Source organism: Notamacropus eugenii, chromosome 4, assembly GCF_028372415.1.
Source record: "Notamacropus eugenii isolate mMacEug1 chromosome 4, mMacEug1.pri_v2, whole genome shotgun sequence".
NCBI lineage: Eukaryota > Metazoa > Chordata > Mammalia > Diprotodontia > Macropodidae > Notamacropus > Notamacropus eugenii.
The window spans coordinates 148,835,655-148,907,743 of record NC_092875.1 but is presented as its reverse complement, the minus strand read 5'-3'; the positions used below and the strand labels follow the sequence as shown (position 1 = coordinate 148,907,743).

The 72,089-nt window shown below is 38.8% G+C and overlaps 1 pseudogene; it reads right to left on the bottom strand.

Moving 5' to 3' along the window:
- Window positions 1-53,660: 53,660 nt before the first annotated feature.
- LOC140502359 (large ribosomal subunit protein uL23-like) lies at window positions 53,661-55,258 on the bottom strand (annotated as a pseudogene).
- Between the last annotated feature and the right edge of the window lie 16,831 nt (window positions 55,259-72,089).

Genomic DNA, 72,089 nt, shown 5'->3' with positions numbered 1-72,089 from the left:
TTGTCTTTACATATAATTGGAAAAAAATGAAGTACTATTAAAAAAAAAAAAAACTTCACCTCCTATATCAGTCATGGATTTTTATAGTCCCTCACAGGTCTACAATTCTAGCCTGAGATTTTTTGTCACAGCCCACCTTCCTTGCCTCCAGCTACCCTAGACACAAAGGGGAAAAGAGGCTTTTCACTACAGTGGATTACCCCATACACCCACATATCCCTACTTTTTGGTCTGGAATTGATGCAAATTATAAGACCACTGCTCTCCATGCAAGGGGTAAAACTTTTTCTCTGCAGTGACAAGAGGGTGAAGCCTGTCCTTCTCACAATCCACTGGCCTGCTCTGTGAGCTATGAACGCTAGACATGCATCTGTTGTCTTTGGGAAGACCTGAGTCTAAAGGTTTTCCAGAATAGCTCTGAAACTCTACTGAATCAATGCCATTACTCTGAACTAAAACACTTTGCTTTCTTGAAGCAGGTAAAGTCTTGTCTCTGACTCCCAATTTTGGTAATTTCAGTGCTGTAGGAAGGTCCATTAAATTACATGAGATGATTGTTGTATTATCTGAGCAATGTATGTGCTAAACATTCCATTGCTGAGAATTATCTCTGTTTGCAAGGCATGGGTTCATAGATTCAGAGCTAGATGGAATTCTAGGGATCCTAAGGAGGCTTTGGGAAAACTGAGGCCCAAGGAAGAGAAATGATTTGCCCAAGGTCATACAATTATTAAGTGACAAAAGCAGAATGTGAACACCAGTGTCCTTTCTCTCATCCTTCCATGAGACTAGAGGTCCCATGAGAGAAGGAATCCTCTCTTACCTAAACTTTATATCTCTTCCCAACACATAAAATATTGTTCTGTACACAGTAGATATTTTTAAATTGTTTATTGAATAATAACTCATATGATGTATTAACCTTTGCCAAACACTTCACTCAAAACAGCTCTATGACATATGAGCAGTACATTGCTATATACAATTTACAGATGAGTAAATCAAGGCTATACAATTTTGAATACTACTCTGCACAAAGCAGATAGTTTAAAATTGTTAAATAACAACTCATGCTTATATAATTTATTAAGTATTACAAAGCGTTTCCCTCACAATGGTCCTATAAGATATGAGTAGCATATTATCATACTCATTTTACAGGTGATGATATTGAGCTGCTAAGACTTGCCCAAAGTCACAAAGCTGATAAATGTTACAACCAAGATTGAAATTTAGGTCTTTGGACTCTATAATTCTTTGTACTATACCACAGTGCTTTCTTATGAATGTTCTACAACACAAAACACTGGTTATTTCACACTGAACAGAAACATTTATGTACCAGAGGAATATACGAAGACATTCCTATTAGCAAACAGAGGAATTATGGTTACTTACCATCATTGGTAAGATCCCCCTGCCTGCTGGTGTCTTCCATTCCATCAATAAATTCATTGTTGGAATTGTCACTATAGACTGAATTAACTAAGCCCTCTCTGGCCAGATGTCTTCCCTGATGGAGTCCCTCAGCAAGTCTGGGTGTAAGATAGATGCTACTAGTATAATAAGGATAGTAGTGGCTCAATGAGTAGAGGATGCTGGGCCAGGAGTCAGGAAGCCCTGAGTTTAAATTTGGCCTCAACTCTCACTAGTTGTGTGACCCAATGCAAGATACTTAACCTCTGTCTACCTTGGTTTTCTCAACCGTAAAATGAGAATAATAATAGCACCTACCTCTCAGAGTTGTTGTGAGGACCAAATGAGATAATACTTGTAAAAAGCACTTAGCATGGTGCCTGGCAATATATAAATGCATCTTCCCTTCTCTCCCTTCCCTTCCCCAGTAATTGAGGTAGAAGCTTCCGCTTAAGAGAAGTGTAGGCAACAGGATGAATTCTCTCTGTTTTGTTCTAATTGGTTTTAACCTTGACACTGTGAATAGACTTGTATCATAGCAATTGTGTGTTTGCCTCACAACTTTTGAGACTTTTGTGGGAAGAAGAAATATTTGGTTGAGGTAGACCACCTCTGGAAATATAGCGTATAGGACAGAGAGTCTTGGAATTAGGCAAGTCTCATTAGTGACATTTTTGGCCATCCCTCACCACAGCAACAGAATCACTGGTTAAAGTAATTTCATTAGCTCAGTGGACCTGGTACATTACTCATATGTCAAAGTCTGATAGAAAAATCAGTGAAACATAAAACTTTTATCTATAGTTAAGTATAGATTGGAATTAAAACCACAGAATATGATGATGACATCACATTATTTTAAATGCAGCATTCCTCCTTTGATCTATATTCTAAAAACGCAAAGGCCCAGAAATCACAGATCTGTGTGGTTTACTTGCCTCAACGTTTGCTAAGGAGCAGTTATTCCTCATGGCTACTAGACAGAGGACTTTGGAAGTTTGTAACAATGTCTTCTCATTTGGATGATATTTGAGAGTTTGACAGATATGCCATTTATCTTAATAAAGCAAGATTTAAAACAAATTTAATAAGATGTTGTTGCTTAGTCATGTCTGACTCTTTGTGACCCCATATGGGGTTTTCTTAGCAAAGATACTAAAGTGGTTTGTCATTTCCTTCTCCAACTCATTTTAAAGATGAGAAAACTGAGGCAAACAGGGTAAGCTGAGGGTCACCCAGCTAATAAGTGTCTGAGGCCAGATTTGAAGTCAGGAAAAAGAGTCTTTCTGACACCAGACCCAACACTATCCACTGCACCATCTAGCTGCCCCAGGAACTTTATATGTGATACTCAAAATTTATTCATGAAATGCAGTCAGAAAAAGACCAAAATAAGAAAATGGCTTATGAAACTGATAGAAAGGCTTTTTTTCTAGTTAAATAAACTCTTTTGTTGTCAGTGACAACTAAGTTCCATTATCTCTGCATGAGTAAGGCAAGTTTGAAGAACAGATGTTCACAGAAATCTTTGAATAAACAATATCTTCCATAAACTTCCTTATGACACTGTTGTCTCCCCATGGTTCCTGTTTCTAGAGAACCAGGAGACATTCCTGGTCCACTCCTCTTGGCACAATGTATATGGATTTCCCCTTTCTTCCCTCAGGACTGAGTTCAGGGAAAGGAACCTGTCCTAAATTGGGTAATGTCCCAAATCCATTTCCTTTCTGTTATCTCTCACTTATGCTTCCCTGCTTCCATCACTAATTTGGGAGATTTCCTGTCCAGATCCAAGTTTGGTTCTAGATACTCCACCCATCTCTTAGTCCATACCAGGGGGTGGAATGAACTGGGACACTAGTGATGTCTTGTGCTCTTCTCAGAGAACATAATATCAATGCTAATAAAATAAACTTAAAAGTAATAATATTCTAGTCATGTTTCTTTCTTCTTTGGTTGTTACTCCCGTAAATTTTCCAGACCACCCCTCTACCTAACTATAACCCTTCCCTATCTATTAATGAGTACAGATTTTTTTTCTCTTCCATTATTTTATTTTTTCAACTACACATAAAAATTTTTAACATTTTTAAAAATTTTGAATTCCAAATTATCTCCCTTCCTCCTCTCCCCCCCTCCCTGAGGCAGCAAGTAATTTCATATAGGTTTTACATGTGTAGACATGCAAAACATATTTCCAAACCAACCATGTTGCAAAAGAAAACACAGACAAAAAAAAGTAAAAAAGGTGGAAAAACAGTATGTTTCTATCTGCATTCAGCCTCCATCAGTTCTTTCTCTGGAGGTGGATAATGTACTTCATCATGAGTCCTTTGGAATTGTCTTAGATCACCGCTCAGACTAGTTAAGTCAGTCACAGTTCTTCATCATACAACATAGCTGTTACTATGTACAGTGTTCTCCTGGTTTTACTCACTTCACTTTGCATCAGTTCATGTAAGTGCTTCCAGTTTTTTTTCCGAAAGTATCCTGCTTATAATTTCTTATAACACAATAATATTCCATTACAATCATATACCACAACTTGTTCAACCATTCCCCTATTAATGGGCATCCACTCAATTTCTAATTCTTTGCCACCACAAAAAGAGCTACTATAAATATGTTGTATAAATATGTAAATATGTTAATATGTTTCCTGCACCCCCTTTTTTAATCTCTTTGGTATACAGGCTTAGTAGTTTCTGGATCAAAAGGTATACATAATTTTATAGCCTTTTGGGCATAGTTCCAAATTGCTCTCCAGGATGGTTGGACCAGTTCACAATTCTACCAACAGGGCATTAGTGTCTTGATTTTTTCACATCCCCTCCAATATTTGTCATTTTCTTGTCATTAGTCAGTTTGATGGATTTGAGGTGGTATCTCAGAGATGTTTTATTTTGCATTTCTCTAATCAAATGATTTACAGCATTTTTTCATATGACTATAGATAGCTTTGATTTCTTTCTCTGAAAATTTCCTGTTCGTATACTTTGACCATTTGTCAATTGAAGAATGGCTTGTAGTCTTAGAAATTTGATGCAGTCTTCTATATATTTCAGAAATGAGGTTTTTAACAGAGAAACTTGCTGTAAAAACTTTTCCCAGTTTTCATCTTTCCTTCTAATCTTGACTGCATTGGTTTTGCTTGTGAAAATCTTTTTAATTTAATGTAATCAAAATTATCCATTTTACATCCTGTAGTGCTTTTTATCTTGTTTAATGATAAATTCTTCCCTTATCTAAAGATCTGACAGGTAAACTATTCTATACTCCCCTAATTTACTGAGTACAGATTTTCAAACCCAGACAGAATATCTGGGTTTGAGTCCTGACTCTCTTACTTACTAGTTATATTTACTTGACTAAGTGTCAACCTCAGTTTCCACATCTATAAAATGAGGATTAAAATACCTGTACTTCTTCCACAGGGATATTGTTGAGAAAGTGCCTTGTAAAGTACTATGTAGATTTTATCTATCATTGCTTATCACTTGCTTTCCTTAACTGATCTATACTTTCAAAAATATAGAATGGTCTTAGAGATCCTTTCAACTCAAGTTGCAAGTGAACTCACTGAAAACATAGCTGGTTTCTTACTTTCTTTTTACTGACTGTCATCTAATCAAAAGACTATTTGATGACAACTAATAATCAAAGAAACACAAAATACAAACAACTGACAAAAATAATTAAAAGCAATGAAACTCAACCCCTCCACATAGAGATATGGAAGAATAGATACACCAATTTATTGTTAGTGGATTTGCAGACTTTGAGAAGTTCTCTGGAAAGCAACAGGATAGTATATATTAAAAATTACAAAAATAATCATACTCTTTTATCCCATAGTCCACTTGTTGGGAATATACCCTAAAAGTGTTATCACAAGCAAACAAAGCTACCTGTTCAAAGATTTATATAATAACATTATATGCCATATATAATGCAAAAAACTGGAAATGACCTAATTGTCCAGGCATAAAGGAATATTTAAATGAATTGTGATACATGAATGTGATAGAATGTTGTATCACAATTGAGACTGGCAAACAAAGAATAAAAAGAAATATGGACATATCTTTATAAAATATGTGTTGCTGTTGTTCAGTCATTTCAGTCATTGCCAGGCCTAGAGGCCTGTGTGGGCTACCCGAGTCTTTCTTACCTCACCTCCCGAGGTCTTCGGCTGGCCACGCCAGATGCGCATATGAGAGAAAGGACGTTCCAGAGTCGAACAAGGGTTGAGCTTTATTACAGGGTCTAGTTACAAGTGCAGGGGGTTCTTCCTTAGGAGGAAAAGGGGGAGATTTCCTAAGGAGGCTAGGATCTTAAGGGCTTGGAAATAGAAGTACAAGCGGGGAGAGAGGGGGAGGGGAGAGAGGAAAGAAGAGGAGCGGAGCCTACTGTCCTCTTGGCTCCACACGTGCTAAGAGAGCTTTCAGGCTTCCTCAATCCTACTTAACCTTCAGCCACACAGTTTGCATCTCAATACCGTGCTGTTAGGTAACTAGGTGTGCTCCAATCCGGGACAATCTCGAGGGCAGGGAGACTCCACCCATCACGTATCTCCCGGGGAGAGGCGGAAATACCCGAGCTAGCCGAGCTAGCTCAGTCTGACCTTCTCGAATCCCCACTGTTCATGGAGGGCCTCGTAAGACTCTAAGATTTAGAAGTCCCACTTTTACCCGCCCGAGACTGTCCACACGGAATTGAGCTTCCAATCCCAACAAGTCATGTCTGACTCTTCATGATCCCATTTGGGTTTTCTTGGCAAAGATACTGGAATGGTTTTCCATTTCCTTCTCCAGTTCATTTACAGATGAGTAAACTGAGGAAAACAGGGTTAAGTGACTTGGTGCGGATCACACAGCTAGTCACTGAGACCAGATTCAAATTCAGGAAGATGAATCTTCCTGATTCAAGGCCCAGCACTCTATCCACTGTGCCACCTAGCTGCCCCCTTATAAAATATTGCCTACTGAGAAAAATAGAAATAGAAAATATAGTACATACTAACTACAACCACATAAGAGAAAAAATGAAGGATAATGAATGGACAAAGAATCCAGATGGGGACCTGAAGGGAGAAAATGAAAAACTGTTATTATATCTTATTCACTGAAATTAATTCATTCAATTATAAAGAGTTAATACACAAGCTTAGTTGGCTATATTTACTTTCATGCATTTTGATCAGGCATCACATGTAGCTCTATCAAAGAAAAATTCCATTCTACTTAGCAAGAAAATGAGAGGTCTCACTGGCCCTCCAAGGCTTCCATTAGGTACCCTATTGGTCTTTTTCCTAATGGGATCAGAAAGCTGTAAATCCAGTGAGCCATACAAATATTTCTAACCATCACTGACACATGAACAGGACTACATTTGGAGAACAAAAACCAATGATGCTAGGAGAGGAATTTTAACTTTTGGGGGCCTCAGTTTCTTCATCTGTAAAGTGAATGGGCTGGATTAAATTATCTCCAAAATCATTTTCCTACCTAAATCCTATGATGCAGATCTATCTTCTCTAAAGTCCCTTCTACCTCTAATATTTCATGACTACAGTTTCTTTTATTCATCTATAATACTTCTATCAGCTGAGAGTGTGGATATGTACAGCACCCTCTCTAGGGCCACTTCTCCAACTCTAACTTGCACAGGTGGACCAGGTCTCCAGAAAAGAGGTGAATACTATATCCCAAAGATTTCCAGGAGTTACCCTTAGGGGCTACAACTTTTAGTAATGTTGCTTATGAGTTCCCACCACTGTACTTCTATTGATTATCCTCAAAAAACTTTTAGAAAATGTATTTAATAAGGTGATATACAAATACAAAATAAGAAAAGAAAAAAAATTGACATGTGCCCAGTAGACCATAAGAAGGATTCAATATTTAAAAAAAAATTCCATTTCAAGAAAACCTATATAACAATTCTACTTCTGCCCCTTTATTTTATCCTTGTGTGTATCTCTCATTTTTACAATGTTTTCTGAAAGCAACATATTGTTGATTTCAAATTTTGTATCTGCTATCTGTTTCTGTTTTATGGGTAAATCCATTCTGTTCATGTTCTAAGCTACAGTTACTTGTGTATTTTTATCCTTCCTATTTTTCCTTACTATGCTCCTCACCCTATTGGGGCAGTTAGGTGGTGCAGTGGATAGAGCACCAGTGCAGGAGTCAGGAGGGCCTGAGTTCAAATCTCACCTCAGACACTTGACACTCACTAGCTGGGTGACCTTGGTCAAGTCACTTAACCCCAATTGCCTCATTCTGGGTCATCTCCAGTCATCCTGATGAATATCTGGTCACCAGATTCAGATGGCTCTGGAAGAGAAGTGAGGCTGGTGACCTGCACAGCCCTCCCTCACTCAAAACAAAGTCAAGTGCAAGTCATGTCATTATTTCTCTGATGACATGGTCTTCTTTGGCAACGAAGGATGAACACACACACATACTAAGAATAGTAGGTATAAATATTCCCCCAAAACTGAGGGGACATGCTTCATTTCCTCTTATCCCTACAGACACACAAGATCCCTGGTGAGAGTGTCCTCAAACTTAAAGTACAAAGGTACTCATGTGGCAAAGGGGTACCTCATAGGTCCTGGTTACTTAAAGTCCTTTCCTCTGTTTATAAAGTTCAGTGCCTTGATATGTCCATTTCAAGTTTGTTGCTCAGTTACCTCCTATATAAAATTCAGCTTCATAAGTAAATGATGAGAGTGGAATGAATGGGCAACAGTTTTCTGAAAAAAGATCTAGTGACCTTTTTATATATAGGAGATTTATCTATTAGGAGATTGTGAGCTCAATATTTGTCAACAATGTGATATGGCATCTAGAAAATTAATGGGATCTTAAACTAAACAACAGAAGCATGATATCCAGAACTGGGGAGGTGATGGTGTTCATCTATGCTATGATCCGGTCTGAAGTATAGTTTTCATTTGGGGGCATCACATTTTAGGAAGGACATTGATGAAGAATATCCAGAATAGGATGACTATAATAGTGAAGGACCTCAAGTTCATGCCATATGAGAATCAGAGCAACTGGAATATTTTGTCTGAAGAACAGAACACAGGGACATAACAGCCATCTTTGAATATCTGAATGGCAATCATAGTGAAAAAAGTTTACATTCATTTTTTTTAGGCACCAGAGAGAAGAGCTAGTAGCAATGAGTGGAAGCTATGGAAAGGTAAATTTAGGCTTGACAAATGGTCATAGGATCTAGAGTTAGAAGATACTTTAAAGGTCAGCTAGTTCATTAAATCAATTCCTTCATTTAATAGACAAGGAAACTGAGAATGGGAGAGATTGTTAAGTGTCTTGCCCAAGGTCACATACTTAGGAAGTGGAAGGGCTGGAATGTGAACCTAGTCCCCTGACTTCCAAATTCAACATTCTTTGAATTGCACAAAACAATCAGACAGACAAAAAAAAAAAAAGACTCTTTGTTACAATTACAGTTATCCAAAGTATAACAGAATGCCATAGGAGATGCCATAGGTTCCCTGAACATTCTAGTTCTTCAAGTAAATGCTGCTTTACCAATTGTCAGATATGTTGGAGAGGGGAATTTTTTTCAGGTGTGGGCATGATTACATGGTTTCTGAGGTTCTTCTATCTCTAAGATTTTGTGATTGGGTGAAGATTGCCCTCTCCCTTTATATCACCTATCCTTTAGCAGAACTTTTATTCTCATCATTGTTTAGTCAAGGGCTTCTTAAACTTTTTCCACTCTTGCCCCCTGTTCACCTTGTGGCAGGGTTCCTTAGTGTTGCCTGGTCTGAGGGAATACAAAGTCCAAAGTGTGCGAGCATTGTGTTCAGAACCAAGGCAACAGTGGAATTGGCAGATGCAACGTTGGCAAGTGCTATCAGAAACACCTTGGATTCATTATGAATTTGATTTTTAATTAATCTTTGGTCCTTGCATGTTCAGAAAACTTTTACTATGGCTAAATTTTCCACAAACCCATATGGGGTCAAACCCACAGTTTAAAAAGTGCTAGTTTAGTTGACCTTTTCTGGAGTTTTCTCCAGCATCGTATCTTTTTTTAAAAGTTTAGGAAAAATTATACCTGATGATCCGTGAGTAGAGACCATATAGTTTCATATGAGAATAAGTAATGCTTTCTATTTGGGCACAAAACTTGACTGTGGAATCATAGATTTAGAGTTGGAAGGGACCTAAAAGACTCTTGAGCCCAATGCCTTCATTCTGTGATGAGGAAACTAAAACTGAGAGAGCTACATGACTTATCCATTGATACATCCAGCAAGTATCTGAGACAAGACTAGAACTCAGGGTCTCCTGACTCTAAGCCTCACATTCAGGCAACTGTTGCTTAGCTGAAAAATTGAAAGCATTGCTTACTCTCGAACCCTTCCCAGTATATTCCAATATTTTATTGTCCTTGTCAAATATAACACCACTGAGATATCTATGTTGCATGACAACTGACAGCTCAGAGCCCACCATCTTTTCCATTTTCCGATGCATTTGGGGTCTTAACTCAATCAAATATTATATCAATAAACATTTATGAAGTATCTACTATATGTCAGGCTCTATGCTAGGTTCTAGAGCTATAAAGATAAGAATGAAACAGTCCCTGCCTTCAGGGAGATTACATTCTACTGAATACACACATGCTATACATATGTATGCTTTTTATATATGTACATACATATGTAAATACAATCTAATTGGAATAGGGAAGGTGGCAGTAGCAACTGGAGAAACAGGAAGCAATCGCACGCAGGAGATTGGTTTTGATCTAAGCTTTGAAAAGAGTTAGAGATTCTAAGAGTCTATTCTGGACTGAACCTGACTCAGTCTGTCCCCTAGTAACTTAGGCCAAAGATATGAACCAAATGAGACCTTCAATAGTTAGTAAAAGTGGATTAATTTAGCCATACTGTGTTAAAATGGTATCTTGTTCTGGTCTCCCTGACCACTCCACTTTCTTTTCAGTGTAATAAATTTATAAGTAGCCAGTATAAAATACTAATAGCAGGAAATAAGATTTCAAAGGAAAACCTAGAAGTCACATACAAACTATCCCAAAGATCAAAGGAGCATCATTTACAAATTATGTCCTAGACAGTATTAACTGAAAATCAAACCCTGGTAATATGCACTGAATCAAGAGAAACCATGTAGACTTTGCTGACGGGGCCTTTTGTTTCTATGATATGTAAATCTCAGACAAGTTCCAGGTATCAGTAGTAAGACCAGCAGAACACCAAGTGGTGCTGATGACCAAGATAAGGTGGGTATGTTAGCTTTCAAGTTTTACCAACTCTGAGATGATGTGGATATGTTAGTGAACAAACCCCAAGGTGGCACAGATAAGGGTTGGTCTGTTCCCCCCAAAAACTTTATAAAAATGAAATCTCCAACTCCTGTCACTGACCCTCCCCCTCCCCTCCTCAGCCTGTGCTAACCCTCTTCCATCTCCATTGGGTCCATGCTACCAAGTGTGCCCAACTCTAATCCATCATTATGTAAGTGAATGGTACTATGCTCCCTTCCCCTCCTCTGTCTTCCTTCACCACCCACCCCCATGCTGTCTGCCTCTGACCCCCTTTCACTGCTTGTTACTGTACTTTCTGTGTCTATTCATCCCTACATCCTCTGGGCCTTATTAAAATGTGATTGTAGCTTCACTTCCTGCTGCCATCCTGGTCTTCTCCTGTGAGCATCCAAAGAACCAGGCATGCCTGCTCCATTTCGTGATTTCATAAATTAATTACCAATTCAACAAAGCATAGAAAGGACACTCAACAAAGATGTAGGTGGGCCTTAGGTGAATAGGAAGTCACTGAGTCATTAGGAAGTTGAGTCAACTAGTACGTGACTTGAGCCTTAGTAACCTGGGACAATCAAGCCTTCGGAAGAGCTTTCTTGGCTTTTAAGGAAAAAATTAACCAAATCTGGGGTTTAGGGGAAGGCTGGCCTATCACAGAGACAGATGTGAAAAGGGGGCATACTGCAGTCATTTCCTTTGTAAACACAAATCAGTAACCCTGAATCTTCCTTTACAACAAATCTTCCTTTACATCAGAACCCAGTCTTGCTTCATTCTGTAAGCAGAGCGAAGATTATTCCCAAATATTTCATGACAGTGACAGGAGTCTTCTTCCACTTACACAGTCTGATAAAAGCTCCTGCATTTTCTTCCTATCTGCTTAGCATTTCCGCTGTCCAGGAGAGATTAGCATCTATCATTTGCTATCCACTGTGAGCTCCTGCTTCCTGCTCATTTCTAAGACTGTCTTTTAAAAATAAGACCATAAAGCCAGAACCGGCAGTCAGAACAATCCCCAGCATTCTCAGTCCTCAAGTTGCCAATGGGATGCACACACACACACACACACACACACACACACACACAGCCCATATCCCCCTCACATAGCTGTTTCCTACAGCATTTCATAGCCATGTTAGGAAATGAGGAAATGATGAAAATCAGATGAAGGTGCTGAGGATGCTTAGTCTTAAGAAAAGATAACTGTCTTTAGGTATTTGAAGGGTTATCATGTGCTGGACAACCACATGAATTGACCTGTTCTGCTTGACTCTGAGAAGTAGGACCAGAAGCAATGAGTGGAAGATGCACGTAGACAGATTCAGACTTTATAGCAAGAAAAACTTCTTAACACTTACAGCTTTCCAGAAGTGAAAACAGGCTGGAAGTGGTGGGCTGCCTTCTTTGGAGGCTTTCAATCAGAGGCTAGGTAAACCCTTGTCAAGAGTGTTGTAGAAGGAAGGCTTTCGTTGAGAATAAGCTGGACTATAAGTATACTGAGCTTCCTTCCAGCTCTGAAACTTTCTTATCCCATGATTCTTCAAAACTGATGTATCTGGTCCACTTAGTGAAGCATCTCTCTCTTTGGAGCAGATTTACCTAAGCCAGGTCTTATAGCAAGGATTCAGGTATCAAATGAAAGGTGGAAGTGTTTTCCTCAATCTTTGTGTAGGAGGATACAGAGCTTACAAATTCTCAAGGGTGAGAAGCATAACCCAGCAGTGTCTATACGGGATGAACTTCTGCTGGTTTCTACACAGTCAACCTACACTTTTGGGGTTCAAGAATAGGGGAGGGGATATGAAGAGAAAGAATTCTACTTTCTTGGCCAAAGTGGGTACATTGCTAGACCTTCTGAACAGAAAAAAAAAGTCAAGTTTTCCAATAGGTTGGTCAATCAATAAGCACTATTCACCTCTGTGCCAGGCATGTGCTAAGTTCTGGGGACACAAAGAACGGTATAAATCCCTTTCGTCCAAGAGTTCAGAATGTAATGGAGGAGACAACTTGCACATAAATATGTACAAATAGGTCCTCTTTTTTCATTTATTCATTATTTTTTCAGCTTTTCTTCATTTCCTCTCCATCCAATTTTCTAATATCCCTTTGTTTACAAAAGTCAGAACTGTTAAAGTTTCTCAGTAAGTGTCATTCTGAGCCTGAGTTAGGGTCATGATTGGAGGATGACCTCTGGAAAGGAACAGGACAGATAAAGTTCTTTTTTGTAATTCATGGTTTCCATACTTGACAAAAGCTCATATTTGTAGCTCATAGTTTCTATGCTTGCCTTTAAATATGGTACTAATGTTTTGAGCAGATCCTTGAATGAAAAGTGAATGGGACCAGCAAAAATGTCTTTTTCTCAACTCTAGTAATTCAGTGTCTGCATGCTCTTACCTATGATAAAGGTTAAAATAACAACCACAACAATTAATCTTGACATTCTTCCAACTTCAAGACGCCTTCGCCTTGCTGTAGAGTAACCAATAACAAGCCTTTCATTCATGGGTCCCTTTGAAGGTACTTATTATTTTCTTAGGATTAATTAGACTGGTTTGCAACAACAGTTTGTCAGTTCCTGGTATTGTTTTCATGTTTTACTTCACTTTCCTTTGCTTTTTGGTGCAACTGATCCTATTTCATTTGGGATTTGAATGATCCTTGAAACACTAGATGTTCCCACCTCAACAGCTGCTGCTCTATTTCTCAGACTCTTCCATATTTTCTCAGAATAATATAAATTTTGTAAAACCACAGAATTAAGAACCCAACAAAGAAGACCAATGAAATCAGTGTGTTGTGGAATGAAATTAAGCATTCAATTGACAGAACAATAACGAAAGGTGGAGAAACCCATTTTCTTCTGATTAAGATCAGAGGTTCTGAAGCAGCCTGCTATCAGTAGAAACCCATGCACACATGACATGAAGCCATGTCAAATTACCGTTTGTCCCAAATAATTCGTCATGCTACTAAGAATTAGATCATGCCAAAATCATATCATAGCAAAGATTGATGTTCATTCTGTCAATAAATATTGATTAAATGCCTAATACTTTCAGTGATAAACACAGTGCCTTGCATGATAAATTTTTGATAAGTAGTTATGGGTTCCAGTTCCAGCCTTGCCACCTACTAATTGGCAACCTTGACTTCAAGTAAATCACCACCCACTTTTGGTCCTCAATCTTCTCATCTGCAAAATGAAGCAGTTATCATAACTCATAAATGAAAGGTCTACAGTTGGAATGTACCTCAGAGGGCATCCATTTTAATCCCTTCACTTTTTCAAATAAAGCAGAAAGTATGTTCCTCACATAGGACACTCCCAACTCCAGGGACTGGTTGTCCTCCATGCCTAGAAGCTTTTTCCTCCTCATCTGAATCTCCTGGCTTCCCTGACTTGAAGTTTCAGTTAAAATTCTACCTTTTAGAGGAAGCCTTTCCCAATTCTTTTTAATTCTAGTGTCTTCTTTCATTTGATTATCTCTAATTTATCCTGTAAAGGATCTAACTACATATCAATAAGTATAGATGTATAAATATATTTATAAAGGCTTATATAAATATATTTCTATTTATGTAACTATACTTGTAAATATAAATATAGATAGATATGATATGTTATATCATGTTTGTATGTAGTTGATTAATTACATGTTGTCTCCCCCATTAGACTATGAGCTCCTTGGTAACAAGGAATGTCTTTACCTTTCTTTCTATCCCCACCACTTAACACAATGCCTGGCACATAGTAAGCATTTAATAAATGTTTATTGACTGACTAAAGAATCTGTACAAGGTAATTCTCCTTAAACAGTAACTCAACCTGAAGAAGAAACAAAAAGCAACATGTGTCAGGCAAGTCAAACTACCTTCCATCTTTCACCATGTCCTCCTCTTAGACTTCTATGGGGAGAACCCAGGATCCTGGCACTGTACTAAGGCTAGGAATAAAAATACAAGCAAAAAGAAAGACAGACCCTATCCTTAAGGAGTTTACAACCTAATGGGATACAAAAGAGAGCTAGAAAGAAGGAGGGGAGTAGAGGGGACAAAGTACTTGTTTGGAGACTGGGGTCAGAAGCACAGTTGGGAGAGGAATGAGGCATGGCAACCTTCTCAGGTCCCTAAAGTGGAAGCCGTGGAGGAAACTCACTAATTAGAGAGGAGGCTGGAACGGTAGAGGGATGTTCCAAAGTGAGAAAGCCCCAGGAGCTGAGGGAAATTGCAGAGTAAAAAGGAAGCTGAGTCATGGTGTCAAAATCCATAGTCAAAAGCACAGCTAGGAAAGGGAATGAGGTGTGACCAGCCTGGACTCTTTCATCCCCAAAATGGAGACCCCAGAAGGAATTCACCAATGGAAGAAGGGAGCTGGCATGGCAGAGGGATGTTCCACTAATATACCAAAAGCACAGAAATGGGTCTGTATATCAACAAAAAGAGTGTGGTGTCATGAAACAAGAACCGAACTTGGCAGCAAAAGACATGGATTTGAATTCCTTGTATTGAATTACTCATAAGCCTCTATAACCAAAGGCAAATCATTTAACCTCTTTAACCACACTTCTCTCATTTATAAAATGGGAGAATGATTATCATTGTACTACCCACCTCAGAGCACTACATAAATATGAGCAATAATTATTCACATTCACTCTGTACTTAGAATATAGAAACATTCAAGCTACTTGGAGCCATTTTGTAAATTGGCAGTTTGCATCTGGGGAAGATCTCAAGACAAATGAACAGGCCATGTACCAATGAAATATTATTTCTAAAGAAAAATAGTTACCTCATAGTTCTTAATCTAGGGTCCATGAACTTTAAAAAGATTTTTTGATAACTATTTCTATGTAATTGGTTTCCTTTTTTCTCCTATATTATATTTTATGCATTTAAAAATATTGTTGTCTATGATGCAAAAATTGGGAAGCCCTGCTTTAGCTACATGTATGCCCATAAGGTTTTGGAAAACAGCTTCCTATATCTTGAAAGAAGTGGTCAAAATTATTTTGTAATTATCTAAGTTATTGAGTGCTTATTCAATACACCAATACTGGCAAAGTGATCAAAGTTTTTATTGATATATTGATATTTCCAGTTTCTTATATCACTACAGAATTCCACGTCTCCCTCCTTCTCCCCCTCCCAAGGAGACGTCCCATATGGCTGTGTTTTGTTTTGTTTTGTTTTTAGAGGAAAAACAAAAGTCAGCACAACTGATCAATACATTGAAAAAGTCCCTAAATATGTGCAATGTGTAACACCTACGGACTTCCCATCTCCACCAGTGGGTAGGTTGGGGGTATCTTCTCATCTCTATTCGAGACCTGCTTGATCTTTACAAATCTGCTACAATTATCTTTGAATTTTTGGCATGTGATTGTTCATTCCATTTACATTGTTGTGGTTATTGTGTATATTGTTTGCTTGGCTTTGCTTACCTCACTCTTCATCAGTTCATATAGATCTTTCCTTGCTTCTATGCATTCCTCACACACATCATTTCTTACAACTCAGTAATATTCTATTACATTCATGTACCACATTTTGTCTAGTCATTCCCCAACTGGTGGGCATCTTCTTTATTTTCAGTTCTTTGATATCACAAAAAGTAATGCTTTAAATATTTTGGAGTATATGGAGAATTTTTTTCTTATCAATGACTTCCAAATAATGGAGTCTCTGGTTGAAAGAGTATGGGCATTTTAATCACTTTATTTGCATACTTTCAAATTATTTTCCCAAATAGTGGCTTCATTTCACAACTCCACCAAAAATGTATTAGCATGTCTCTTTCCATAGCTTTTATGCTTACGTATAAATGTATATATACATATATAGTTTATATCAGAAACAACTACAGAACACTATCATATGTAATTACCATCTCCCTCTGTAAAATCAGGCACAGAAATATGAAGTCATTGCTTCTAGGTCATACAGGAAATACGACTCTCTTCCTTACACTCAAAGCTCATGCACAGGTTGTCCACTAGCTCATGCCTTCTTTGGCCATTACAACTCATGAAACTATTAGTTCTAATAAGCTTTTTCTAGAATAGCCTGGGAGACAAATTAGCATGTACAATATTATGTCTGTGGGGAAATTAGGGTCCCAAAACACTAAAGTTTTGAAATAGTCCATGTTTAACTTGATTCTCTGCAGGAGTAAACAAGAATGGGGAAAAAAGTGGGTGGAGAGGGGGCAATCCTCAATTAGGCTACAAGATATGAATGATTTTAGGATCTAGCAAATAGTCTTCCTGGTTTTGGATTGCACTTTAATGATTTTTATCCAGTGAGTCTTAGAATTTGCCTTATTACTGACTCATATCTGGGAAAAATAGCATGCTATAATTCAGGGAAAGGGATAGTCAGGTCAGGTTCAGTAGCAACCACAGAGACACCTCCCTTAGGAATTGGCAATTGCTACTATGTTGTTAGCAGAGACTTGTTCTCATTATGAAGTAGGGTCACAATGGTCAGCAGCTCCACTTGATAGCCCCAACTCTCTTATACTAGGGGACATAGAAACCATGAGAAATATTAAAGTGAAGTGTCTAGAACATATTATATATGCTTTCCTGTTGGAGAAATTCTGTCCTGTAGTGTAAAGTAGAAATCACCTGCCCTAGAGTCAGGACTCGTGAGACTTGTTGTTCAGTCCTTTCAGTTATGTCTGCTCTTCATGGTTTTCTTGGCAGAGAAACTGAAGTGGTTTGCCATTTCCTTCTCCAGCTCATTTTATATGTGAGAAAACTGAGGCAAACAATGTTAAGTGACTTGCCCAGCTGGTAAATGTCTGAGGTCAGATTTGAACTCAAGAAGATGAATCTCCCTGATTCCAAGTCCAGTGCTCTATCTACTGAGCCACCTCGCTGCATATGGGCAAGTCACTCAAACTTTCTGACCTCTAGTTTCTTCATTTGTAGCATGAGAGTAATAACACTGGCACAATAGACCTCACAGGGTTGTTGGGAGAAAAGTGTTACGAAAACCTTAAGAGAGATGAGAATTCAAGCTGCCTTACTTGCTTGTGGAAAAGGTTAAAGGGTTCAAAGAATGCCTTTCTATGCTCAGTCTCACTACAGAAGATGAAGAATTCCTAGACAGGAGAGCAGCAACCATTCAAGCAGCAAGCCAGGAAATAAAAGAAGCTGCTAGGTGATGCCATCTGTCACAGAGCACCAGGCTTGGAATTGAGAAGATCTGAGTTCAAATTCAGCCTCAGACACGTATTAGTTGTGTGATCCTGGGCAAGTCATTGATCCTCTGCTTGAGTTTCCACAACTGGAAAAAAGGGGATGATAGTAATAATACCTGCCTTGAAACTTGCTGTGAGGATCAGATGAGAGAATATCTGTAAAACATTTAACACAGATGCTTGCATATAGTAAGTGCATAATTAATGTTTCCCTCTAGGGAAACCATGAGAGTGTAGAACAGGAAGGAAATTTAGAGATCATGTAGTCTAATGCATCCTTTTTAAAAATGAAGAAACTGAGGCCTGGGCATAGCCAGTGATTCACTTTGAGTCTTACTGACAGTCATTTTTCCACCTCGTCTCAGGAAGTGACTCATTACAGGGAAAATCTCACCCTGCAAGATGCCGTCAGTCTTGATACTCTACCTCCTGACCACCCCCTTCCCCTACTGTTGAAAGTAGGTCCATGAACTCCAAAATCTCCATTTATGGAGAAAGCTCAGCTGGGAACATTTCGTTTCTCACTGCTCTCTTTTGGGACGTGTCTGGCTTCTCGACCATGCCTAGGTCACTTTCTCCTTCTCTTCACTCTCCAGTTTCCTTTTATGTGTAGTCTTCCCCCCTAGATTGTAAGGTCCTTGAGGGTAGGGACTCTCTTTTTTCATAATCATATCCCCAGTGCTTAGAACAGTCCTTGGCACATAGCAGGCACTTAACAAATATTTGTTGATTATCAACTTGTAAGTAATGGCATTAAACTAAAACCAGGGGTATGCTGGGATTAGCTCAGGCCAGATCCTGAGAGCTAACATCAAATTTTCAGCTTAAGCAGTTGCATCTGGGAAATTGGCTAATTGATTACTTGATTGTCTAGACTTAAGAGCATGATGGATAAAATGCTAATTCAGATTCAACTTAAAAGTGTGCCATGTGTGCCTTGTTTTTCCCCCTGGAGATCCAGTTATTAAACATTTACCAGCATACTATAGACTAGAACCCAGGTCTATGGCACCTAGCACAATTTTCATTCCACTACAATGATAATAATAATATCAACAGCAGTTTACTTTTTTAAAAAATCAAATTTATTTATTTATTTTTAGTTTTCAACATTCACTTTTTCAAGATTTTGAGTTCCAAAATATTTTTCTCCCTCTCTCCCTTCCTTCTCACGTCCCCAAGAAGGTATGCAATCTGATATAGGATAGATAGATAGATAGATAGATAGATAGATAGATAGATAGATAGATAGATAGACAGATAGATAGATACAATCATATTAAACATATTTCCACATTAGTCATGTTGTGAAAGTAGAATCAGGATAAAAGGGAAAAAACTATGAGAAAGAAAAAAAAGAGAAAATAGTATGCTTTGATCTGTATCCAGACTCCAGAGTTTTCTCTAGATATGGGTAACATTTTCCATCAGGAGTCCTTTGAATTGTCTTATCGCATTGCTGAGAAGAGCTAAGACTGTCACAGTTGGTCATACCACAATGTTGCAATAATAGCCGTTTACAAAGTGACTTAAGATTTTCACAACCTTTTCTCTATAAGAAACAAGTGAGGAAGTAGTGCAAGGCAAGACCACTACCATTAGTATCAGAACCGCTGGGTTGAAAGCCTGCAACTCTTACTTTGCACCCATATGACTTTTACCTTTCCGGGTTAGAGTTTCCTCATCTATCAAATGACAGGGGGTAGGACTCCAACTCTAAGGTCTCTTCTGGCTCTGAATCTATGACTCTGTGAACTCAGATTTGGGGAAGAATTAAACTTTTTCAGGGTTATGTAGCTGGTAAATAGACTAGTCAGAAATTAAACTAAAGTCTGCCTTCTAATTCTAAGACCCATGCAGTCTTTTCTATATACCATTTTATCTTTTCATGAGACAATGCTCCCAGAGCTCTGAGAAGGGAATTTTTAAAAATCAAACTTAAAGGGATCAGGGGAGGCCCCAAGGAAAAGGTGGTATTAGAGCTGGGCATTGAAGGACAAGAAGAATTTCTGCAGGCACTGGTTAGAGGCTAGGGTCCTCTAGACCTCCAGGTGGGAAAGCACACAGTACTTGAGAGGGAAGGAGACTTCCCACTGAGAGAAATGATTATTTCTCTCTTGTATTTAATAACTAATTATTTAGTTAAGATAAAAGTTTTTCTCCTTTTTTACTTCCTCACCCAGAAATCAACCAGTGTGGAAAATCTTGGGCAAAGATTGTGGATTCCTGCTCATTTTGTTTACTCAGAAAGGTCCGGAAAAATGTGGGTCTTCCCTTATGTCAGACAGGTGATACGAAAATGATAAGTCTCTTTGACCAAGACTTGAGTGATCCAAGTCATGTATTCCCAAGACCTTCACTGGAACATAGCCCAATCCCTCATTATAATGTTCATTCTCTTATTAATTGTTAACCAATCAGAGTTAATTGTCACCCTCAGGAATACCCATTCTTCCAAGAATACCATCATGAAGGATCTTTGACATTTGAGAATGCCCTAACCTCTTTTTATTAATAAATATGCCAGCCTTATTAACAAAATGATTAAATTACCTAGAAACTATGTCTCTTGAACTTTTAAAATGTCATATCACCCAGGATATTGTGAGTATTGTAAATAAATTGTGTAAGAGATGACAAACAGGCCAGTCTGACTAGAGCACAACATCAGTGTAGGGAAATGTTGTGAGAGAGAACGCTTGAGTCAAAGCGCTATCACTCTGCCCCCAGTTAAATCATAAATTTCTTGAGGGCAGGGGCAATAGAACCTCTGTCATTTGTACCCTGTCTGGTTGGCACAGTGCTGAAACATAGTAGGCACTCTATTTGATTCTAAAAATATGTCTTTTTAATGTGGCCTGTTTTACTTGGATTACCTTTCAGGCAGAGTAAGTGATAAGTGAAAGCTAGCTTGCTGCCTCCATTAATAATTTACCTGAGATAACAAAGCATTTAAAAATATATAGATCTCTTTTCTCTTCTTCCCTCTGCTTTTCTTGAGGGAAAAACCATCATAAAAACATAGAAAAAAATGTGCCTCAGCCAGGACCTTGCTCTGCATAAATAATGTCTGGGGTCACTTTCTAGGTGCCTTCTTCCCCTTTTCTTGCTTTCTTTTGTGAACCCATTCCAGGGTGAGCCCAGGCTATGTGAGTGGCTGTAGTTCTCTGAGCCGGCATGCCACTCCTTCCTGGGGATTTTAATAACTAATACTTAGTGCTTAAAAGTTAGCAAACAGCTTTATATGCAGATATTATTATTCCCTTTACACAAATGAGAAAATAAGTCTCAAAGATGTGAAGTAGAGGCAACGTGGTAAGTGGAAAGAACACTGGCTCTAGAGTCAGAGGACCTGGGTTCCGATCCTGCTTCTAATGTTTACAGGCAGGGGAAACTTGGGAAAGTCATTGAACCTCCCTGGGTCTCAGTTTCCTCATCTGTAAAATAAGAGGATTAGACCGAATGACCTCAGAGTGTTTCCCTCCAGTTCTGCATCAGCAAGTAAGTGTAGAACCGTGGTCTTTCTGACCCCAAATCCAGCACTCTGTCTACATATAACACTGGTACAATACACTGCCACTTTTCAGGCCATAAAAATATCTCAGGATGTATGAGGTGGAGAATTGCTATAACTGTATGTGGGATAATAGGCAGGGTGACTGCCCTGCCCCCAATTCAGCCTCCATTTGGCATGTGCCGCATACACATTCCAGCTGTTCTCAGAGACCTGGAGGACCCAAGGTGATACATAAAGGCAATGTCCCTCCCTCTCCCCATACTTGTATAAATCTATAAATCCTATATTACACAGGGAATCAAGTATTCACTTTTTCAGTAGAAAACAACTAAACTACAACAAGGTGCACAGAACCATACCTAGCCAGAGTTCAAAAGATCATTTTTTCAGCCGAGGCACAGAGAGATGAAATTCATTGTCCAGGGTCGCACAGCTACTAAATGACAGAGCCAGGACCCAAACCCTGGCCCTCCCCTCTCTACTTAGCACTCTTTCCACTTTTCTTGCTGTGTCCTTCACCCCTACTCCCTACATAATTTCTTCATTCCTTCTCAAGGCTTCATCAGTTGAACTAAGGAACTCTCTCAAAGTCGTGATTTTGAAAACAAACCACTTATATTTATGGGGTATTTTAAAGGTCATAAAGTGCTTCCTTAACAACATCCCCCTGGCATGTGCAGGAGGAGTACTATTATCCATATTCACAGAAATATAGATACTCAGCCTAGAAACTGAGACCTAGAAAAGTGACCCTAAAAAATGACTTGATTAAGGTCACACAGCTGGAAAATGTCATAAGTGGGGCTCATATCTAGTGCTCTTTCTTCTGAACTATACTGACAAAGAAGCAAATACCAAGAAAACAAGCTGATGGTCCAGACTTATTTATCAATAATAATAGTTAGCATTTATATAGCTCTTTTAGGTTTACAAAGGACTATAAATGTATATGTATGCAAATATATATACACATATATTTGTTTGATTTTTAATGTAATCCTTACAACAAATCTGTGAAACAGATGCCATCATTATACCTATTTTACAGATGAGGAAACTGAAACTGAAAGAGTACCCAGGGTCATATACCTAACACTCTGAGGCTGGATTTTTCCTGAATCTGAGTTCAGTGTTCTATCCATTGCACCACCTACCTTCTAATTTAAAAAGGATTTTCCAATGAGATACTGAGACACCGGTCAAATTCCTAAAGCTTTATCTTTTGTACATAATCCTTTACAATGAGAATGGATGTTCAGAAAAATGGCCCTGAAAGCAGCCTCAGTTATCATGACAGGTTCTATTGTTTATACTCAGCATACTATACTTACTAAGGCAGGAATGGGAGGGATACATATGTGTTACTTAAATTTATATTTATTTTGGACTTAATAAGCACCAAATAAAATTAACATTTCCCAGTAAGAGACATACATTTATCCAGACATGGCTAATGTAGGAATTTGTTTTGCCTGACTATAGAAATGTTTGAGGGATTTACTTTTTAATATATTTAATCAATGGGAAGGGATAAGTAGAGTAAACAGATTTTTTTAAAGTTGTTATAGAAAAATTAAAATTATAAATTTTAAATGAGCATTTCCATGTATATAGTGGAACAGAAAAGAGGGTTGTACATGAAACTGCAAATTTCTGCTATGTACAACTTTCTTATCTTCTAAAACGTAAAGTAAGCTTAATTTGTAATTTTCATAGCTGTCCTGACTGTCTTTCTTGCCTTCCTTTTGTTCTTCTTTCTCTATCCTTCTTCCCCCATTTTAGGAAATTGAAGAAAAAGAGAAGAAAGGAAAGAAAGGGAGGAAAGAAGGACAAAAGGAAGGAAGGAGAGGGAAGAAAGAAAGAAATAAAAAAGAAAGGAAAGAAAGAAAGGAAAGAAGAAAGAAAGAAAAAAGAAAGGAAAGAAAGAAAGAAAAAAGAAAGGAAAGAAAGAAAGAAAGAAAGGAAGAAGAAAGAAAGGAAGGAAGAAAGGAAGAAAGAAAGAAATAAAGAAAGAAAGAAAGGAAGAGAGAAAGAAAAGAAGGAAGGAAGCTTAAGACCTTATAACAAATATTTAATCAAGCAAAACAAGTTCCTACTTTGGCTAAGTTTAAAGGTGTATGTCTTACTCCATATCTTCAGTCAATACATGTCTTGTGAGGGGTGGGTAGGATCCTTCATCCTTAGGTACTAATAATTTAGAAGGATTTTCAAAACAGGTTTTCTCAATGGCTTTTAGTTAAGAGGGGTGAGAGAGATTCCTTTTCCTTTTTTCTTCCTTCCTTCCTTTCTTTCCTCTTTCCTCTTTCTTTCTTTCTTTCTTAGCCTTAGCTCTGGAATCAGCCAACTCGGGTTCAGATCTTACCTCTTGACCCTTATTGCCTTATTGCCTTTGTGACCTTACCTCCCTACGTCTCAGTTTCCTCATCTGCGAAATAAAGGGTTTGGACCAACTGGCCCAAAAGATACTTTCTGGCCCCAGATCTAGGATCTTCACTGTTAATAGTTTTTGAGAGGGATATGTTCCTTCTCTATGTTAGTGCAGTACTGGTCCACATGGTCTATTAGCCTGTTCTTGGTTTTTGTTACACAGCACTTAAACTGAGGAGGAAGATGTGTGCTGTGGTATACACAGTCCCTATGATGCCATTGTATAATAAAGAATGACTGGAGCCAGGAGAGTTGGGGAAAAACTAGGTTATTACTCTCCACAAAGACAGCTTCCCTCAAACCTTACAGATATTAATAAAGTAGTCTGTAAATTCGTACCTTGAAATAATGAAAAAAGATTAGGGAAAACCACTTTTTCTTCATGCCTAGGATCTGCTTCTATTAACAGGTACTCAGGTCTGGCTCCATTTATCAAGCTCTTAGGCTAAAAGAGACTGTAAATTGTACATAATTTATACAAAGATAGAGTTCTTGAGAGGAAAAAAATGGCTAGTGCCAGCATAGAGCATTAAAGAAAAATACACACACATAAGAAATGTAATACTGGATGTCTCATTTTTTTAAAAAAAATCTCCCTTCTGTTTTATAGCTGTGTCCTGCCTCTCCCCTTGCCTGCCACAGAGTCAAAATGAGTTTGAAAGGGAATAGTTGATGTACTCTCTCAGTGTGTTTCCTTTAAAAAAATTTCCTTCCATTTTTTATAGATTAATAAGAGATGATAAATGAACCATTGGGATCCATGACTCCCTAGTAGGTCTCAAACTACTCCAAGCTGTGCCAGAACTTTAAAAGACGATCTATGGTCTGTGGAGAGGATTCTCACATCTTCTTACCCAGCAGCCCCTTTGCCCATATCACTACTCTCTTTTTGGACCTTGTTCAATTTTCAGTATCCTCTTTCTAATTACTCCACTTCCTTTGATCTTGCCCTTCTTTCCCCTCCTCCCTCTCACCCCAGGTAGAATTCTATTTCTAAGTTAGTGCCCAGGCTCTGGCCATCGCATATGTCTGGCAAAGGTAAGCTATGGTGGAGCAGCCAAATTGTCTTAGCCAGATCCCCATCCCTCTCTTCAGCACAAGAGTCAGGAAACAACATCTAGACCAGGGGTTCTTAACCTGGGGACCTTGAATGTATTAAACACACACACACACACACACACACACACACACACACACACACATATCACATTTTCATGATTATTACAGTATAATTGATTTCCTTTGTAATTTTCTGTGTTTTATTTTTATGCATTTAAAATTATTAATTAATTATAAATTATTCTGAGGAGTGGGCATTTGCCAGACTGCCAAAGGGGAACATTACATAAAAGGATTAAGAGCCTCTGATTCAGACCAGTAAAATGTTCACCAGCCCACAAAACTTTCACTGACCCTCTGCCTACCTTCCTCTGCTCCTCAATCCCCACGCCCTCTGAACAAGGCCTACGCCACTAATACTAAACCAGCAAAGTTCAAAGCACGGCTTTATGCATGAAGACTTTTCCTGTCTTCTTAACTGCTAATGCCCTCCTTCTAAAACTACCTGTCTTCAACTACCTTATATTTATCTGCATTTATTTTCTGTATGCTCATATATGTCCTTGCTTTCTCTCCCATTGGATTCTAAGCTTGTTGAGTGACAGAATTATTCATTTATCCTGAGCACCTATCATAGTTCCTGGCATACAGTGGGTGCTTAATAAATGTTCAATTAAAAAAAATAAATTTTTGATTGATTGGCTGGTTGATTCACTGGCCTGCATTCACAGTTAAATTGCTCTTTCACAAATATTATCTTATTACATCCTCACAATAACTCTGAGCAAGACAAGGCAGATAATGTTGTCTCCATTTTAGAAGCATATCAACTGAGGTTAAATGATTTGCTCAAGGTCATGTGGCTCAGACACCAGGCTGAGTGAGTCTAAGCATTGATTAGTCCTAGGCTAAGTGGAAATACAAAGTTTAAACAAAACCTGATCCTTGGCCTTCTGGAGTTCATAGACATAGTGTGCATATGCGTGTGTGTGTGTTCATCCTTAGGTGCAGAAGAAGACCATGTCATCAGAGAAATAATGACCTGACTTGCACTTGACATTGTTTTGAGTGAGGGAGGGCTGTGCAGGTTGCCAGCCTCACTTCTCCTCCAGAGCCATCTGAATCCAGCGACCAGGTATTCATCAGGATAACTGGAGATGACCCAGGATGAGGCAATTGGGGTTAAGTGACTTGCCCAAGGTCACATAGCTAGTGTCAAGTATCTGAGGTGAGATTTGAACTCAGGTCCTCCTGATTCCTGCACTGGTGCTTTATCCACTGCACCACCTAGCTGCCCCAATTCATAGACAAGTAGAGAGAGGACATCAATACAGACACTTGAAATATAATACACCCTAATACATGATAAGCTACTCAGAAAATCACAAAACAAAGGGCTACATGGGATATAAGTGGGGTAGGCTGTTATAGATGGGGTGGGGAGAATGAGAAAAGGTTTTCTGGATTAGGTGGCATTTGGATTGGATTTTAAAGAAGAAAAAGTCATTAGGCAAAGGAAGGAAGGACAACTTTCCAAGTGTATGGGCAGGGTAGGGAAGAAGGATGACATGGAACCACTGCTTAGAAAAGCACAGAATGAGGAAAGGGCAGGTCATATTCTGGGTGCTGAGAGCCCTTTGGATTTCCTGGAATGTGAAGTATATGAATAGAAAGGAATAGGAGATTAAGCTGGGAAAGGGAGGCATGAGGACCTTAGCAACCTCCACACCCTCCTAAAGGAAGAAGCCAAGAAAGTCCAAATCCCGAGTTATTCAAAATGAAGCCTGGAGTAATGAATGGAAAGCCCCTTTTTTTACTGGTGGGGTGTTTGAGTATCAACTAGCCCACCAATTTACCAGGTAATTTCTTCCCCACTTCTCTCTCCAAAACATGAATTAGTATCACTTTCAGAAACATGACCTGTACATAGGTCCAGGTTCCCTGTTCTCTCCCAACAATGTCTGATCCTGCTCAACCCAGAAAAGTATCTTCTAAGAACTCACCAGGCATTACCAGTTTGGGTGCCCCATTTCACTGGCTATCCCAGAAGACCTGACCTGTTTTTATCCTTCCTGTCTACACTTGGTATGGTGAGCATTTGCCCTCAATTAAGTTTGCTTGCTTTACCTTCTCTCTGCTAGCTCCCATCTCCTGCTGCATTTTTTGTCTGTGGTGTCCCCCCTCCCCAATTTCTTCTATGGCACCCTGGGATTCCAAACTTCACTCAAGCTACATTAAGACAGTAAGGTGGTACCAAACTGCAGAAAGTGTTATAGGATAGGCAGAAGAATTTGAGTGTCACTAGAAACCTAGATTTGCTAGTGGGGGAGGAAATCTAGAAACTTAAATTTGCTAGGGGGAGGAAACTTCCACAGGGCAAGCAATGAAGAGGAAGCCTTGAATTAGATGATGTAATTGAAAAGGTCAGGGCATGTCTTAGAGGTCAATAGGTGCTAGTGAAAAGACTGAGAAAATGTAGCTTAATCAGATGACAGGAACTTCAAAGGAAGAAATATTGAACAACGACAGAGACAGAACAAGGGTCTGGAAGTGGCAGCAGGGACTCTTGGGTGCCACAGTGGATAAAAAACCAGCCCTAGAGTCAGGAAGATCTGAGTCGGCTGTGTGAACATGGGTAAGTCATTTAACTTTCATTTGTCTCAGTTTCCTCATCTGCAAAATGGGGGTAACAATAGCATATACCTCCTAGGGTTGTTGTGACATTCAAAGGAGAAAAATCATTGTAAAGCACTTAGTATAGTGCTTGGCACATAGATAGTGCCATATAAATGTGAGTTATTATGATTATCAATAGCAGCACCGTTGCTGTTGTTTTATTATTATCATTTTAAGATAGGGGAATGGGAAGAGAAAGGTTGCCAGAGATTAGGGCCAGTTAGCAGCAAGTCAGGTTTCCCCTATAAAAAAGTACAAAGGAGTTTAAGAGGAAAAGATTGAGAATGAAGGGAAATTTGTCAATGATGAAACTGGCTAAGTGGCCCCATGGAATAAGGAAGTGGCGTGCTTCAGTGGAGTCAGAGCACTTAGGTTCAAATCCTCCTTTTGACATTTACCACCTTTGTGACCTTAAGTCACTACCATTTTGACCTAAGAAAGTCACTTAACCTCTCTTAACCTCAGTTTCCTCATCTGTAAAAAGAGAAAGTTGTACTAGATGATCTCTGAGCTCCCTCACAGATCTTAATCTTTGATCCTAGGTGGGCAGAGAGGGATAGATGGAGAAAGCAGCAGGAGAAAGGGCTGACATAGACCCCTCTACCCTCTCAAACACTTCTCATTAATTATTCTTACATGTAGTCTCTGGGTCTATGAGCTGTGGCTCTCTTTTTCCTTATTGAGACTAATCGGGGCTCAGGACTCCAACAAATGGGCATCACACACCTTGGTCGTCAGAGCTCTTCAAACAAACATCATTTCTTAGGGAACTGTCCAGTATCTGATTCAGATTGGCTAGATTAGGCCTTTTGCAAGAGGGGGAAACGGAAAGACAAAAGAAGAGAAAGCTAGATCGATTGATGAATCCAAGAGTCTAGCCTCTAGCATCTAAACAGCATTCTAGCATTTCTCCCAACCTCTGCATTTAATCTGATGTGACCTCCCTATGACTGGGTTATTCAGAAAGAACAAAAGGCATGCTTACTGTACATTCATGCATTTGCAAAAAGGTTCTATTTCCCTTTATCTTTTTCAATATAAAACTCCACAGATTCTAACCACCACAAACTAATCAACAGGCTAAACAAAGCTAACTGTGACTTCAGTTCCTAGACATAGACCAAGACTGAGACCTATTGTACGGAGAGGCAGGAGCATGTGTCTCCTTGTATCTTTTCTGCGTGAGAATTCCACGAGTGCACTGCACGCTCTCAATAAGCCCCATAGTTAACTTGGAAGTAAATATGGCTGGGGATCAGTTCTTTGATCCCAAAGTGGACTGGAGGAGCACAGGTTGTATGCTTCTTTAATTCCCAATCACAGAATGAAGAAAGTAGAGCCCAAAGAACAATTTTTATAACAAGACAAATGAAGACACCACCATATCACAACAAAACTCAAGTTTAATACACTGGACAATGCTGCTTTCTGTGCTCGTATGGTAAGCCCCCAAGAGCAATGGCCTACCAGGGCAAATGAAAACTTGACAAGGTCAGAATGGAGCACATTCAAGGTTCTGTTCTGATCAATAATGGGATTGGACTCATAAGTAACTAAACTTACAGCCTGGGTAAGATAGACAAACCCATTCTCCAAAGACAATGTAATATTTGTAAATATAATAAGCAGTTATTAAATAAAAAATTCCAATCATTTCTTACTCTCTCAAAATGGAAATTTATCCAAAAAAGACATCCTGAAACCTCCAGGACGGGTTCAAAAAGCCCCCATATTGATCAAAATTTGAGCACATCTCTACTCACATGTGCTGACTCACTTCCTCAGATTACACACAGTCAAAAAATCAATCTGTCTGTAAGAGACACCAGAAACAAGGTGAAAATGGAGTCCTTGGGGGCTTGATCTATCCTCCAGGGCTGATATCTGTAAAGTACAGCCAGGTTGCATTTTAAAGAATACCAGCCAGTGCTACTGATCCCCATGCCTGCCAATCACCAGGACTTTCCTGCATCTCTTGGTCCAGTGACCAAATATTCTGTTATCTGGTCATTTAGGAAAACACCCCAATTTGATCTGGGACTGCCCTGATCCACCTCCATCACAACAGCATCAAGAAAAACGTCCTGACATTCTCTAGTGGAAGCAGCCAGGAAGGGCAGAGGATAGAACAGTGGACCTGTAAATCAGGAAGTCCTGAGTTCAATTCTGACCTTTAACACTTACTTGCAGGGTGACCCTAGGCAAGGCATTTAACTTCTGCCTGTCTCAGTTTCCCCATATGTATAATGGAGCTAATAATAGCACCTACCACCATTGTGAGGATCAAATGAGGTAACATTTTAAAAGTCTTTTGCAAACCTTAAAGGGTTATATAGTTGCTAGCTATTCTAGACTGGAGGGTGGAGATAATTCCTTTCTATAGCCCAGCTCTTCATACCAGCATACAGCTGCTACGCCATTTAGCTCTGTTCAGGTCAGTTCCAAGGTTCCATCTTGATCATTTATATTAAGGTACTTCCACTACCTGCCCTGCCACAGGGGAAGTCATCTCCTCAATTTCTGAAGTTGTTTCTTTTCAACCTTGCCAGTGAGGGAGTGGGAAAAAAGATACAAGAAAATTCACAGGCTTGAAGATCCTGAAGAGACCTGAAAGAGTTTATCTATTCCCATCCCTTCATTTTAAAGATGAAGGAACTAAATCCCAGAGAGATTAAGGGACTAATCCAAGGTTCCCCTAGGGTCTATGCCTGAGCAAAATTGGTTAGATAGTAGCTGATCTTTTCTTTTAAGAGTGACTGGCATGAGTGAATAACATGGATAAAGTGGCCTCAGAGTCAGGAATACTTGGGTTCAACTTCCACTTCTGACATGTACTGGCTATGTGACCCTGTTAAGCCACTAAACATCTCAGTGTCCCAGGCAACTTTTTAAAAATAAAATTTCAGAGGTGTTTATCAGTATTGGTAGAGAGGTTAATCACTGAACCTCCTCTATACCAAAGATATCAAGTCAGATCCTTAAAACAACAACTACTACTACTATTATTATTACTACTAACTACTACTACCACTATTACTACTACTGCTACTACTACTACTACTACTACTGGAATTACCACAGAGATTTGTGAGGCTGGAAGTCACTGATTATTGTTAACAAGATCACAACCTCTAAGACTGTTTGTGAACATCATGTTAAAGCAAAGAGAACCTGGGTCTTTGAGCTGATGTTTAGGCTGATCTATTATACTACAGTTTCACAGTGGATCAGAGGAATGTTGAAAAGAAGAAGAGTAAAAGAATTGGGTGAGATTTGGCAGAACAATGTAACTCTGGGAATACCATGATCTGGGGTAGCTTTCTCTGTGTTTGTGTTTCCTTATTCTGTGTTTGTTTCTGGGGGAGTGTTGCTCTTTGAGTGTACAATAAACTTCCTGATGTTGTGGTTGTAGAGAAGTCCAAAGAGTTAAATGATTATGATTTCATGTCACAAAGACAAGTGAAAATTGTATCCTTGGACAATACCTTCTGAACCCTTCTCTATTCTCTTGGACATGTTTGTATCAGAAACCACAAAAGACACTGATGACCAGAGAGCAAAGTCCAAAACCAATGAGACATCTCTTCTAGTGTCTCAGCACCATCATAGGTTGGAAAGGAATAGGTGACTATTCACGATATGTGAAGAGAGAGTCATTGACGCCCTGTTTGTTCAACTCAGGCCCAGTGTCTGAGGAAGCATAAGGTGCAACTGAAGCGGGTGGAGGGGATGAATAATCTACATGCAAGTCATTATTATAATGTCTATAGTCATTATAACATATTATATATTATATATCAACTACATATTTTATAACTATAACTATATATAATAACTATATTTTTATTAGATCATGGTTGATGCTATCTATTAGTTTTTACAATGCTGTTTATAATAAGCAGTACTATAAAAAAGTAAAAATCTAATGATGATATTGTATTTGCTCTTTAGAATCCATTTTAGTCATTTATTATTTATGAGCATTTGCTTGTAAATTATGAACAATGATATAAATAATTTTCATTATCTAGACTCTAAATGTGAGTGGAATCTTATTTATAGTAAGTTAACCATTGATTAGGTTCTTTGTAATTTGTTCCTTCCATCTAAAGATATTCAGATATTAATTTTAAAGACTAATATCCACCTCTCTGCATATAATGGAGATTGAATAAATGACTGTCTTAGTGGAAAGAAAATTCCCAAATTAAATATAATGATATATGTAAAAGTGCTTGGAAAATGTATAAAGAACTTACATACAGTGACTATATGTACCAGATTTTCTGAGACAACTCTGATTTCAATTATTCTATCCATTGTCTACCATAAACCATAGAAATGTCCTGGAGACTCTTTTATTTCAGCAAATATTAACTGAAGAAATCAAATCATAAAGAATTACATAATAGATACAGCTCACAAAAGATAGTGAGACATAGACGGAAAAAAATCACAATTACTCACTTGGTACATAGTACCAGGCTATGTTAACATATGTTCCGACTGGATCCATTCTACATTTGTTACATAATCTCAACTGGGCCTTTACTGCTGCTAGGCAATTCTACTATACCTCCTTTATCAGTTCACTATCCCACAGAGGGATAGTGAGGCTCTTCAACCACTGGGTCTCTCTCCGCAGAGGCTCTTTGAAACTTTTTCGACCTTCCCCAGACCTCTCATGGCTCCCCTCCCCTAGGTTGATATTTTATAGAAAAAAGTTGAGGTCATTTGCTGTGAGCCCTATTTTCTCCCCTCTTCCTCATCTCCTATTATTCAGGTGCCTTCTGCCACTATTTTCTCTCTCACCCCTGTCCCATATGATGAAGTAGTCTTACTTCTTACCAAGGCCAACCCTCTACTTGTTCATCCTGTCTCCCCCTACAGATTGCCCCCTCTGTCATCTCCACTCTTTCATTTACTTTCAGTTCTCTCCCTCTATACTAGCTCATTTCCTCTCCCTCATTCTGAAAAAAACCCTCACTTGATCCTTCCATCCCTGATAACTATCATCCTTTATCCCTTCTACCCTTTGTAGCTAAACCCCCCCAAAAAACTATAATAGGTACCTCCACTTTCTCTCCTCTCACTTTCTTCTTAACCCCTGACCATTTGGCTTCTGACTTTATTATTCCACCGAAACCAGTTGTCTTCAAAGTTACTAACAATCTCTTAGTTGGCAAAAAACCATTGGCTTTTTCTCAATCCTCACTCTCCTTGACCTCTCTGCAGCCTCTGACACTTGATCAGCCTCATCTGGATACTCTCTTCTCTCTAGGTTTTCTGGGACACTACTCTCTTCTGGTTCTTCTAAATGTCTGACTTCTCCTTCTCTGTCTCCTTTGCTGGATCCTCTTCTAGGTGGGTCCCGTGCCCACTAACTGTAAGTGTCCCACAGGGCTCTATCCTAGGTCCTCTTCTCTTTTCTCTCTATCCTCTTCACTGATAATTTCATCAGCTCCCAATGTTTAATTACCATCCTTTTATAGATTCTCAGATCTACACTTCCTGCCCCAGTGTCTCTGCTGAGCTCATCTCACATCTACAACTACCTTTCAGACATCTCCAACTGAATGTCCAGTAAACATCTTAAATTCAATATGTACAAAAAAACCCCTCAACTTTCCTTCTAAACTCCCCCTACCCCTAACCTTCCCTATTACTGTAGAGAACACTATTCTCCCAGTCTCTTAGGTTCTTAACCTAGCAGTCATCTGGGACTCCTCACCCCCATCTCTCAACCCCTTCATATCCAAGCTGTTGCCAAGGCCTCTCAATTTCACTATTACCAAATTTCTTGAATACACCACCTTCTCTCCTCTATACCACTGTCATCCTGGTGCATTACTCACACCTTGATTATTGCAATAGCCAGACCCATCAGTCTGCCCACCTCAAGTCTCTCCTCACTCCAGTTCATTCTCCATTCAGCCACTAAACTGATTTTACTAAAAAGCATGTCTGATCATGTCACTCCCCTCATCTTTACTCAATAAATTCCAGTGATCTCCTATTGCTGCCATGACCAAATACAAAATGCTTCCTATTGCTGCCACGACAAAATACAAAATGCTGTGTTTAGCATTCAAAGTTCTTCATGATCTTGCCCTCTCCTATTTTTCCAGTCTTCTTATACCTTATTCCCCAATACATACTCTTCAATCCAGTGGCATTGGCCTCCTTGCTATTCTATAAATAAGATTCTCCATCTCTCAGCTCCAGGCACTTTCTCTGGCTGTCCCCCATACCTGGAATGCTCTCCCTCCCCATCTCTGATCACTGATTTCCTTGGCTTCCTTTAGTCCCAACTAAAATCCCACCTTCTACAAGAAACCTTCCCTATCCCCTCTAAATCCTAGTACTTTACCTTTTTCAATTATTTTCTATTTATCCTGTACATAGATTACTTTGTATTTATTTGTTTGCCTATTGTTTTCAATGGTACTTAGCACAGTTCTAAGAACATAGTAGGGACTTTATACATGTTTATTGAATGAATGAATCTATAGCTCTTACACATTGTACAAATATGTGACATTTGTAGGAAGCAAAGGCATCTAATCCTACCTGGGAGGCAGCAGCTGGCTAGGATGTTAGGTTCTAAACTCCTTGAAAAGGGGTCTAAGGATTCTTTCAGCTCTAAGTCTATGATCCTGTGATCTTAGCAGATGGTAGTTGTCTCACTGCTGACTCCATATGTCATTCTTCCCAAAGCTCTCAACAACTTTTCTTGCTAATCAATTCAGCTCTCATTCTGGCAGTTTTCCTCCCATGTGGTTATTTCAATGTTAGCCCTATTCATAATTTTCCACAGTTCCGTCATTCTTTTCCAGCAGATGGCACTAATCACCTTTTCCAGGGAACCAGCTCTGTTATATTAACCCATATTAGAAGCAACTCTGAGTTTGCTTTCTAGCTTACAACCACAAAATTGCAGAATCACAAAATTTTAGAGTTGCAAGAAACATCAGTGTCCATACAATCTGACTTGTACCTGAAAAAACAACCCCCATTATAATGCCCCCCACAAGTGTTGAAGAGGAATGTATTAGTCAGTCAGTCATTAAACAGTTATTAATGTTTATCAATAATGGTACCTGATATGTGCCAGGCTAGGCATGCAAAAAAAAAAATACTAGGAATAAAAAAAAAAGATAAAAGACCTATTCTTCCATCCCTATTCACAGGGAGTTCATAGTCTAATGGTAGTCTAATGCAAACAATTATGTACAAACAACCTATATAGAGGATAAACAAGAAAAAAACAACAGAGGGGAGACACTAGAATCAAGGGGGATCAGGAAAGGCTTTCTGCTGAAGGTGGGATTTTAGCTGAGACTAAAGCCAGGGAAGCCAGGCTTCCTTCAGAAATGAGAAGGAAGAGTATTTCAGGGATGAGGGACAGCCAGTGAAAATGCATGTAGCCAGACGATGGAGTTTCTTATTCAAAGAACAATATGAAGGCCAGTGTCACTGGATGAGACTACCCGAGTGGGGAGGGGGGAAGGGAGGAGGGAAATAAATATTATAATATTTAAGAAAATTGGTTGATGGAGGTGTGAGGTAGGTTATGAAATGCTTTGGATACTAAATAGGGGGTTTGTATTTAATCGTAGAGGTGATAGGGAACCAGTGGAGTTTATTGAGTATAAAGAGTAACATGGTGTAATAGGATCAGTATTTTCAATACAGCTTCTTTCCTCCCACCCATAACATGGGGGAGAATTTATCTGAAAGAAGACAAAGCTGTCCCTGCAACCAGTTTCTATAAAATGGATGTGACACTTGAATCATCTAATCATAAGGCTGTTGTGAGGAAAGTATTTTTTAAACCATAAAAATTTTATGTTTATAACCTCAGTTTCCTTGACACAACTTCCTAAACATTTAGGGTCATAAAAAAGTCACTTTACATACCAAATGGATGCTAAGACCACTTGAGTCACCATACCCTAATGACCTTTGGACAGATACATTAAAAAATGGAGATGAATGGGGCCACATGCAGAGAAGCTAAGTGAGACTGTATCCTTATTGCCAATTCTTACTGTGTTGGGGCAAAGTAAACCTCCTTCGTTAAATGTTCAATGAGTTATGAATGCTTTATTTCATCCCAACATCAGACCTGAGCTAAGATGTGCTACCATCAGAGCCATCCCTCCAATGTAGAATACATTAGGAAGATCACTTTGCTACCTTGGATGGACTGTAGTAGGGAGAAACTTGAGGTAGGCAGACCCTCTAGCAGGTTACTGCAACAGTCCAGGCATAAGGTGATGAGGGCCTACACAAGTGTGGCTGTGTCAGAGGACAGAAGGGAGCATACACCCACTCAACTTTCAGGCAGTTCTCATTGTTAGAAAGTTTTTTTTCCCTCCTAACATCAAGTATAAAGTTGATTCCTTGCATCTCTGTAGCCACTTGGATGGCTGATTTTGTACTTGATCCCTATATCTGAAGGGCTCACACCAGATACCTCCTGGAGACTATAGGAGGAACTCTCCTGGTGCTTCACAAGAAAGTCTCTGCCCCCAACTCTCATAGTGATTTATTGTCATTTGCCTCCTTCCTTCCCTAGCATCAGGATAAAGTGTTTCCTACTTGTTGCATTCAGGAGGAGCATACTACTCTCTAAATGCCCTCCACCCAGCCAGCTCCACCTGAATACTACTTAGTTGCATACGTAACCACAAAAATTCAATAGTGGAAGAGAGTTCAGAGGCCTACAAGTCCATCTCATCTCTGACCAACATTCTTCTGTAATGTTCCCTGACAAGGAATTGGCCATCCTCTGTTTCAATCAAAAAATGTGTTTTTAGAATATCTTGATAATTTAAAAAATACTTTCCTTAACAGCTTCATGACATAGATGATACAAGCACTATGCCCATTTTATAGATAAGGAAACTCAGGTACAGAGATGCTAGGCCAATTTCCAGGGTCATAAGTATAGAAGCTGGGATTCAAACCCAGATCCCTGACTTCAAATACAGAATACTTTCTACTTTATCATACTTGAAGGCAGTGAGGTAGTACAATGGATAGAGTACTGATTGGATTCAGGAAGATCTGAGTTCAAATCCTACCTCAAATAATTTGCTAGTTGTTTGACCCTGGGTAAGTCACTTGACCACTGCCTGCCTCAGTTTCCTCATCTGTAAAATGGAGATAATAATAGCACCTCCCTCCCAGGACTGTTGTGAAGATCAAACAAGATAACATAAAGCACTTAGTACAATATCTGACACATAGTAAGCGCATAATAAATGATTTATTTTCTTCCCTCCTTGAAGACTCCAGTGATGGAAAAAGCAACTCATTTCCACTTTTTGGATAGTTCTAAATGTCAAGAAGTTAAAACTATAAAAATGTTTAGCATGAACAAACTTACAAAGCAGAGAGGGAGAAATCCCATATCAGATCACATGTCTCAAGTTTTGGTTTGGGAAATATGACTAGCCTAATAATAGCTCAAATTTATATAATACTTCAAGGTTTGTAAATAGTTTTATGTGCATTGTGCCATTTTGTCATCACAAGAACCCTACGAAGGAGTTGCTCTTATTATCCTCACTTAATAGATGAAAAAACTGAGGCGCAGAGAGGTTGCCCAGGTTACACAGCTGTTAAGTGTCTAAGACAGGTTTCAAACAAGTTTCCTGAATCCAGGTGGAGCATTTTGTCTTCTCTATACCACACTGTTCCTTCTATATCATAGCTATTCATATTCAAGGTGTGACATCTGATAAAGTGGAAGAATTACTAAATAATAAAGACAATTCAATTTAGGCTTAACCAAAAACTCAGCCATGTCTTGCTAGGAAGAGAGGTCACTGAATTAGGAATTGTGCATATTTCAGGCGAAAGGTTAAGAGGAAGGGTTGCATCAACAGCTTTATTAGACTGACACAAGCCACATTTATGTGTGGGTAGTTGCAGAGCTGGATAGAGGCCAGATGTTAGAAACAGGGCTGTGAACAGAAAAACAGCAAGGCAACTGCTGACCTTAGCCCTTTGGACTGGCCACTTGAAAGCACTGTCTGTTCCCAATGGAACATGGAATGTTTGTTTTGTTTTTCTAATTTTAGGCAAAGTCTATAGATAATTGAGTTGAAATGTCTGACCCATCCCTCCCTATCCTCCAGTCATCAGACTGAACTCTGTCAAATAGCTGATTATTTTTTCTAATGGTTGAATTTGGTTAAATGAAGAATGTTGGTTTTGGAACTTTAGGAAATGGGTTTAAAAGCAAATCCTCTGAGATGCCATTTATTATCTGTGTGTACCAGCAAGAACCCCGGCATACACAGGAGGGCTTACAGGTTCTTAGATCTGCTTTTCTAAAAGGAAAGCAACTTTTTAGGGGTCAACAATCACTTTAATCAAGCATATATATCATTTACTTAGTTCAAGCGAAAAAATCAGCTCCCTAAACTTCAGAGAAAATACAAAGAAATAAAGAGCAACAGACAGGGCTTCCAACTGTCTGACCATAAGCAACCCATACATGATAGATCAACAGACAGATCCAACCTTTATATACATACATAGTTACCAGAAAGAGAACCACCAACATGGGTTTTCAAAGGATGTTGGGGAAAGGTGCTCCTTAGAAGCTTCCCCAAATCTCATCTGGCACACAAACTTTATTCCAAAAACTAAGCCCCAAAGTAAAACCTCACCTCAGAGTATGTGTGTGTGTGTGTGTGTGTGTGTGTGTGTGTGTGTGTGTGTGTGTGTACATGTATGCATATATATAACATACATATTTTTTTTTTTCAGGACCAGAAGTCGTCACAACCCTTGAGAACCAGTGACTCATTAGAAATTAACAATAGGTGTAGGCTTTCCTACAAAAAAAAAAATCTCCTGGCAGAAGATAGCGGAGTAGAAAGACACACATATGCTAGCTCCAAACCCACAGCCCATAAAATATCTGTAAAGAACTCGCAACAAATTCTGGAGCAGGAGAAGCCACAGAACAAAGGAGCAGACGAGATTTCTGTTCCAGAGAGCCCTGAAAACAGACACCAAAGGTCCGTCGCGCCCCAACCCAGAGCAGAGCCCAGCCCTGCCTTGGCCGCGTGGCACCAAGAGGAGCAGATCCGAGCAGGCTTCAGGGACAGAATCTCCAGCAGCAGCACAGGTCCCTCCACCCACAGGTGACAAGGGTCGGTGAGAGGGTCTCTTTGGCGGGTCGAGAGGGGAGTGGGGTGTCTCCATAACTTGGGCCCCCTCAGGAGGCAGCAGCTGGGGCAGCAGCAGACAAGGGCTCCCCAAGCAGTCAGGAACTCGAATCCATTGTTGAAAGTGTCCACATAAACCCCCTGAGGGAACTGAGCCCTGTGAGGTGGCCCTGCCCCCACCTGAGCACCTAAACTTAATCTCACCCTGAATAACAGCCCTGCCCTGCCCAAAGCCCTGAGGCTGGGAAGCAGCATTTGAATCTCAGACCCCAAGTGCTGGCTGGGTGGATCTGGAGGCAAGGTGGGGGTGGAAAGAAAATTCACAAGTCAAGTCACTGGCTGGGAAAATGCCCCAAAAAGGGGGAAAAATAAAACTATAGAAGGTTACTTTCTTGGTAAACAGATAATTCCTCTCTTCCTTTCTGACGAGGAAGAACAATGCTTACCATCAGGGAAAGACACAGAAGTCAAGGCTTCTGTATCCCACACATCGAAAATAAATATACCATGGGCTCAGGCCATGGAAGAGCTCAAAAAGGATTTTGAAAATCAAGTAAGAGAGGTGGAGGAAAAACCGGGAAGAGAAATGAGAGAGATGAAAGAAAAACATGAAAAGCAGGTCAACACCTTGCTAAAGGACACCCAAAAAAATGTTGAAGAAAATAACACCTTGAAAAATAGGCTAACTCAACTGGCAAAAGAGGTTCAAAAAACCAATGAGGGGAAGAAAGCTTTCAAAAGCAGAATTAACCAAATGGAAAAGGAGGTTCAAAAGCTCACTGAAGAAAATAGTTCTTTCAAAATTAGAATGGAACAGATGGAGGCTAATGACTTTATGAGAAACCAAGAAATCACAAAACAAAACCAAAAGAATGAAAAAATGGAAGATAATGTGAAATATCTCATTGGAAAAACAACTGACCTGGAAAACAAATCCAGGAGAGACAATTTAAAAATTATGGGCCTACCTGAAAGCCATGATCAAAAAAAGAGCCTAGACATCATCTTTCATGAAATTATCAAGGAAAACTGCCCTGAGATTCTAGAACCAGAGGGCAAAATAAGTATTCAAGGAATCCACAGATCACCACCTGAAAGAGATCCAAAAAGAGAAACTCCTAGGAATATTGTGACCAAATTCCAGAGTTTCCTGGTCAAGGAGAAAATATTGCAAGCAGCTAGAAAGAAACAATTCAAGTATTATGGAAATACAATCAGGATAACACAAGATCTAGCAGCTTCTACATTAAGGGATCAAAAGGCATGGAATAGGATATTCCAGAAGTCAAAGGAACTAGGACTAAAACCAAGAATCACCTACCCAGCAAAACTGAGTATAATACTTCAGGGGAAAAAATGGTCTTTCAATGAAATTGGGGACTTTCAAGCATTCTTGATGAAAAGACCAAAGCTGAAAAGAAAATTTGACTTTCAAACACAAGAATCAAGAGAAGCATGAAAAGGTAAACAGTAAAGAGAAGTCATAAGGGACTTACTAAAGTTGAACTGTTTACATTCCTACATGGAAAGACAATATTTGTAACTCTTGAAACTTTTCACTATCTGGGTAGTTGGTGGGATTACACACACACGCGCACACACGCACACACACACACACAGAGCACAGAGTGAATTGAATAGGATGGGATCATATCTTAAAAAAATGAAATTAAGCAGTGAGAGAGAAATATATTGGGAGGAGAAAGGGAGAAATGGAATGGGGCAAATTATCTCTCATAAAAAAGGCAAGCAAAAGACTTCTTAGTGGAGGGAAAAAGAAGGGAGGTGAGAGAAAAACATGAAGTTTACTCTCATCACATGCCACTAAAGGAAGGAATAAAATGCACACTCATTTTCGTATGAAAACCTATCTTACAATACAGGAAAGTGGGGGACAAGGGGATAAGCAGGGGTGGGGGGGATGATGGGAGGGAGGGCAATGGGAGAAGGGAGCAATTTGAAGTCAACACTCTTGGGGAGGGACAGGATCAAAAGAGAGAATAGAAGCAATGGGGGACAGGATAGGATGGAGGGAAATATAGTTAGTTTTACGCAACACGACTATTATGGAAGTCATTTGCAAAACTACACAAATATGGCCTATATTGAATTGCTTGCCTTCCAAAGGGAATGGGTGGGGAGGGAGGGATGAAGAGAAGTTGGAACTCAAAGTTTTAGGAACAACTGTCGAGTACTGTTCTTGCTACTAGGAAATGAGAAATACAGGTAAAGGGGTATAGAAAGTTATCTGACCCTACAGGACAAAAGAGAAGATGGGGACAAGGGAAGGGAGGGATGATAGAAGAGAGGGCAGATTGGTGATAGGGGCAATTAGAATGCTCGGTGTTTTGAGGTGGGGGAGGGGACAAATGGGGAGAAAATTTGGAACCCAAAATTTTGTGAAAATGAATGTTAAAAGTTAAATAAATTAATTAAAAAATAAAAAGAAAAAAAAACTCCTCTAATCAAGCTTCCCTTAATGGGCTGACCCATTAATGAGTGGGGAAGATCTTTAACTCTCATTGGCGTTACATTGTGTGACCTCAGGCAAGTCATTTCTTCTCTTTGGGCCTCAGTTTCCTCATCTATAAGACAGGAGAGTGAATTCTGTGTCCTCTTGGGAAGAGAAGAACTTTCAAGATAATATATGAAAATGAGATTTGTATTTCTAGGCAACAGCTTAAAATATAAAAATGACAGACTCCTGGCCAGGGAGGCAGTATGCCTAACAAAGACTAGTAATCAGTCAATAAGCATGTATTAAATGCCTACCATATGCCAGATACTGTACTAAGCACTGGAGATACAAAGAAAGGCAAAAGACAGTTCCTGAGCTCAAAGAGTTCACAATCTAAAGGGACGATAACACATTAAAAGAAGCTAAATGGGGCAGGAAGAGAGGAATGTAGCTAGGTGGGAAATTATGAGATAGCTGTCCTGTATGCAAAATGTTTGCCAAGTGTTTTGCAAATACATTCAAACAAGTTTTAAAATAAAAAAGATTAGTGGAGGGAGAAAATTGACTATGCATATCATCAACACACCATGGTACAGAACTGTGGTTCACAAGGTATATAGTTCAGGGACTCTTGGAGATCCTCAAGACCTTTTCAGGTAGTCCTTTTTTGTTGTTCACTTGTTCAGGCCTGTCTGACTCTTCATGACCCCATGGGCCATAGAATGTCCTACCCTTCTATGCTCCACTATCTCCCAAAGTCTGTCCAAGCTCATGTTCTTTGCTTCCATGATATTATCTATCCATCTCATCCTCTGCCATCTCCTTCTCCTTTTACCTTCAATCTTTCCTAACATCAGGGTCTTTTTGGATGAGTACTGTCTTCTCATTATGTGCCCAAAGTATTTTACCTTCTGCTTCAGTGTTTGATCTTCCAGTAAATAGCCTGAATTAATTTAAGTATTGGCTAATTTGATTTCCTTGTTGTCCAAGGAACTCTCAAAAGTTTTCTCCAGCACAAGATTCAAAAGTGTTGATTCTGTGATAGTTAATCTACTCTATTGTCCAACTCTCATAGATCCTTTAGGTCACAATTATTTTCATAATAATACTACAATGCTTTAACTTCTAATATGATATATAATATCAATATAGGCAACCACACAAACAAAAGCTCTTTTGGGGTTAGAGTGAGTTCTCATTAATTTTTAAGAGGAGAAAAGGGTCCTAAGGCCAAAAAGCTTAAGAACCATTTTCATAGAGAGTAGCTGCAATGAAGAAAAAAATAGAAGCTGAGACACTAAGAAAATTACCAGAGATAGAATTCAAGAAATGATCAAGAAGTAAAAATTCATGGCCTCAAGTATATATATATATATATATATGACCAAAGTTTAGGTAACAAACAAAAAACTAGAGGTTTTAATGCAAGAAGGCAAATTTGACCTCATCAATATCACTGAGACTTAGTAGGATGAAAACCATAACTACAATATGGCCCTGGATGTGCATATTTTATTTATAATAGTTATATTTACATTATATTTTCTATAAATATTATTTATATATAAACATAACTAATATATAATTATTACATAGATATATTTATATTTATTTAAGAAGCAAGAGAGGTAAGAGGGAGAGGAGATAACTATATTAAGAAGGCACATCCATGTGGAAAAAACTTTAGAAATCTAAGCAGGGAATCATAATAGAAAACTACTTTTTTTTGTCGAATTTTTAATACGGGGATCTTACATAATTTTCCTTCAAAGATTTTGATATATGATTTCCCAAGATCTAGGGTGCATGAGAAAAGTTGACCCAGGAGGGATAGCTAAGTACTTAAGAGCGAAATTTTGAAGACATAAAAGGAAGCAATTATCATGAAGAGGGAGGAGAAATTATGTAAAGAAACTTTTGTATCCACACAGGGAACTTGCCAACCAATAGAGACAACTGGTCAATAAGTATTTATCAAGGTGCACACCTACTATGTGCCAGATATTGCACTAAGTGCTAGGGATATAAAGAAAAGCAAAAGACAGTCCCTGCTTTCAAGGGGTTCACAGTCTAATGTGGGAGACAAATGTAAACCTATGTACAAATAAACTATGTACAGAATAAATTGGAGATAACCAACAGAGGGAAGGAAGTAGCATTAAGAAAGACCGGGAAAACTTTCATGTAAAAGGTGAGATTTCAGTGGGACTTAAAGGAAAGTAGGAAAGCCAAACAGTGAAGATGAGAAGGGAGAATATTCGAGACGTGGGGGACAGCTGGTGAAAACTCCTAGAACTAGGGGATGGAATATCTTGTACAAGGAACAAGTAGGAGGCCAGTATCACTGGATCTCAGAGAACATGTTGGGCAGTAAACCATATGAAGCATGGAAAGGTAGGAGGGGTCCAAGTTGTAAGGAGCTTTGAATGCCAAATAAAGGATTTTTTATTTGACCCTTAATGCAATGGGGAACCACAGGAGTTTATTGAATAGTGTAGTGACAAGGTCAAATCTATGCTTTAGGAAGATTAATCTGAAAGCTAATTTGGATAATGAACTGGAATGTGGGAGTGGTCCCACAAAATAATGTCAGACTGCTAGACCTTAGAATGAAATGAGAGTAGCAAGAAAAGCTAAGACAACATGAAGAGTTGGGAGGTTTGGGGATAGCTGTATGAGGGGAAGAAAAGAAATATTAAAAAGGTCTAGGATTGCTGCTTTGGATAAATGAGAAGATAACATCAATGGAAAAAAGCTCAACTCCTCAATTCTTATTTTGCTTACTACCTAAATGACCTTAAGAAAATAATTTCAGCTTTCTGGGCTCTAGCTTTTTCTTTTTTAAAGAAAAGGAACTTAAATTCTGTGGCCTTTTGAAAAGTGAAATTTGTTTTGCCTGCCAAGGAAAATGATCTTTACATTGGAAATAATGGAACAATAATGGTTAGCAGAGTAGATTGCCAAGTTAAGAAAATAGCAAGAGAGCATGTAGCTGCCCTTGATGAATTCATCATGAATGAGCACCTAGGTCACGGATAGAGCACTGGACCTGGAGTCAGGAAGATACTTACTGGAGTCAGCCTTAGATACTTACTAGATGAGTCATTTCACTTCTCTGTGACTCAGTTTCTTTATCTGCAAAATGAGGGTAGTATTAGCACCTACCTCCCAGGGTTGCTATAAGGACAAAATGGGATAATGTTGCTAAGCATTTTGCAAGCCTTAAAGAGCTATATAATTGACTGTTGGTTGTTGTTATTTTAAGTCACTTAGCCCAGAAGAAATGGCAAATGTGATACCTGAACTACTTAATGTCAGTCTCTTTTAAAAGACAGTGGGGAACAGGAGACAAATCACAGGATTACAGAAGGGCAAAATGTTGTCCTGAGTTTCAAAAGAGGAAGAAAATACATTCTGCAGACTCTAAAGTCAGTGAATATGACTTGGACTCCTAGGGAAATTCAGTGAGTGAGCATCTAGAAAAAGAAACAGTGACCACAAACAACCAGCATGGCTTCATTGATAATTGGCCATGCCAAACAAGCTGCATTTCCTATGGAGACAGCATTATTGGATCAGGGAAATGCTAAGGATAGTTTACCAGATCTTCATGAAGCATTGGCTAAAGTATCTCATGCCTTTCTTGTGGAAAAGATGGAGAGATGGGGACTAGACAACAATACAAATAAATTGCGTAGTAACAGTTAGGATGGGCACACTCAAAAGATTAGTAGTGAATGGGCTCAATAGAAATGTGTTGTGAGATTGGCAAAGAAGCACCCCAAGGCTGTATGTATAGTTGGCCCTGTGCTGCTGAACATTTATACTTAACAATGACTTAGATAAAAGCATAGATAATATGCTTATCAAACTGGAAAAGAACACAAAGCTGGCATGGGTAGCTAACACAATGAATAACAAGAACCAAAAAATCTTGACCAGTTACAGAGGCAGGCAAGCTACAGTCCTTGGGTCAATTCTGTCCCACTGGGTACCTGCTTTTGTGCCAACTGTGAGCTAAGAATAGATTTTACATTGTTAGTAATTTGTAGACACCTAGATAGTATTAGACTGAAATTAATAAAATGAAATTCGGTAAGCATAAAGTCTTACACTTAGGTTCATCAGCTTCACAAGTGAAAGATGGCAAAATAACCATTGGTCTGAAAAACATCTGAAGATTTTAGTGAATTGTAAGCTCAACGTGAGTCTCTAGTACAATGTGGCAGCCAATTCTGAAAGCATCTGGTCAGTGTAGTGGATAAAGCAATGGACTTGGAAACAGAAAGACCTGTTAGAACCCTGCCTCAGACACTCACTAGCTATGTGACTCCAGGAAAGTCACTTAACCTCTCAGCCTCTGTTTCCTCATCTGTAAAATGGGGATAATAATAAATCATAGGGTTGTTGTGAGGTTCAGATGAGAATATATGAAGTGCTTTAAATCTTAAACTTACTATAAAAATAGTAGATATCATTATTATGAAGTATAAAAAGATTACTAGATTCAGTAACATTGTTTATTAAGAAGATATACTGGGGGAATGGGGGGGAGGAGCCAAGATGGCAGAGTAGAAAGACACACATATGCTAAATCCTAACCCACAGCCCATAAAATACCTGTACAGAAGAACTCCCAACAAATTCTGGAGCAGCAGAAGCCACAGAACAATGAACTGGAGGAGATTTCTGTTCCAGAGAGCTCTGAAAAACCGACACCAAAGGTCTGTCACGCACCAGACGCAGGGCAGAGCCCAGACCTGCCTTGGCCACGCAGCAGCACCAAGCAGCCTTGAGGGGCAGAATCTCCAGTGGCAGTGCAGGTCCCTCCACCCACAGGTGCCAAAGGTCAGTGAGAGGGTCTTTTCCACCGGCTGAGAGGGGAGTGGGGTGTCCCTATGACTCAGGCCCCCTCGGTTGGCAGCAGCAGAGGCGGCAGCAGATAGGGGCTCCCAAAGCAAGCAGGAGCTCAGATCCATTGTTGAAGGTCTCCTCGTAAACCCCCTGAGGGAACTGAGCCCAGTGTGGCCGCCCTGCTCCCACCTGAGCACCTGAACTTAATCTCACACTGAAGAGCAGCCCCTCCCCCACTGAAAGCCCTGAGGCTGGGAAGCAGCATTTGAATCTCAGCCCCAAATAGCTGACTGGGTGGAACTGGAGGTGAGGTGGGTGTGGAGCAGAAACTCAGAAGTCAAGTAACTGACTGGGAAAATGCCCAGAAGAGGGGGAAAAAAAATAAGACCATAGAAGGTTACTTTCTTGGGGAACAGGTGTCTCCCCCCATCCCTTCAGAAGAGGAAGAACAAGGCATACTGTCAGAGGAAGTCAAGGGCCCTCCCTCCAAAGGGGACTTAAACTTGGCTCAGGCAATAGAAGACCTTAAAAAACAAATTAGCAGCTTACTAAAGGAGAACCAAAAAAATGCTGAGGAAAATAGCAGCTTTAAAAAGAGGCTAACTCAATTGGAAAAAGAGGTCCAAAAAGTCAATGAGGAGAAGGAGGTTTTACAAAGCAGAATTAGCCAAATGGAGGAGAAGGTTCAAAAGCTCACTGAACAAAATAATTCATTGAAAGAGAGAATTGAGTCCAGGGAAAAAAATGAGTATGAGTTAAACCAAGAAGTTAGTAAACAAAACCAAAAATTTAAAAAAATAAAAGATGAGGTAAAAGAACTCATTGGAAAAACAACTGACCTGGAAAATAGATCCAGGAGAAATAATTTAAAAATTATTGGACTACCTGAAAGCCATGATCAAAAAAAGAGCCTAGACGCTATCTTCCATGAAATTATCAAGGAAAACTGCCTTGATGTTATAGAATCAGAGGGCAAAATAGATATTGAAAAAATTCATTGCTCACCCCCTGAAAGAAACCCGAACAGAGAAACTCCTAGGAATATTGTGGCCAAATTTCAGAGTCCCCAGATCAAGGAGAAAATACTGCAAGCAGCTAGAAAGAAACAATTTGAGTATTGTGGAAATACAGTCAGGATAACACAGGATCTGGCAGCTTCAACATTAAATGAACAAAGGGCTTGGAGTAGGATATTTCAGAAGTCAAAGGAACTGGGATTGAAGCCAAGAATCACCTACCCAGCATATCTGAATATAATACTTCAAGGGAAAAAATGGACATTCAGTGATAGAAACAAATTTGAAGATTTCATGTTGAGGAAAAGACCAGATCTGTATTTAAAAATTTGACTTCCCAAGACAAGAATCAAGAGAAACATGAAAAGGTAAACAGGGGGGGAAAAAAGAAAAATCATAAAATACTCTCTAAAGCTGAACTGTTTACATTACTACATGGAAAGAAAATATGTTTAACTCTTGAATCTTTTCTCAGTATTTGGGTAGTTGGAGAGAGTGTACACACACACTCATACACAAACACATAGATAGAGAGTACAGGGTGTGTCATATCAGAAGAGAAGATTTCCACATACACATACACAAATAAATAAATAAATAAATATATGAAATAAAATAAAATAAAAATTAAGGGGTGAAGGAGGAAAATACCGGGAAGAGAAAAGGAGTAATGAAACAGGGCAGGCTATAACTCATAAAAGAGATAAGAAAAATCTTATTCAATAGAGGAGATAAGGGAGAAGGGGAGGGGGAGGAAATAAAGCTACTCTCCCCACATGTGGCTGAAGGAAGGAATAACATGTTCACTAAATTTGATATGAAAATTTATATCACACCACAGGAAAGTAGAAGAGGAGGCAACAAGTGGAGCGAAGGGAATGTTAGAAGGGAGGACAAATGGGAGAAGGGAGTCACTAGAAATAAACACTTTCGAGAAGGGACAAGGTCAATTGTAGGGGGGAAAAATAAGGGGGATAGGGTAGGTCAGAGGACAATATAATTAGTATTACACTACATGATTACTATGGAAGTCTTTTGCAAAACAACACACATTTAGTCTGTATTGAATTGCTTCCCTTCTTAGTGGGGCTGGGGAGGGAGGTGGGGAGGGAAAGAAGTTGGAATTCAAAGTAGTAAAAATGAAAGTTGAGAATTTTTACTGAATATAATTGGGAAATAAGAATTACAGGGATAGGGGTATGGAAATTTATCTTGCCCTGCAAGAAAAGAGAGAAGATGAGGATAGGACAGGGGTGGGGTGCGATGGAGGGGGGGGTACATTGAGGGAAGGAGCAACCAGAATGCAAGGTATTAGGAAGTGGGGGGAGGGGGGTGATGGGGAGAAAAATTGGTCATGTTACAAAGTAAGGTAAAAGCAATTAGTATTAAAACAATAGATTGAATTAATTACTGAGAATAAATCAATGACATCTTTAGTTTGGAGAAAAGAATTTCAGTCTAACTTTCCAAGAGGAAGGTAACCTTTGATAAAATTTGGCATTGATGGAAAAGTCAAGGTTTTAATAGTAAATTTGATTTTATGATTGCCATTTAATCAGGAGCTAGAACATGTATAGAAAGACATGTAAGCCACTTAAGACTTGCCTAAAAGATGTTCCTTAGCCAAAGTGAAACTATAATCATATTTTAAACCTGATTATAGGAACTTGCCATTTTTAGATGCTATGGGACTACTAAGTGACTGTTCTTCTGAGTCTAACTCCAGGTATGGGAAGCAAGAAAGGCGATCCGAGCCTCCATTACATGATGCCAGTATGTTCATGAGAAGCTGGTATGAATTGCATAGGTGATCTCAACGGAAGAGTGGGAGAGTAGCTGTTCAGCATGAGCTGAGGTAGGATTCTCTGGACTCAGTTTCCCTACTGACACCTGGCAGACTTTAAGCCTGACTGAATGCAAGTGGTCAACTGGAACTGACATGAAGTTGGGGAGATATTGTTTCCCTGCAAAGTCCCTACTCTTGGTGGCTATTTCCTATAGTCAAAAGGTTTGTAAGCTTAATTCCAGATCTATTCAACTATAGATTATGGGTAGAGGAACATCTGAGGCTGTCTAAAATTAAGCTATTAGACATAGGACTTTAGACCAACAACATTGTTAGGGTCCTTTTACTCTTAGTAATACTGTGGAGACAATTAGATTAAGAGATTGTGAAGTTAGCAACATAAATATTATCTGTGTCTCATTTGGCTTATGTTTAAAAAAAAAATTCTTTTGTGGTCCATATTGTAAATGCTTTAAAAAGATGTATCACCTGACCAAAAGTCTGAATTGCTTTATCTGTTATAAACTGTGTAAAAATAAATTTTAAAAAAAAGTAGATATACTCAATGAGGAAATACAGAAAAAATATGTTGGAGAGCATGTGAGTGAGGGTCAGCAGAGGAAGACAGAAGAGCTGTTATCCAGGGGGTAAATTACAGAAGGAAGGGAGGAAACAAACATTTATTAAGAACCTAATGTCTTCCAGGCACTATGCTAAATGATTTACAAATATTATCCCAATCAATCTTCATGACAACCCTGGGAGGTAGGTGCTATTATTATTCCCATTTTATAGTTGAGGAAATTGAAGCATTTACCATAGCCACTAAAAGTCTAAGGTTGGATTTGAACTCACGTCTTCCTGGCTTCAGGCCAAGCCGCTATGCACTGCATCACTTAGCTGCCCACCCAGTTAGACAGACAGAAGGGGGAATTAAAAGATAAGTTTGGGAAACTAATCATAAAATCCATTGCTAACAGAGGATAATGTAGTAAAGGCCTCTAGGTCCCTATTTTCAGGAAGGCTGAAAAATGATCATCTGGAGTAGTTTTCACTCTCCTTTTTCTCTCCCTCTGATTTCTTCTTTTTCCTTCTCCTCCTCCTCACGGCCCTCCCCATCACTTACTTCAACCATCACTAGAATAGCTCTGCAATTCTCCTAAGGATCAGCAAATGTGTGGGAGGCTGCCTGGAAGCAGCTTTCTCCATAAATAGCATGGTTAACTACTTAATCGTGTATTTTCAATTGACTCACGATATTGTAGGGTTTTTTTTAATCCCCCCTAGATGCTTGGTTCTATCTCCTAAGTTGCCTGATGGCAGCCCCTACTCCTGGTCCTGAGGGCATGTTTCTTTGATTCCTATGGGTGAGGAAAGCAAAGAAATAACTTGCTTGGTGTGATGGGAAAATGTTCCCCCAAATTTGAAGTCATCTTGTGAAGAGAAAGGTAGAATAGAAAACTCAGAGGGAAAATGGCAGACACCAAGCCTCTGCAGTCTTCTAAGTCCCTGTTTCCCAGTCTTCCCATCCCACTCAAGGCTTTAAATACCTATTTGTGAATCGTTGTGATCTTTTTCTCAGTGGGAATTGCATTATTGAATTCCTCAGGATGTGACAATCAGAGACAAGTTTTGGCACCCCTAAAATAGAGGTTAGACCAACAACAACAAACATTTATGTAGGGTTTTAAGGTTTGCGATGCACTTTACAAACATTACCTCATTTGATCCCTCACATTGACCCTGTTAGGTACCCCTATTTTACAGGTGAGGCAATTAAGGCAGACAGATGTTCAGCTACTTGTCCCAGATCACTCAGATGGCTAGTAGGTATCTGAGACAGAATTTAAACTTGTCTTCCTGGCTGTAGGTGTGGTACTTAATCCATTGAGCCACCTAACTTTATAAATGGTTTCTTCTAGCTTTCAAATTCGGTTTTTGTATGAGTTTATGCTGTTTGGACAGAGAAACTGATATAAATTTGAGTCTAAAAGGGAAAGCACAGAAAAATGAAAAAGAAAGCCAAAGAGCAGTTTCAATGAAAGGAAATTAAGGGGTCTAACTGGAATTCTCCAAAACATAAAACTCTAGAAGACAAACAAGGCCCAAAGACCAACAGGGAGTATTCCCTGGGGTCACTGATTGCCAGACACATGGAAGTAGGCATGGAATCACAGAATGTCAGAGGCAGAAGGGACCTTTGGGGTTAAGCTATTCCAAACTGGGACTTTACAGATGAGAAAACTGAGTCGCAGAGAAATGAAGACTTTCCCGATACCCCTAAATCCTAAGGACCTCCCTCCCTATCTTGTATTTAACTACTTTTGCATTTGTCTTTGTGTGTGTGTGTGTGTGTGTGTGTGTGTGTGTGTGTGTGGTTTCCCCCAAAAGAATGTAAGTTCATTGAGAGTATCACTGTTGTAGGTGCTCAGGGAGATGTCCTGAACCCAGGAATTTGGATGGCACAAATAACTGATGCGGTGCAAACAAGGGGTTACAAAAGGCAGGCAATAAAGCATTACAAGGTGCCAAGTATCTAGGCAGCACAGTGGGTAGAGCACTGGGCCCGAAGTCAAGAGGACCAAAATTCAAATCTGATCTCAGACTTTATTACCTGTGTGACTTTTTGGACATATTGCTTAACCTCTGATTGCCTCAGTTTCTTCATCTGTAAAAAAGGAGATAATAATAGTGAGGATCAAATGAAATTGTAAAATACATGGCACATAGTAAGCACTATATAAATGTTAGCTACTATTACTGTGCTAAGCGATAGATATACAGCAAAAAGAGAGTCTCTATCCTAAAGATTCCTCCATCCTAATTGGGAAGACAACATCAAAGTAGGAGCTGAAAATTAGGAAGCAATGAGACATGGCATGATGGTGACATCTGGAGGGCCAGAAGGGGAATGAAGTTGGTCTAGCCAGCTCTCCTTCCCTAAATGGAAATCCTGGAAAGGACTCATGAATGGGATGAGGGGGGCTGGAGGAGAAGAGCATCCCAGTGTAAGAAGACCCCAGATATTGATAGAAAATCCAGGGTAAGAAGGCAGCTGAATCATAATGGCTAAGTCCAGAAAGTGAGCAGCATTGGAGTGCAAGGAATGGTATACTTATCTTATAAGGATACAAATATGGCATACAGAGCAAGGATATATGCTGGTAATTCTGGATCTGTTTCATTTTCTGATTCCCCCTCAGCTGAGGGCCAAGATTTCTTTTTGTCTGTCTTTCTCCCATGGTTACAGTTATTTTTTTATTATTATTAATTTATTTCGATTAACATTCATTTACATAAGATTTTGAGTTCCAAATTTTCCCCATCTCTCTCCTCCTCCCCCCACCTCAAGATAGTTTGCATTCTGATTACCCTTTCCCCTAGTCTGCCCTCTCCCCTCCTATCCCCCACTCCCTCACTTTCTTGGTGAGATACATTTCTATACCCCATTGCCTGTATATCTTATTTCCCAGTTGCATGAAAAAACAATTTTTAACATTTGTTTTTAAAACTTTAAGTTCCAAATTCTCTTCCTTCTTCCCTCCCCACCTATCCTCATTGAGAAGGCAAGCAATTCAATATAGGTTATACATGTGTAATTATGCAAAACCCTTCCATAATAGTCATGTTGTGAAAGTCATGTTGTGTTCTCTCCTTTGACTCTGCTCCTTTTCAAAAGTGTTTTATTCTGATTCCCTCCTCACCCATTCTGTCCTCCATTCTATCATCCCCTCCATTATCCCCTTCCTCCTACTTTCTTGCAGGGTAAGATACCCAATTGAGCATGTATGTTATTCCCTCCTTAAGCCAAATCCAATGAGAGTGAGGTTCACTCATTCCCTCATCTCCTCACTCTTCCCTGCCATTGTAAAAGCTTTTTCTTGCCTCTTTTATTTGAAATAATTTACCCCATTCTATCTCTCCCTTTCTCCTCCCAATATTTTCCTCTCTCACCCCTTAATTTTATTTTTTATTTATTTTATTCTTTCATATTCAGCTCACCCTGTGCCCTCTACACACACACACACACACACACACACACACACACACATACATACATACATGTATGTATTCTCTCCAACTACTGTAATCCTGAGAAAAGTCTCATGAGTTACAAATATCATCTTTCCATGGAGGAATGTAAACAGTTTAAATGTAATAAGTCTCTTATGATTTATCTTTCCTGTTTATCTCTTCATGCTTCTCTTGATTCTTGTATTTGAAAGTTAAATTTTCTATTCAATTCTGGTCTTTTCATCAAAACTGCTTGAAAATCCTCTCTTTCATTGAATATCCATTTTTTTCCCTGGAGTATTATATTCAGTTTTGGTGGGTAGGTGATTCTTGGTTTTAATCCTAGTTCCTTTGACTTCTGGAATATCATATTCCAAGCCCTCTGATTTCTTAATATGGAAGCTGCTAGATCTTGTGTTATTCTGATTGTGTTTCCACAATACTTGAATTGTTTCTTTCTGTCTGCTTGCAGTATTTTCTCCTTGACCTGGGAATTCAGGGATGTGGTTACAGAATTCCTAGGAGTTTTTATTTTAGGATCTCTTTCAAGAGACGATCAGTGGATTCTTTCAATTTCTGTTTTACCTTCTGGTCCTAGAATATCAGGGAAGTTTTCCTTGATAAATTCTTGAAAGATGATGTCTAGGTTCTTCTTTTTCCTGGAAAACTTTTTATTGTAGGTGTAGTGGGACAGTTGGACACAATTTAGATGATTCCAATTTTGTTGGCAACATCTAAAGCATCATAATCTGGAGCAAGCCAGACATAGGCTTTCTTATCTCCATCAGGTTGGATCAATGTGTTGACCTTGGCCAGATCAATGTCATACAGCTTCTTTATCACCTGCTTGATCTGATGCTTGTTGACTTTGACATCTACAATGAAGACTAGGGTGTTGTTGTCCTCAATCTTCTTCACAGCAGACTCAGTGGTCAAGGAAAACTTAATGATGGCATAGTGACCAAGCTTGTTTCTCCAAGTGGCATTTTTCTGAGGGTATTTGGACTGCTTCTGAAGTCTTAGTGTCTTGGGTTGCCAGAAGGTGGGGGATGTTAGGATCTTCTTCTTTTTGTGGTTACAACACCGCCTTCTTGGCCTTCAAGGCCTTGGACTTGATTTCTGTCTTGGGGGGACAATGGCTTCCTTCTTTGCCTTCAGTGCCATCTTGGGGGAAAGCTAGGCTCTTTTTTTGATCATGGCTTTCAAGTAGTCCAATAAGTTTTAAATTATCTCTCCTGCATCTCTTTTCCACGTCAGTGGTTTTTCCAATGAGATATTTCACATTGTGTTCTATTTTTTTTCATTCTTTTGGTTCTGTTTTATACTTTCTTGATTTCTCATAAAGTCATTAGCTTTCATTTTCTCCATTCTAATTTTTAAGGAGTTATTTTCTTCAGTGAGCTTTTGGACCTCCTTTTCCATTTGGCCAATTTTGCCTTTTAAGGCATTCTTCTCCTCATTGGTTTTTTTGGACTTCTTTTGCCATTTGGGTTAGTCTATTTTTAAGGTGTTATTTTCTTCAGTAATTTTTGGGGCCTCCTTTTGCAAACTGTTGACTTGTTTTTCATGATTTTCTTGCATCACCCTCATTTCTCTTCCCAATTTTTCCTCTACTTCTCTTACTTGATTTTTGAAATCCTTCTTAAGTTTTTCCATGGTCTGTATGTAACCAATTCATGTTTTTCTTGGAGGTTTTAGATGTAAGAGCTTTGACTTTGTTGTCTTCTTCTGGTTGTATGTTTTGATCTTCTTTGTCATCAAAGTAAGATTCTATAGTCTGAGGATTTTTATGCTGTCTGCTCATGTTCCCAGCCAAATATTTGACTTTCTAATTCTTTGTCAAAGTAGGACTCTGCTTCTAGAGGGGGAGGAACAGTGTACTGTCCCAGACTTCAGGGGGCTTGTGCAGCTGTTTTCAGAGCTACTTTTAGGGGCCCATGAATTTTCAGTTCTTCCAAGGTGGTATGATCAAAGAAGGGGTGGTTCCTTCTTTCCTGACCTGTGCTCTTGTTTTGTGAGTGACCAAAAGAACTCATTTCTGCCTTGGAACAGTGGGGAAGATTCCCTCTCCACTGCACCACAATCTTTACCACACCAGCATTCCTCTTCACCCTAGGACTGTAACCCAGGACTAAGACTCAGATCCAAGCAGGGCAAAGCTAGAGAATCCTATCTCAGTATCAGCAAAGATCACCCTATGATTAGTCACTCCATTCTCACACAGTGTATGGGCCAGGAGTTCCAGAATCAGCTTCTGCTGCTGCCCCTGCTACCGCCCCTGCTACCACCACCTCTGCTGCCATGGGGCTGAGACCAAACTGTGCTGTTCCCACCCTCAGGTCCAAAAGTTTTCCCACTGACCTTCTATGCTGTCTCTGGCACTTGTGGGCCAAAAAGCCTGTTACCCACCACAGCTGCCAGTGATTCAGTCCCCAAAGACCTGCTCCAGCCCCATCTATGCTGGTGTGGCCCACGCTGGATTGTGCTCCACTCCCAGCCTAGTGTGAAAGACCCTTCCTGTCAACCTTTCAGGTTGTCTTGGGCTGGAAACTTGTTTCATTACATTATGTTGTGGGTTCTTCACCTCTAGAATTTGTTCAGAGTAATTTTTAGAGGTATTTGGATGGGTTTGGGAGAGAGCTCAAGCAAGTCCCTGCTTTTAGTCCACCATCTTGGTTCCCCCCCCCCAAACAGATACAAAGACAGTTGATGGCTAGTACAGAAACACATGATATATGAGAACCATCATGTCTGAGGAGGCACGGGCCTCCTTAGAGGAGCCATCAGACACTACATCACTAGTGCAAAGCTCAACGTTTGAAACAAAGAAACTTTTGCGCTTTATCTGCCTACATGGCAGAGCATTAGAGGGTGAGGCTACTATCCATATAGAATCTTTTGCCAACCAACTGCCTCCTACAGAGTAGTTGGACTAGCCTAGATAAGGAGTTGGGGGACAGGGAAGAGGGATATAAGACATATCATGTATTGAGCACACTGGGCCACAACCACCACCCTGATCACCATCCCACCTCAGACCCTAATGGAGACCACCTTACTCCCAGCAACTTGTAATTCTATTTGCTGTATAGACTAAGGACTTCCATTATGAAACTCTATCCCTACAACAACCTAGAAACTTCACCCCTTGAAATTCTAGCAGCTCCCTAGGACTTGTTTCTTATCTTGTAATGTAAATAGTCTTGGCCACCATGAATGGCACATAATCCATGCTCAATAAATGCTTGTTGCTTGATTGAATCAATTCAACAAACAGTTGTTAAATATCTACTATAGAGTGAAGCTGAGATGGCAAAGAAAAGGCAGGGACTTGCCTGAACTCTCCCAAACTCCCCTCCAAACAACTTTAAATAATGCCTCAAGATGAATTCTGTAGCAGAAGAACCCTCAAAAGAATGGAGTGAAACAGTTTTCTAGCCCAAAACCACTCAGAAGGTCAGTAGGAAAGGTCTGTTGCACCTGAGTGATAGTAGAATACAGTCCAGCACAGCTTGTAACCCAGTAAATAAGCAGCAGGCCTTGGGGATGACTGAACCAACTGCAGCAGTTGAGGCTTTTGGAATTCTTGGCCAACAACTGGTCAGAAGATTAGAAAGGCCCCTTTGCTGGCACTTGGCACAAGATTTATTGTTATATTGCCTATACTCAGATCTGGGTTGTAATCCTGGATCACAGTTCCAGGGCAAGGAGGAACACTAACACACCAGAGTGGGTGCTTATGATCACTCACAGACCAGAGCACAGGTCAGGATAGTAGTAAACACACTTCTTCTTAGATCATACTACCTTAGGAGAATTGAGAACTGACAGACCCCCAAAACTAGTTATGAAAACAGCTGCACAAAAAAACCCCTGAAGCTTGGGGCAGTGTCCCCTCCACACCAGGAACAGAGATCAACTTTGACAGATGAAGTTAGAAGTCAAGATATAGGCTGGAAAAATAAGCACACAACAAAAAAAGAACCCAACCATAGAAAGTTACTATAGTGACAGGGAAGATCAAAACAAACTCAGAAGACAATAAGGTCAAAACTGCTATATCCAACACCACAAAGAAAAATGTGCAGTGCTTTAAGCCCAAAAAGAAATCCTGAAAGAGCTCAAAAAGTATTTTTAAAAGCAAATAAAAGAAGCAGAGGAAAAATTGGGAAAAGAAGTGAGAATGATACAAGAAAGTCATGAAAAAGAGTCAAGAGTTTGGTAAAGAAAACACAAAAGAATACTGAAGACAATAATATCTTAAAAAGAGAAAAGGTCAAATGGTAAAAGAGACACAAAAATCCACTGAAGAGAAAAATGTCTTAAAAAATTATTGAACTGCCTAAAAGCCATAATAAAAAAGAGACTAGACATAATTTTTCAATAAACTATCAAGAAAAACTGCCCTGATATCTTAGAATTAAAGAGTAAAATAGAAATTGGAAGAATCCGCTGATCACCTCTTAAAAGAGATCCCAAAATAAAAACTCCCAGGAATGCTATAGCCAAAATTCAGAGCTCTCAGATCAGGGGGAAATTATTATAAGCAGCCAGAAAGAAACAATTCAAATATCATGGAGCCACAGTCAGGATAATACAAAATTTAGCAGCTTCCACATTAAAGGAATAGAAGGCTTGGAATATGATATTCTGGAGGGCAAAAGACCTAGGATTAAAATCAAGAATTATCTACCCAGCAAAACTGAATATAATCCTTCAGGGACAAAAAAAAAATAGACATTCAATGAAATAGAGGATTTGCAAGCATTCCAGAACTGAATAGATGTGACTTTCAAATTCAGGACTCAAGAGAAGTATAAAAAGGTAAATAGGTAAGAGATATCATAAGGGATTTAAGAAGATTAAATTGCTTACATTCCTACATGGGAAGATGATACTTGTAACTCCCAAGAATTTTCTCGTTTTGGGGGCAGTTAGAAGGAGTAAACATAGGGGGCAGGGATGTGAGTTGAATATGTTGGGATAAAATCTAAAAAAATTAAATTAAACTAAAGGATGAAAAAGAGGAATACACCTGGAGAAGGAGAAATGGAGAGAGAGAATGGGGTAAATTATCTCATATAAAAGAGGCCTGAAAGAGCTTTTACGGTGGAGAGGAAAGTGGCAGGAGGGGAGGGAGGGGAAGTACTTGCACCTTACTGTCATTGAAATTGGTTCAAAGAAGGAATAACATACACACTCAGTAGAGTATAGAAATCTATCTTATCTTACAGAAAAGTAGGAGGGAAAGAGGGAAGAGGTAGGGAGGGTCACACTGATCGAAACGGGGGCAGACAGGAAGAGGTAGTAGTCAGAAGCAAAACAGTTTTGGGAATGAACAGGATGAAAGGAGAAAGATGGAATAGGGAAATAGGATGCACAAGTACACAATAATTATAATTGTGAAAAAAAATTACAGCAAGTTTCTCTGATGAAGGCCTTATTTCTCAAACATGTTAGAGAATTGAGTCAAATTTATAAAAATAAAAGTCATTTCCCAATTGATAAATGGTCAATGGATATGAACAGGCTGCTTTCAGATGAAATAATCAAAGTTATCTATAATCATACAAAAATGTTTTAAATCACTATTGGTTTGAGAAATGCAAATTAAAATAACACCAAGGTACCAACTCATACCTATCAGATTGACTATTATGACAGTAAAAGAAAATGACAAATGATGGAGGAGATGTAGGAAAATTGAGACAGCAATGCACTGTTGGCAGAGTTGTGAACTGACTCAACCATTCTGGAAAATAATTGGGAACTATGCCCCAAGGGCTACAAAACCATGCATACCCTTTGACTCAGAAATATCACTACTAAGTCTGTATCCCAGAGAGATTTTTTTAAAAGGAAAAGGACCTATGTGCACAAAAATATTTAAAATAGCTCTTTTTGAGGTGGCAAAGAATTGCAAGTTGAGGGGATGCCCATCAATTGAGGAATGGCTGAATGTGCTGTGTTATGTAATTGTGATAGAATACTATAGTGCTATAAGAAATGACAAGTAGGATACTCTCAGAAAAACCTGGGAAGACATATGAACTGATGCAAAGTGAAATGAACAGAACCAGGAGAACATTACACACTGTAACAGAAATATTGTGAATAATTTGGCTATCCTCAGCAACACATTGATCTAAGACAATTCTAAAGGACTTAATGATGAAAATGCTACCTATTTCCAGAGGAAGAACTGATGGAATCTAAAAGCAGATTGAAGAATACTTTTTTAAAACTTCATTTTTCTTGTTTCTTTGGAGGGGTTTTGGTTCATGTTTTGTTTTACAACATGACTAAGATGGATATTTGTTTTGCATGACTGTACATATATAATCTATATCAAATTGCTTGCCTTCTCAATGAGGGGTGAGGGAAGGAAGAGAATTTGGAACTTAAAATTTTTTTAAAAATTGATGTTGGGGCAGCTAGGTGGTGCAGTGAATAGAGCACTGGCCCTGGGATCAGGAGGACCTGAATTCAAATCTGGTCTTAAACTCTTGACACTTACTAGCTGTGTGACTTTGGGCGAGTCACTTGATTGCAATTGTCTTGCCTTCTCTCCTCCAAAAAGAAGAATGCTAAAAAATTTTAATGTATAGTTGGGGGGATAAAATATTAAATGTTTAATTTTTATTAATTTTAACATTTAATATTTAAATAAAGCAATTAAATAAAGCAGAAAATAAAACAATCATTGTCCTTAAGATGAAAGGACATGTACATAGAACAATAAGTACAAAATATTTTTGAAGTATTACTGAGTCATTTCATCTAGGAGAGCACTAACAACAAGGAGGAATCAAGAAAGATTCTATGTAGAAAGTGGAGTCTGAGCTATGGTTTGAAGGAAGATATTCCATGAGGTAGAGGTTAAATATGGGAGGGACTAGCCAACCAGTTTGTTTGGAGCAGAGAGAAAATGAAGGGGAACAATCTGAAATAAACCTGAAAAGAAAGATGGAAGCCCTAGAGATTGAAAAAATTGAGAATGTTCAGCTCAAAGAAAAACAGGACTGACATGATAGCTGTCTTTAAGTATGTGAAGGGCTGTTCCGACAATGAGATGTGTTTTGTTTAATCATAAAATACAGAAGTAGCAACAATGAATGGAAATTCCAGAGAGGAAGATTTCAACCTGATGTAAAGGAAAAAATCCTAATTATTAGAGCTATCTAAAAGTAGAATAGCCTCCCTCACAAGGTCTTTAGTCAGAGGTTGGACCATCAGCTCTCAGGGATGCCATAGAGAAGTTTCCTGCTCAGAAATGAATTAGGTTAGATGACCTTTGAGGTACTTTCCAGAGAATACAGAAAACTCTAGGTGTTGCCAATGGCCCAGGTATTGCTGACCTTGTGAAATAGAGGCATAGTCCTCCAGCCCTTCACCGTTCACCAGTAAAGTAAAACATAAAAAAATATAAACATGGACGCATAGGGAAATCCTCTCAAGAACTCCTCTGACAAGAAGTGAACTTACTTAGTAACTCTCACCAACAATGACCTACCAAAATTCCAAAGGACTCATTATGAAGCATGCTATCCCACCTCCAGATGGAGAGTTGATGGATTCACAGTGCAGACTGAAACGTTTTTCTTTTCTTTTTTTTTTCTGAAACATTGATAATAGGAAAATTTGTTTTGCATGACTTCATACTTAAAATGAATTTTTTTATTTCGTGACTTCTCAAAGAATGGAGAAGAGGTAGAGTAAGAGAAAGAATTTGAAACTGAAAATAAAATAAAATTGACAAAAGAAAAGTGAACGATGAAAGAAAAGTGACCTCATTTGGTTTTCTTCCACTCACTTCTTCCAAAACACATTTCTCTGTCACTGGAACACAGGGCATCTCAAAAATCTTACTGTACTTAAAAGACTTATGGAACACCCTGTATGGAACACCTGTTTAAACACAAGCCCACAGTCTCTATTTCTAATATTTAGGCTTCTTATGGGCAGCCTTATGGTTTGAAGGAGGCTGATGTCATTATTAGAACAACTGGGAATAACTACTTACTTTCTGATCCACAGACCCACAGTCTTGCCTCCTTGATTTTGGAAAGTCTATGCCTCCTCTAAGAATTCAGTGGCAATTTGTTGGTGATGATTGTGGTGTCTATTCTACATTTGAGGGTGATGTTCTAAAAGCTGTAACTGGGTATTTAATTATAGCAAAGTTTAATGGAAGGAACATTGGAGGCTGGATTACAAAACTTGAGTAGGAGTTCCAGCTCTGGTCCCACAGGTAGCTAGTAAGTGTCTGAGACAGGATTTGAACTCAGGTCTTCCTGATGCCAACTCCAGCACTCTATCCACTATGCCACCTAGCTGCCTCAAAAAGATACTTGTTAGCTCAGTGAATTGACAGGACCCAAGAAGATTTCCCACAATGAAAGGAGGAGCTAAAGTTTCCAACTAACATCAAAGAAAGAGGTGTAAATGGCATAGTTATTTGGATAGTCTGAGTCAGATTCTGGAATTATATTTTGAGAAAAAAGGAAGATATTCAGTTTTCAAAAATGTTACACATGGCTTTTCAGGAAGGCTGGCACAGAAAAACTATCATAGTGATAGGGGATTTCACAGATCTAGACATCTGTTAGAAGTCTCATTCTGCTAAAAACAGAGTACCGATAAATACTTGACTTGATTTGCTGGCAATTTCCTCTCCCAGAAGGTATGTAAAGGAAGAAATAAGAATAAGTACTACTCTGTATGTAATCATCAGCAACAAGGAAGGACTGGCGAAGGAAGTTCATGTGATGGGAAGCTTAGAAGAAAGTGATATCAGTTGATCAATCAATCAACAAGCATTTATTAAGTACCTAATATAGTCTAGGCACTGAGCAAGATCCTGAGGATAAAAGTACAAAGAATGAAATCCTTCCTACTCTCAAGGAGCATTCTAATGGGGGAGACAAGGACATACATAAGTATATAGAGAATAAATGTAAAAAGTATATGAAGTAGTTAAGCACAAGGTAGTTTGGGAGCGAGGGCATTTGCTGTTGAAGGGATAAGGAAAGGCTTCATGTAGAAGGAGTGCTCAGACAGTGTCATGCAGAAAGAAGGATTCTGCAAGGTAGAGGCAAGGAGGGATTCTAGGCAAGGAGCACTGCCCATGTAAAGGCACAGAGATGGGAAATAGGAGGAACAAAGAGAAGGTAAGTTTGGCTGGATCAGAAAGAATAGGAAGTGGCATACAATGAGACTGGAAAGCTCTTTTGGGGGCAGATTGTGAAAGGCTTTAAAAATCTAAGCAGAGATGTTTATATTTCATCCTGCAGACAACAGGAACCACTAGAGTTGACTAAATAGGGCAGTGACATGGTCAGATCTGCACCTGAGGAATACTACTCTACTCTCAGTGGAAAGGATGGACTGGAAGAGTGAGAGAGTTGAGGCAGGGAACCAAAAAGGAGGTTACTGCAATAATCTAGCTGACAGATGATGTGGGCCTGAAGTAAGGTGACAGCTGTGGAAAGAAGGGATCAGATTGAAGATTTTTCTGCAGGAAGAAATGTCAAGGTTGAGCAATTGATTGTATATATTGGGTAAGAGAGAGTAAGACACTGAGGATAACGTCAACATTATGAACCTGGGAGGCCAGAAGAATGGTGGTGTCTTAGTCAGAAATAGGAAGTTTGGGAGAAGAGGGTTGAGGGGGGGAATGGGGAAAAGTAATTAAAATAATACATCAAACATTTAAAGTTCATAGTATTCTAGACATAGTCGGATATATCCTCTAGAATGTTACAAAAGACATTTCATAAAGGTTTGAGAAAATATAGAAAGATCATATAGTCAGAGATTCTACATGGAAAGACACGGAATGATGGGAAAGAAATGATGATAGCTTTCCAAGTGAAACACGATTACAAGTGAATGAGACAAGGAAGAAAAAAGCAGGGCATCAAAAGGAACTAATGAGTCTGCAGAGAGTACTCTGATGAGTTCAGATTTTTAAAAATGCTAAAGATAGGAGCATAGAACTCAGAACAAGTGCAAAATATTGTCATGGTCCTGTAATAATAGTGTTAGGAATCCCAAAGACCAGGATGAACTGAGAGATGCAAAAAAGGAGGGGTCTAAGAAGAATATAAGTGATTTTTATGATTCTCAGATCTGTTTATCCAGCTCCAAAGTCTCTCTTGATCTCCAGTGTTCCATCTCCAATTGTCTATTGGACATCTAAAATTAAACGTCCTGTAGACTCAACATGGCCAAAACAGAACTCATAATCCATCCTCACACACAACAGGTACACCAGACCTTCCCTTCTTCCAAACTTCACTCCTACTGTGAAATGCACCACTATCCTCCCAGTCATTCAGACTTGAAACCCAGATGTCACCTTCACCTCCTTACTCTGACTCACTGCACAATCCAAACTTTTTGCCAAGTCCTATCATTCATACCAGGAGTGGGGAACCTGCAGCCTCCAGGCCATTTGTGGCCTTCAAGGTCCTTAGGTGTGGCCTTTTGACTGAGTCCAAATCCTTTTATTAAGGATTTTTTTAAGTATATAATGCATAATATTTATAATATATTTACATAATATGCATATAAAATATATAATTATATATTACACATAATACATAATTTATATATAATTATATAGAAGATATCTATATGAATATATAATATAAATATATAATATATATTAAATATATTTATATAATTATGATAATATATAACACAAATATAGGGATTTTTTTAACAAATTCTTTCATTAAGGAGATTTGTTCTGTGAAGTTTGGATTCAGTCAAAGGACCTAGAGGACGATATGTGGCCTTAAGGCTGCAGGGTCCCCACCCCTGATTTACACCATCACATCTCTCAAATACATTCCCTTTACTCTACCAGCCTCCTATAGGCCTTTATAACCTCATGTTTGGACTATTTCAATAGCCTCTGGTTGATCTCTCTTCCTCAGATCTCTCCCCACTCCAGACTATACTTCATTCAATTGCTAAAGTGATCTTCCTAAAGTACAGATAGGACCATGCCATACTTCTAATCAAGAAACTCCAATGGCTCCGTTATCTCGAGGATAAAATATAAAGTCCTCTGTTTGACTTTTAAAACCCTTCACAACTCAACCTTTTCCCAGTCTTTTCCAATTCAGGCTACTTTTCCAGTCCCCTCCACATACTTAACAATCCAGTAAGACTAGCCTTGCTGTTCCTTACACATGGTATTCCATCTCTCAACTCTATGCCTTTTCACCAGCTCTCCCCCATACAGAGAACGGTTTCCCTCTCCCCTTCTATCTCCTGGCCTCCTTGCCTCTTTTCAAGATTCAGTTCTCATCCCACCTTCTACAAGAGGCCCCCCACCCCCCACCCCAAACATACTAGTTGTGCCTTCCCTCTGTGGATTACCTCCCATTCACACTATTAATGTCTTATATGTATTTTCTCCCTGATTTTTTAACTCCTTGAGGGTAGGAACTGTTTTTTATTTTCTTCAGTATTCTTATCACTTAGTACAAGAAACACTTAATTATGCTTGTTGATTTGAAAGTTTAGCTAACAAGGGTACTATCTATGATGTCAAGTGGTATGGGGTCATGTGAACCTAGATGTACACTTTTTATCTATGTGGTGGTTATCATTAGGAAAGAGGTAGGTGAGGTGGGTCTTCTTGACTACTTTTAGGAGGTGGAAGTAAGAACTAATTAACACATACTGGATACTAACTAACTGATACAGGCAGAACTCCCAGAGAGTTCAGAAGAAATGCTAGGAGACTGGCTTTGGATTATTCTATCAAATGAGAAAATCAAAGGTCTTTTAGAAATGCTTATGATGCTTATCTTGGGATTCTACGTGTGAAATACAAGTTCAGATCTCATGATGGGGGACTGGGGAGCAACAAACTTCTAATACCCAAAGATTCTAATTTTCTCTCCTCTCCACAACCCATCTCCAAATGGATATGCCATTGGAACTATTGGACCAGTAGGAGACCGATCCAGTTAGGAAGAAAGACACACCAAAGACAGGTATGGAAATGGAGGGACCTGACAGAAGAATCAACTTTAGGGATCATGACCCTTTGTGAAAGTGAAAAGCAATGTCTATAGATTCAAGAAAGGAGAAGATGGTGGGAATCCAGCTGAGCAGCTTACTCAACAGAGAGCCATACCCCAGAAGATCTGTCTGAGGGCTTTACAAAGAGAGAAAAGACTTCCAGTACCTGGAGCTATATACCATCATTTGGCACACAGATATATCCTACATAAGTGCTTCTCTATCATTGAATAGAGTTTATTTGTGGAAGAATGCATCCCAGACTTTTGGGGAAAGGATGTTTTATCCTTACTATACAATCTTAGTAAATGTCTTTGCTAGAAGTTCATCTAATCTACTGGCTGATTATTAATGAAAAGCATGCAAGTGGGCACTTGCGACCTATAGTAATAGGAATCGTCACCTACAGTTTGGTAGATTATCAATGTAGAATATTGTATCTACTCTCAGACATGATTTATGTATTGGTTGGTTTTGCTCAATTGATTTTTTTCTTTTTTTTAAACAAGGCTTTTGTCTTTATGTGGGGGGGAAGATGTCTTCATAAATGAATATAATAGTAAACGCATCTATAAAACACTTTTTAAAAAATATTAGGAGTTACATTAACAGCAAGTTCTATATGAGCCAGAAATGTATCAGAATAGTCAAAAAAGCTAATGCAAATTTAAGTAGCATCAATAGAAGCATCATGTATAGAAAGAAAAATAATAGTTGCACTGTGCTCTATTATCTTGGACTGTATTACATCTGCAATATTGTGTTCAGCTCTGCTTGACACATTATAGAGACATTAACAGAGCAGAATACATTTGGGGAAAGGCAACCAGCATAGTGAAGGGTCTGGAAACCATGGGACAGTTGAAGAGCCTAGGGGTGTTGAACCTAGGGAAGAGAAGACTTAGAAGGGTCCACATGATATAGTGGAAAAAGTGGTGGATTTTCAGAGGACCTGGGTTTGGATCCCAGCTTTGACAACTGTGTGTGTCCTTGGGCAAATCATTTAACCACTCTGAGACTCAGTTACTGCATCAGTAAAATGAGGGAGTTGGACTAAATGACATTTAGGTTCTCTTTCAGCTTTAAGTATCTGATCTATGATAGATAGTAATCTTCAAGTATTTAAAAGACTAGCATTTGAAAGAGAAATTAACCTGCTGTAACAGAATTATGATTAATAAATGGAAGTTATAGGGCAACTAATTATGAGGAAGAATATTTTTAATTAGGTCTGTATCAAGAAGTAATTGGTACATTTCCTATGACTGGTGGCAGTCTTCAAGCAAAGGCTAGATGACTACTTGTTGGGACTATTTTAGTAGGTTTCTATTTAGTATTGAGTTGGATTAGTCAACATCTGAGGTTCCTCCCAGATCTGAGTTGCTATGATTCTGTCCAACAATGGAACAGACTATCCTGTGAGTTTCCAGTTACCAGTAGTGTTCAAATAGAATGTAGATAATGTTGACCTGAAAACTTTGTTAAGAAAAGGCAACAGGCTAAATGCATACATTTTATGATTTAATTAATTAATTGATCAATTCCCTATTAAAGACAACGGTAACATAATGCATTATGGAGCCAGAAATGTTCTGGCTACCCAGTGCAGAAATCTTCTGGCTTATATACATTTTGCCATGAGAAAGGAACTCTCCTAATTGAGCAAATCATAAATTCAGTAAGACAGGACAATTAGCAAAGTAATGTTGGTCAGGCCTTGGGATTCCAGCTGGGTAAACATATATCTTGGTGATAAAGAAGGAAATTCCACCACTAGTAAGTGGCAGGCTTCCTGCCCTAAACAGATAACTGACATAGGAAAGGGTAAACAAAGTTTCAATTGAAATTATGACCTAAGATGTCTATTTTTCTTTATCATTAATATGCCATAACATAGTATATGTCTATAGATAATAAGATACAAAGGAAAGTCTCATTATTCAAGATACAGTGTCTTAGGTTAAAGGTCTCTTTAAGGAGTGTAGAGTCGGCCTTGGCTGGCTTTTGCTGACATAGGAAGAGGCACTCTCTGAGTTTACTTCAGAGAGAACAAAGAGATTATTCCAAAATTTTATATTAAACATTATCAATAACTACCTGTCAGATACATAGGATCTTGGAGTTTGGAGTTTAGAGTTTGGCTGTACCTTTAACATTATCTAGTCTTTATTTTTACAGATGAAGAAAGTGAGGCCCAAAGAGGTTAAGTGACTTGCCCAAGTTCACAGAGATAGCAAATTAAAAAATTGGGATTTGAATTCAGATCTTCTGACCTCCAAATCCAGTATAATTTTCACTTTGATTCCTGCATTATGGGGGAGACTGCACTAAATTGCCTCTAAAGTTTCTTTTAACTTTATGATTCTATGATTCTAGGAATACACTTGTTAAATTATGAAGGCACCTCAATGTTTTCAGAAAATTGATGTTTTCTAGAGTCAGTAGTCCTCATAAATTCTATAGGACTTTGCATTGTCATCTTAAAATGAAGAAAATAATATCTGCTTTACCCTTATACCCACAGGGATGTTACAAGGATCAAATTAGTTTCTCTTATGTAAATAAGCAAGTGGCACATGTTGGAAAGAGATGGTGAGGTAGATATGGAGAGGGTAAAGAATCGGATTGAAAAATATCATTGAACAGTATGAACTTCAAAAGAGGAGAAGTTGTTGAGTGACGGTGACAGATCAAGGATCTGGAAATAGATATGTTGAACAAGTAGTGTCCTGCTTCCTCCTGACCCTGTGAATCAGAAGGTATAAGAGGAATGGACCACGTTGGAGAGAGTTTCAAAGGATGCAATATTTCAATGTAAAGCTACATTTCAGTTAGTGCCTAGAGAAGGAATATGCATAAGAAGAAGAGATCAAGAATGAAAGAGTATTAACAATAGATTAGTGAGGTTCCTGAGGAGAACATAGTAAAAAGAGTAGTCCTTGTAGAATGGTGACAGGAAAGGCAAGATTGAAATGGATGGTGATGAGACTATATTGAGAGATAACAGAACAAAAGGTTTTTTGCTTGAGGCGGGTGGTGGTACTGAATGACAATAGTGAGCAGAAGGTTGAATTTGGCTATTTAGAGGATCTGGGAGTACTGAGTAGGCAGAAACTCATAGAATAAATTAGCCCCAAAATTCTAATTAGAATGATGGAATGCAGAGTCTTCACAATCCTATCTCTCAAACGAATCCTGAAAATTCTTTATAGCAGGAAATAAGCACTGGTTAGTGGTATGGAAAGGGGAAGGTTGAACAGAGGCCTTTTCAAATTAAAAAAAAAAAAGATTTCCAGAGCCTTAATTGTATAACATGCCTCCCTAACACTTCACACATGGTAGGCAAAAATCAATTAACTTTTAGCCTTACTAAGAAAAGTTGTCTTATCTTGCTTTAGTAGTGAGATCAATAATACTTCAAATAGTCATTAAACCAAGGAATAATCCTAAAAATAAAAGGGAAATATAAGTTTGAACACACACTATTATAGCATCCCCATGTTATCCTCTGCTCTGTGACTCACAAATAGGAATTAGGATAAGACATGTTACAATGAAAAAAGATAAAGCCAAATCTAAAACCATGAACAGATAATGTGAACAGACTTAATCCAACCACTTCTGTGTGCAGCTGCTAGAGTGAACTACCATGGACAGTTCCTTTGCCTGAAATAGGAGGCTGAGGCAATAAAGAGAACTAAATGAGAAAAGGAAGGTAAAAATGAGCCTGGGATGAGAGCATTCTGTATCACACCGAAACCATGGATGAGACTGATTTCTAGTTGTAAGATTAAGTTTGGACATTCTTAGACCAACAATTACATTTTGTGATTTTTTTTCCCCAAGATTGTTTTAGGTCAGGGTGAAAGAGTTGCCTGCCTACAACATCACACCACAAACACACTTAAAGAAGTGTAGTATATTGACCAATTTTTTAAAAATGTTAATAGATTAGAAGAATTCTAACAAGGAAATTATAGACAATGGCATGTCTTAAGGAAAATATCTTACAAGTGTTTATTCACAAGGAACAATATTTGCCACCTATGTGACCTAAGGCAAGTCTCTTAACTTCTTTGGTCTTCAGTTTCATCATGAAATTTTTCACTGTCATCACCCAGAGAGAAGGTGAAAGCATCTAATCCTCTCCTTTTATAATCCCTTCTAGCTCTAAATCTAAGATTCCATTAGTCTATGAATAGGAAAATAGAAGAGATCTGAGAGAAATATTATTAATAAGCAATATCTTGAGGCAATTCAGAGCTCTACCCTTCTTCCAAATTCCTGATTTAAAAATTTTCAGTCTCTTGAAGGACATTACTGATAATGAGACTGAATTAACTCTCCTCATCTAGGTCAGACCCCATTGATTTTACAAGGCATTTAATCTAAAGTAGGGGAAAGTGCATTATATTCTACTAAAGCTTGGGTGGAGACAGATCCTTTTGTCTAGATAGCCCAAGGCTGAGAGTGGCTGATATAGTTTCTAAGTCTAAGGGGGACATGATGTCACTCTCAGCCCCTCATTGAGCTCCTATATAAACTGTGAACCTGCTGCCATCTGCCACAATTGTCTTTGGTTTAAGAGAGGTGGCCAAATGGCCATTTTATTAATAACCTGCTGGCCTTATTAATAAAATGATTAAGTTACCCAGAAACTATTTCAAACCTTTTAATTGTCACAGATCTCTGGCAACCATCCTCATATCTTGACTACATCAACTGGATGCAGAATTGAATAAAGCTTAGAATAGCAACATGAGACAATAGAACACTAATTCCTCCGGTCCCAAGAAATAGAAAAAGCAGATGTCTTCATCCCTCAAGTTCCTTATTATAAGTAGAAACCCAGAGAACCAAATTGGGTCCATGGAAAGGAAGAAGAATTTTTTTTTAAGTGGTTAAATTTTAAAATAGAGTGGTTAGAAAAGTTTGTGGTTATGCAATTTACTTTCATATATTTCTCAAACAATGTAGTAGCAAATTCCTTATTCTTAGGAAATGTTTTGTTGATTGGACTTATTGATAAGCTGATGAGTGATTTTAATACTTTTTAAATCTGATAGCCAAACTGTATAGGGAATTAATACAAATATGCAGTAAGTGTTAAGAAGAGCCATTTCACAATGGGTAAATAACAAAAAGACATAAATCATTCTCAAAAGAATTATAAATTATTTACAATCATATTGAAAGATTGTTCCAAATATACAAATTAGAGAAATGCACATAAAACTTTGACGTTTTATCTCATACCCATCAAATTGATAAAAATGACAAAAAATGAAAATAGTCACTGTTGAATACTGGTGGATCTGTGAACTGATCCAACCACTCTGGAAAGCAATTTGGAATTCTGTCATATAAGTGACTAAATTGTCCATACCCTTTCTTCTAGAGATCCCACTGCTAATCACATACCTCAAGAAGGTTAAAAAAGAAAGTTGTACACACACACACACACACACACACACACACACACACACACACAAAATCATCCTGACACTTTTGTAGTACCAAAGAATTACAAATAAAGTAGATACCCATTGATTGGAAGGCAAAACAAATTGTGGCACTTAATGATTATACCATTGAAAAATCAAATTATCTAGTATTAAAAATCATGATTATTTTCCACTAATTAGACTCAATAGTAAACAATATTCAAACAGAAATGTCCCTTTTATTTAAGATATCTCTATGCCCATTAAGAAGAAATTTTTTTTTGTTACTTTTATGAACTGAAATTCTTCATTGTTATCACAGAGACAGGGAGAAGCATTTATTCCCCATGATGGCACAGAAACATTGTTGCAAAAATCAGCCTTTTCTTTTTCTCCTCCAGTAAATTTACAAAACTTTGACAGTCCAGTTCTTTACATGAACAGACATCTGCCTGAATGCATCAGAAATATTACCTGTGCAAATGAGTTCTGACGGCCTTATTTCATTTGCATGCTTTTGGAAGTGGCACATGCTTGTAACACATTACTCAGGAGGTTGCAGAGCAAATGAATTGTAGTCTTTGGAAATTCTTTTACTAAAAAACAACAGGAAAAATATTCCATTAAAGAACAGTCTAATTCAAAACCCAGAGATCATAGATTTATGAAATCTTTCCTTCCCCAGAGACTGAATGTAGATTTTTCTTGGGCATTGTGACAACCATGCTAGGTCATGGACTTTAAAATGGAAATGAAATCCAGAACTAGAACAACTCTGAATGGAACAATCCCTCTTAATGTGAATTCCACTGCTGAACAACTGGGGGACAGGGGGTAGGTCATGGAGGTGCCACTACTTCAGTTTTAATGCATGCCACTTCTTGACAGAATTATTCTTATAACTTCTTAACTGATCTCCCTACCTCTTGTCTCTTTCCTCTCCAATCCATCCTTAACTTAGAAACTTTGATATTTTGATGGTTCTACAACCTCATCAATGTGGATACTACCTCCAATAGTGTAGATTGCAAGCCACTCATGCCTTCTCATCCTGTTGGATTTTAACAATTATCCCATAATTCTTCCATAAGGGTATTCATCCAATGTTCAAAAGTTCATTGTACACACATATCAGTCTCTTCAGACTATTCCCTCTTTCTCTCCTGATCAAACTATTTCTTTGTGTCCTAAGATCTACACTCATGAGACCTTCCCATACTTCCTGTGTTGACTTCACCCTACAGAATTTATAAACATGGGATCCTACCTATCCTTCCTCTGAAAACTTTGGAATCTGCTCTCCAAAAACCTATGGTACACACCACACAATACCTAATCTTCCCCTCCTCTATCACACACTCTAACATGAAGTGGCCATTTTCCCCAAGGTTCTCATAATTTTAGTTAATCTGTGTTGGTAAGGATCAAATATAGGATGGAGTTTTTCCTCTTGGTTTATCTTTCTGGAGAATGTAACACTGCTGATCCCCTCTTCTTCTCCTTCTGAATACTCTATTTTTTCAAGACATTAATAATGCTGTTCTTTCTTCCCCTTCTTGTCTGACTCCTCCAATGGCTTGTTAATTTATCGTCTTCTTGGCATCTCCTACATGCAGTTATCAACCAAGGTTCTGACCTAAGCCTTCAT